General features: G+C 42.9%; 2 protein-coding genes and 2 long non-coding RNA genes across 5 annotated transcripts; 3 read left to right on the top strand and 1 right to left on the bottom strand.

The window, feature by feature from the left end:
- The first annotated feature begins 7,233 nt into the window (after positions 1–7,233).
- On the top strand, positions 7,234–12,028 carry LOC109759925 (ABC transporter A family member 8). Its single transcript, XM_020318756.4, has 14 exons — positions 7,234–7,858; positions 7,946–8,070; positions 8,155–8,313; positions 8,390–8,552; positions 8,636–8,761; positions 8,851–8,934; positions 9,351–9,709; positions 9,817–10,017; positions 10,115–10,224; positions 10,322–10,406; positions 10,566–10,694; positions 10,774–10,879; positions 10,958–11,046; positions 11,620–12,028. Exons 1-14 carry the CDS (start codon positions 7,717–7,719, stop codon positions 11,896–11,898), a joined length of 2,157 nt encoding a protein of 718 aa, XP_020174345.3. The 5' UTR covers positions 7,234–7,716; the 3' UTR covers positions 11,899–12,028.
- A 15,612-nt stretch (positions 12,029–27,640) lies between these two features.
- On the top strand, positions 27,641–29,485 carry LOC109759926 (uncharacterized). The gene is made up of 2 exons (XR_005773450.3): positions 27,641–28,153; positions 28,614–29,485. It is a non-coding gene; the product is annotated as an uncharacterized lncRNA (long non-coding RNA).
- A 4,581-nt stretch (positions 29,486–34,066) lies between these two features.
- On the top strand, positions 34,067–38,432 carry LOC109759928 (uncharacterized). Of its 2 annotated transcripts, none has more exons than XR_005773448.3 (7): positions 34,067–34,179; positions 34,358–35,061; positions 36,255–36,342; positions 36,709–36,810; positions 36,895–37,268; positions 37,920–38,132; positions 38,247–38,432. It is a non-coding gene; the product is annotated as an uncharacterized lncRNA (long non-coding RNA). The 2 variants fall into 2 exon arrangements; XR_005773447.3 differs by having other exon boundaries at positions 36,186–36,342.
- Positions 38,433–42,318: 3,886 nt separating this feature from the next.
- LOC109760425 (uncharacterized) lies at positions 42,319–43,051 on the bottom strand. The gene has a single exon (XM_020319281.4). The coding sequence runs from the start codon at positions 42,892–42,894 to the stop codon at positions 42,451–42,453; it is 444 nt and encodes a 147-aa protein (XP_020174870.1). The 5' UTR covers positions 42,895–43,051; the 3' UTR covers positions 42,319–42,450.
- Between the last annotated feature and the right edge of the window lie 29,038 nt (positions 43,052–72,089).

Here is a 72,089-nt window from a genome sequence, read left to right as displayed (position 1 = left end):
GCCATCAAAGTACCAAAAATTGGCATGCACTACTACATCAATACATGTCATTGTACTACCAAAAATTGGCATGCCCTACACTAAGCTATGGAAGATCATCCACGGGTTTCTTGCCCTTGTCACCGCCCTTGTCGTCTTTGTCGCGGAAGTAGCAGTTGAAGACGAAAAATGGATTGAGCCGAATCTACTCATCACCGGAATTGTCCGACCCGTAGCTGTCGTCCTTCTCTTTAGGGGACACTCTAGCCATGGCATAGACAGCCCGGTTTTGCTCCCCTGGCAAGGGCGCGCGTCCTCCTGCTTTTCCGCTTCTTGAGGATGCAGACACGGATGGCTTCCTCGTCCAAGGCGGTGTGCGATAAGCCTCACCCGCGATGGGTGTGGCGGCTTCCTGCGCCCTCTGCCTCGCATGGCGGGCACGCCGCTCCATAACACTGGACGGATCTTGATGCGTGCCGGCGTTGACCTCCGACTTGGAGCCCTGCCCCGTGGGGCCGAGGAGCCACCGAAGGGGTAGCACCGTCACATCGGAGCTGGGGTGCTAGACAGACCTCACCGTTTCCGACAAGCTAGAGGGCACACTCCTTGAGCCACCAGCCATGGCGGATCCGAGCGCCATTTGCACCGACGCAAAGGTCGGGTGCACTCCTCGTGGGAGCGGCGGACAGCCATGCGGACGGCCATCTCCTATTCGTCCCCGCATGTGACGGTGTCCCAGTCCACGGATCTGCTACTCGTGATGCCAAAGATTGCCGAAACAGAGCTTGCGACGGAGTGGAGTGGAGTGGCTACGTCTTCGTCTGAGATGCTGACAAGACGAATATATGTGGGGTATGGATAGGCCAGCGTAGGCCGTATCCGATGTGGCGGACGCGCCCGGCCGGGCACGTCTGGGCCTCCACATATTCATACCAGATATGGGCTAGATATGAGGGGTGCAGGCCAGCCCGGACATATAGGACCGGTATGAGGGATACGGCTGGGTAGATATTTTGTGGCCGATCACTGATCGGTCTGTCCGACCACCCGAACATATATGGAGCGTTTGAGAAGTACACATGTAGATGCTCTTATATACCATGCATGGTCTCTCAAAGTAAAATATTTGGTACGTGGACATATTATATCTTGAAGTGAGATATTTTTCTTTCTTCTGTTAAATATCTTTTGGTACTGGAAGAAAAATCGCATGTGATTATATTTGATATCTAAGTATTTTTAATACTTAAATATGAACAACATTTTTTGTGTATGTATGTGGTACAAATGGTGGAAGTGTAATTTGTCTATAAATTACTTACATGTAATAAAAAATATACTCATGTAACTAGAACCACATATGTGATATCCACCATGTGCATTTCTGTAAAAATATCATACTTTTTGAAGTAATTAACAACTGACATTATTAATTTGGACTACTAGAGTGCACGCATTAACAACAACAACAAAACACTACACGTTGCTCCCTTGTGTAGAAAGGAAAATCTGCACACTCCAAGATTGATTACTATCTCTTTACACAATAACATTAGAGTGAAGTGCATCATAGGTCCTCAAACTATTTCAAGGGTGTCACATAGGTCCTCGAACTATGAGGACCTCCGGTGCACTTCACTCATAACATTAATTAGGCAATTTGTATCTTTCCTTGTGTACCTTCAAAATTAACGTAGTTAGCCATACAAATAATAATTCCTTTACTAATTTGTAGTAGTAAAAATCCCATAATAGCATTGCACAATCAGTAAAATTATCTTACCTTGCAAGAGGTAATAGTAACATTAGCTATTGGATCATAAAAAGTTGATGGCTCATATCGACTAGGACCATCTTAGAAATGCAAAAATTCAGAATAAAGAGCTACTTAAGATGAAATATCGAGACAATCATGAACATTTCGAATTACTATGTGATGTCAACAAATAAAAACATTACTACATCATGTTCGAAAGCTTAAATTGATTTGAGAGTGGCACTTGCACATTTATAATTTGCACCTTGTAATGTCTGATAATAAATAAGATCATCTATGATACTATGCACTATGGGGGTTAAATATCATACACTAGTATCATATGCATGATGCTAATATATGATACTCCCCACTACAACAAGTTCAAGGGAAGAATGTGGCCCAAACTACCAATTTCAAGGGAAGAGGATTTCGACAAGTTCAAGGGAATTCGTGAAACAGTCAAGCAACGCATGGAATGCTCTATTACGGTCTTGGAATGCTCTAATGCAGTCTTGGAATTCTCTAATAAGGGCATTTCTAAGCGTGGAGTAAACCCTTAGTGAAGTAAATTTACTCCACTAAGTTTTGGCCGGACCTAGTCAATCCCCTATATATAATGGAGCAAAACAAAACTTTTGCATTTCATTTTCGACCACCGAAACACATTTCTTTGCTTCTTTATTTTATTCAACGGCATTTTGATACGTTGGAGTACATAATAATTCATCAATTTTTCGCTACGAGAGCAAGACCAAAAAAAACAAGAACCACAATTAGACATTTCAAAGATATCCAATTCCGTAACTGCTCCCACTAGTTGGATTAATATCTTCTCTATGTCTTCATTGTTGATATGCGGCTTCTCGAGCTTGAACACTTCTTTCTTGTTCGATTCTAAAGAAGTAGACATTGCTTCGCATCTAATCTCATCTCTAGTCTCATTTCTAGCTTCTATTCTAGCAATGAGTGCACGAAAATCTATCAATTTTCGTGCTATCAATAGATCGATGTATTCTTCTTTCCAATACCAAATGCATCCATCCTACACACAAATGTGAGCAAACAATGAGCTACCGAAATTGCGCTGAATTCGGTGAACAACCGAATCAAAAGAAGCACACACCCCATTACTTTTGCACTTGAAGAACACCCATCCGGGATGTTGCGGCGTGGTAGAAACTCGGCGCACCACCTGCCTCGGGCAGTCGTCGCACTGTATGACCGGCAACGGTGAGCCGACGAGCCATTGGGCCAGCGCCGAGCCCGAGCGACGGTCAGGCGTGTCTTTGTGGGCGAACCGCCGACAGGAGAGATTCGAGTGGCTAGAGGCGGAGCCGGCACCTGCATGCGGCGCGGAGGCATTGCTGGGGTTGTGCGGTCTGCTTCCCGGCCAATCCATGGCAAGGCGCAGTCGGCGGCGGTCGAAAACGCCAAATCCAACGGCGGAGGAGTCAGCCGCAGATCCACCGGTTCTTCGCCTACGACGGGACGAGGAGGCACAAATTCAAGTGGTAGAGGATAGCGATGGAGCCTACAGAGCGTCTGCGGCGGCGGGCGGGTACCGCCGGGGGGTGGAAGGGGCGGTCCTGTCGCAGATGCGACGCGGGAGTGGAGGAGGGAGGCAATGGAGGAGAGGTGTGGCTTTTACTCAGCCACCAAGCGGCGGAGTAAATATAGGGAGATTCATCACGGCAGAGTATAATTTTTACTCCCTTACGACGGATTGGGGATTGGCTAGGTACTAGTTAGAGGAGTAAAACCGAATTTTTTACTCTTCTAACCGGTTATAAGGGATCGGTTAGAAATGCCCTAAGGTTTTAAAAGAGGAGAATATGTTACACTTACAGTTCTAACTACGTCTCCTGGGGCATGTATAATGGTGGCATATGGATACAATGCCCCATGATAAAAAGTAGCTTGAGGCATCTATATTAGTTTTTCTCTTGAGCGCAAGCTACTACTAGTGGGCCTCATCAAAGAATAGAAAGTAGACTCCCACTACACATGCATCCTTACTTTTCACTTCAACTTTTTCAGCTTTTTGCATCGGACCACATTTTTTCTTCTCAAGCACCCGCCACCCGCCGAGAATCCCGCTACACCATCCGAACCTACTTTTCCTAATATCCAATCCTACATAACCTGCAAGGCATCATCCTATGGCTATGCATTGGTCATGCCCTGATACACACCAGCAGTAGATGTGCAGGACCCGTATGTCAGCATGCGAGAGAAATAAGATGGCAAAATTAAATTGCATCCGATTGGAAACTAGGATCTCCTGTCAAATTGACAACACGATGTAGCCAATAGACCAAGCCGCGCTTGCTAAGTACTCCCTTCATCCCAAAATAAATGTCTCGACTTTGTACTAATTTCAGTACAAAGTTGTACTAAGATTGAGACACTTATTTTGGGACGGAGCAAGTAACAGATAGCTAGAGAGCTACTATTGTCCTAATGCGTTTTTTGCGGACCTCTTTTTTATTTTTCCCAGGTTTGTGTCTATTTATCCCAAATGAAATAAAATAATTGTTAATATATAATTATTGTGTATTTTAAATCTTTATTCTATTTTAGTTATTGTGTATCTTGAAGAGGTAAACATGAACTTTTCATAAATTTTATATGGATTTTAAAAAAGAAATGTAAGAAAAATATATGTATCTTCATTCATGACCACGAGCATGCACAATTATTATGTATCCTTGTTGTACTTTTAAAATACATAATTATTTTAGAAAAATAACAACATGTATTTTGAATAATGTTTAGCATGATTTCAGAAAAATGGTTAACCTACCATCTTCATTTTCTCCAAGTCTGTGTTTATTTTAGTATCTTCTGATAGGACCACAAGCATGCACAATTATTGTGACTTCATTGTATATTCTCCTAAATGCACAATTATTAAAAAAATAAACACTGTGTATTTTGAAAACTAATCAGCGTGTACTAAAAATTATTGTGTAATAATAATAAATTCTACTCCCTCCGGTCCTTTTTACTCTGCATATAAGAATTGTCTAAAGTCAAACTTCATAAAGTTTGACCATATTTATATGAAAAAATATCAACATCTACCATGCTAATGTTATACAATATGAAAATTTAACTCATGGCGCATCTAGTGATATCGATTTCACATTGTGAATGTTAATGTTTTTTTCTATAAAGTTGGTCAAACTTTACGAGGTTTGACTTCAGACAAATCTTATATGCGGACTAAAAAGGACCGGAGGGAGTATAAATGTACTTTTTCTGAACATAGTACACACGCAAGCGCTCATATATATGCGCATACACTCACCCTTATAAACGCACGCACGCACACCCTACCCCTATGAGCACCTCCGAGAGACTGAGCCACCATATCATCTTGAGATTTTACGAAGTCACTATAGGCGCCTCGTAGTCGATGAAAACGTCTTCTCCCACTGAACGCGCATCGCCGGAAATCCTGAAATAAATCCAGGATAAATGCGAGCATCAGGACTTGAACCCTGATGGGCTAGGATACCACTGTCCTCCTAACCATCCAACAACATATTGGTTCGCAATAAATTCTATAAACATATCAAAATGTTCAACCTGCATTAAAAAATCAACATGTTTCTTTAAATGTAAGAATACTTTTACACTATATTATCTTAATACATGTGAAATGCACGACAAAAGTTTTTGAAATACACGGTGACAATTTTTTAACACAGGGAAACGTTTTTCAAAAACATGTTGATCATTGTTTTTTTGCAAAGGCACAAACACTTTCTTTAAGTTTCATGGTGAGTGTAATTTTTTCTTACATTTATTTTTTCAAATGGGAAAAAATAAAAATAAACATGAACTTGAAAAGAAAAACAGTTAGAAAAGGGATGTCATGATAATTGCTTGAAGAGGTACACAAGCGCCTATAGCTTTTGAGCTCATTACTACTGGTGTAAAAAACGCTTTTATATTATATTATGGGACGGAGAGAGTATTAGCGAATCAGAATTGGGCGTTGTGGTTAGCCTGTGTGGTCGCTAGTGAGCGGAGTCCGTCCTGTAATTTATTTTGCTATTCTTTCTCACTCTCATGCTGACACGTGGGCCCGCACACACCGTGCGTATCAGGTGACGTAGTCAGGATCATACGTGTAATATATTCTCGTCTTTGAGGAATGTGTTGGAGCGTTCCACCAATTCTAGGACCATCAAGTTATGCGCCAACTAGTACAAGGACAATGGGTGTAATTTACTCAGATAAAGCGCACAGACATAATCTAAGCTCGGCTCGTGCAAAAGACACGATCTGCACGCGAGGAGTGGGGAGTAGAGCGGCAGAGGAGGAGCACATATGTACCACTCCCTTCTCATGCTCCACTAGGATGTGGAAAATAGTTTCTTATATGTTTGTTCAAACTCTCCTTCGTTTGGTTTTTTTTTAGGGGTAAAAACGATTCTCATTCAAATAAGTTCACCGGAATCGTTACAATATCATGTGGTTGAGCAAACCAAACATGTCTACCTATATCCAAAGAAAGGGAAAATTTAGCTAAAGCATCCGCTTCAAGGTTTCTGCTTCTTCTCTCATGAATGAAAATACAACTCTCAAACTCCTTTGATCTTTCATTGATTTCTTTAATGATAGCAGCACAACGTCCTGCCTCTCCTGCATTCACCTCCTTGACGGCTGTAGAACAGTCCGAGGACACCAAGACTTCCCGGATTTGAAAATCCAAAGCAAGTGCTAGTGCCTCTCTACATGCAAGTATCTCCAACGTAGGTGCATCCAGAATTCCAGGAAAAGTAATTGACGACGATCCCATATAAATTCCTTGATCATCTCGACACACCACAGCTGATGTCCCTCTGTTACCTCTCTTTGATACAGCACCATCAACATTAAACTTGCATATACCTTGTGGTGGCCTAACCCATGGCTCTTTCACCAAAATTCTGTTTTACACTGTTTGTGTGGGCTTCAACTTCTGTTCTATGTTTCCCAGTTCAAGAATATACCTTCTGATGAAGTGATGTGTTTCCAAGGGTGCCTGAAAATCATGCTCATAAACAGCTTTTCTTCTGGAATACCACACTGCCCAAAGTGTCACAACCATCTCAGTGTATTCCACGTGCGATAACAGGTCCTGCATAGCTGAAATCCATTGCTTTGCATGTGTGTCTGTAACTTCAGTCATCTTCTGCACCATCGTCTCATTGGCCAATGCCCATACACATCTTGCTGGAGAGCAGTCCAGAAGAGCATGGCGCCATGAATCAGGAGCCCCGCAAAGAGGGCAGCATGCAGAGTCGGCCATGTTTCTATGCTCCAGTACGTCAAAGGTGGGTATCGAATGTTTAGCCAAGCGCCAAAGAAAGACTTTGAGCGTTGAAGGAATCTGTGAGCCCCATAGATTAGTCCATTGCTTTGCCGAGTCCACTGTATTCGAGCTACCAGCATCATGAAACAACCAACCTTCGCGACTATACTCTCCTTCGTTTGGTGGGACTAAATTTTCGACCATGTCATGAAGGCACTAATGGGCCTTTGTTTCCCGGAAGTATTTGTTATATGAGCCGAAAGCCCAGCTAACTTTCAACAGAAGAATCATATTATGTTGTATATACAATAAGTTGTATAATATTTTAATCTGAACAAACATGCAAAGTCTCTGTGTGTGTGTGTGTGTGTGTGATGCTTCATATTTATCTTCTGTTCTTGTTGTACGTACATACAATATCTGTATACTCATATTTATCCTAAAGTGCTCTATGAAGATATAAATGGTTGGGGACAGTAGCTGGTATTTGAGACATTTCCCTAGAAAACTAGGATCTAAGCTATGATTGGTTAGCAAGTAATTTTTTTCATTACAGAACTCTTAATTGGCACTTCTACAATTTGACGTTTGAGTTTTTTTCCTTTTCCAAGAATAAGTTATTGGAGGATTTCATATATTTTGTATCCCCAGCCTGCTAATATTATTGTTTCCAATGTTCCTTGAATGTCCAGATGTGGACTGCATTCAAGGTTTATCCTTATGGCGTAAAAGTGCGTCGGTCATCAATGATGAACTATTTAAGGGTTATAGACAACGAGGAAGTGGAGGAGGAAAGACAAATGAATTTGTTGCAGGTGATATAATCTACTGATCTTGTCCGGTAAAATGTTTAGCATTCCTTGACTCCTTTTCTTCTGCGTGCATTATTTTTCCCTTCACAGGTTACGACTTCTTGAACACAAGCAAGGACAGTCTTGACATTAATATTTGGTTCAATTCTACCTATAACAGAAAGGTTGCGTATTCACCCATTGCAATATTACGAGTTCCACGCTTGGTCAACATGGTATGTGCTTTGAACTACTGCACAACTTCATGTGCATTTCATTTGTGTTGCAACTATTAAAATGAGTTGTACTTTTTTTTATAGGCGTCCAATGCATACATCAAATTCCTCAAAGGAAGTGGAGCGAAAATGTTGCTCGAATATGTTAAAGATATGCCTAAAGTAGGATCAAAGTTAAAAGTTCAAATTAATTCTATTCTTAGTACACTATTATTCACATGGATTGTGGAACTAATCTTTCCGGTGAGTATGAGACGACCTTCTGTAATTAAGTTCTCAAAATGGGTAAAATGATCATTTGGTACTATACCATTTACAGGTTATGCTAACATATCTCGTGTATGAGAAGCAACAGAAGCTTAAAATTATGATGAAGATGCATGGTTTGAAAGATGGTCCTTACTGGATGATAAATTATGCTTACTTCTTCGGTCTATCAGCTGTCTATATGATATTGTTTGTCATTTTTGGCTCCTTGATAGGTAAATGTCTAGAAACTTCATCAAGGTATAGCATGTGTTTCAAACTAACTTACTCTATTTTAAATCTGTTTTATTTTGTGCAGGTTTGCGTTTGTTTACAAAAAATGACTATAGCATTCAGTTTGTTTTCTACTTAATACACATAAATGTGCAGATTGTACTTGCATTTTTCGCGTCATCCTTCTTTTCTTCTGTCAAAATAGCCACAGGTCAGTGTCTAAAACATGTAAGGCCTAAAGTAAATAGGCAGTGCTTATAATACTGTGACTAACTAATCTAAGAAATTGTTATGCTGCAGTGGTTGGTTACATCTATGTATTTGGTTCTGGTTTACTAGGGGGGTTTCTTCTGCATTTTTTCATTGAGGATACAAGTTTCCCGAGTACGTTTCTTTCTTATTTACTTCCTGCGTACAAAATTAATTGAAGTTCTAACTTTGTCCTAAGTCAAGATTGAATAAGTTTGGCCAGGTTTATAGAAACATATATCAGCATCTTTAACATCAAATTAGTTTCATCAGATTCATCATCAAATATATTTCCTTACAATACATATTTGATGTTGTAGATAGTAATATTTTTTAATAGACTTGCAAGAACATTGGATGTTTGATCACTTTTGATGTCCCAAAATTTCAGATTTTTTTGGTATTTTTTGAATTTACTGCTCATCACCTTTTTTGAATTTTAAAAAGGTTGACTTAAGACAAAACTAGAAGTTCAATTAAGTTGAAACAGAAGAGTAGATTTGACAACTTTCTCAAGACCATATGCATGAAAGCTTTGTTTTCACATACAGAGGGTTCGATAGTAGTCATGCAGATGATCCCTGGATTTTCACTTTACCGAGGATTATACGAGTTTAGTGCATTCTCTGGAAATGAAAATGGAACAGGTGGTATGAAGTGGGCTAATTTGAGTGATCCGGTCAATGGAATGCGTACCATATTGATTATTATGGTTATCGAGTGGGCAATACTTCTCCCATTGGCATTTTATTTCGATAATGTTTCATTATTGGATGGGAGACTTCGAAAAAGGATGTTAGTCTTCTTTAAATGTTTTAGAATGCGAGCAGTATCATTCAAGAGATATAGCTTTGGGCGACTAGGATCTAATGTACTAGTTGAAATGGAGAACCCTGACGCTACTCTAGAGGTAGGTTAAACTATTGCATATTTCTTAAAGATACCCATTCATCTTTTGTATGGGGAGGCCCTGACAATATATGTATATGTTGATAATTTGTTTCTTATTATTTTTAGAGAGAGGTAGTTGACCATCTTCTGTTGGAACCTAATTCAAACTATGCTACTATATGTGATAACCTAAAAAAGGTGTATCATGGAATGGATGGGAACCCTGACAAGCTTGCAGTTCGTGGGTTGTCCCTTGCCATCCCAAAAGGCCAATGTTTTGGAATACTTGGCCCGAATGGGGCTGGGAAAACATCCTTCATCAGTATGGTAATGTGACAAGACCTACTGTGCATCCACTTTTAATTTTGAACGAAAGTGAGCCAACATATTCACGCATTAGTGTTATATTTTCCTTTTCTCATAGATGACTGGTCTCATTCCACCCACATCTGGTACTGCTTATGTCCATGGAATGGATATACGGACTGATATGGATGCCATCTACACAAATATGGGTGTCTGCCCACAACACGAGTGAGACCTTGATCTAAAATTAATCTAATTGTATTATTTTGGCATAGCTCTCCATGCACACTATATTGCAAAAATGCTATTGCTTTATGAAATGCAGCTTACTTTGGGAAACATTAACGGGAAAAGAGCATCTGTTATTTTATGGGAGACTAAAGAATCTTAAAGGTGTTGAATTACTGAAGGTATAGTTATACTACTTTTACATGTGTGCACCAATATAATTATTATTACTATTATTTATCTCATTGTGAAAAGTGGTGCTATATTTTACGTTCATTGGTTCTGTCATGTAGTAAAATTCTAGATGAGTATGTGAATTGTAAGTTGTGTTGTGCTATCAGGCAATTGATTATTCTCTGAAGAGTGTTAATCTATTCCATGGCGGTATCGGCGATAAGCAAGTGAGAAAGTATAGTGGGGGCATGAAACGAAGGCTAAGTGTCGCAATCTCTTTGATTGGGGATCCCAAAGTACGAATTTGATTCATGTTATGTTCTCGGCTGGACAAACTATAATTGAACCCGTCACTGAAAATTGCATATATCTTAGGTTGTTTTCATGGACGAGCCAAGCACTGGACTAGATCCAGCCTCAAGAAATAAACTGTGGAGTGTTGTGAAGGAGGCAAAGAAAAACCGAGCCATTATTCTTACAAGTATTCAACTTTCCTAGTCATCTCTTCATTACTTCGATATATACCTACATTGTGAATCACAAGTATGTTTTTTGGCAGCACATTCAATGGAGGAGGCAGAGATAGTATGTGATAGACTCGGTATTTTTGTTAATGGTGGTTTCCGATGCATTGCAAATCCAAAAGAGGTAAATTACCCTATCCGAAGAGAGTGAATTTTTTGAGCCCCCATGTAGATGCACCTCCTATCTTTGCCATACAACCTTTTATAAAGATTTGCGCTCTCCCACTATAGAAACTTCTCATTTTTGGTTGTTCCAAGTAAAATAACATTTGAACTTGAAACTTTGCAGGTAAACAACACATGCATACTATAGCCTACAGAAAATATTTTAGATTTTTGGTGCAACATAGATGTTGGATACGAGAGACTTTAGAATAATATTAGCATTATATATATATTTCTCGTGCACCCAAAAATCAGATAGTTTTTATGGACGGTGTACTAGTCGCATGCTCTCTTGCAAAATTTCAAGTACAAATTTCTTTTTGGTTGGGAAAAAAGTTCAGACATATCTTGATGCAAAACTGGACACTCTAGATAAGAGGGGCAGGTACACTGGTAGTGGGCACTCATTGACAACTTTCTCAGTATGGATGTTCGCAAAAAAAATAGTTTCTCGACAGGGAACGTTGTGACATTTTTTTCACTATTCTAATCTATTGGACACTTGGAATTTTTCTATTGTTATGTTTTGCAGCTAAAAGCTAGATATGGGGGCACCTACATCTTCACAATGACAACATCTTTGGAACATGAACAAGAGGTTGCCCAGCTGGTTCACCGTTTGTCGCCAAGTGCAAAAAGGATATATCACATATCTGGAACACAAAAATTTGAGCTAGCAAAGCAGGAGGTGAAGATAGCAAACGTTTTTCATGAAGTTGAGAGTGCCAAATGTCGTTTCAATATACACGCTTGGGGCCTCACTGACACAACTTTGGAGGATGTCTTCATCAAGGTTGCCAAGGGAGCATGAGTTTTCACTGTGAATGCTTAGATATCCAATTTATAAGTGATTATTGCTTCAATTTATTGAGAATAAACAATTTATAATGCCCGTATGAAATTCCCTATGATTCTGGCTTAGCATGGCTTGATAAATCAATACTTATGGGTATCTGATGACCCACAAGTATAGGGGATCAACCGTAGTCCTTTCGATAAGTAAGAGTGTCGAACCCAACGAGGAGCAGAAGGAAATGAAAAGTGGTTTTCATCAACGTATTTTCTGCAAACATTGAAATTATCGGTAACGAGTAGTTTGATAGCAAGATAGTTTGTAACGGACAAGTAACGGTAACGGTAAATAAAGTGCAGCAAGGTATCCCAATCCTTTTGAGGCAAAGGACATGCCAAAACGGTCTCTTATGATAAGCAAAGCGTTCTTGAGGGAACACGGGAATTTCATCATGTTGGTTTGATTCGTGTTCGCTGCTTTGATAATTTGATATGTGGGTGGACCGGTGCTTAGGTGTTGTTCTTACTTGAACAAACCTCCTACTTATGATTAACCCCCTCGCAAGCATCCGCAACTACGAGAAAAGTATTAAGATAAAATCTAAGCATAGCATTAAACTTTTGGATCCAAATCGGTCCCTTATGAAGTAGCGCATAAACTAGGGTTTAAGCTTCTGTCACTCTAGCAACCCATCATCTAATAACTACTCCACGATGCATTCCCTTAGGCCCAAATATGGTGAAGTGCCATGTAGTCGACGTTCACATAACACCACTTAGGGAATCACAACATATATATCATCAAAATATCGAACACATATCAAGTTCACATGATTATTTGCAACATGACTTCTCCCATGACCTCAAGAACAAAAGTAACTACTCACAAATGATAATCATCCTCAAGATCAGAGGGGTATTAAATAGCATAATGTATTTGAACATATAATCTTCCACCAAATAAACAATATAGTAATCAACTACAAGATGTAATCAACACTACTAGTCACCGACGGGTACCAAATCTGAGGTTCCGGTACAAAGATTGAACACAAGAGATGAACTAGCGTTTGAGAGGAGATGGTGTTGTTGAAGATGTTGATGGAGATTTCCCTCCCAAAGATGGGAGAGTTGTTGGTGATGATGATGGTGATGATTTCCCCCTCCGAGAGGGAAGTTCCCCCGGCGAAATCGCTCCGTCGGAGTGCAAAAGTGCTCCTGCCCAAGTTCCGCCTCGAGACGGCGGTGCTTCATCCCGAAAGTCCCCTCATGATTTTTTTTTCTAGGTCAAAATGACCTATATACCAGAAGATGGGCACCGGAGGTGGGCTGGACTAAGCACAACCCCCCAGGGTGCGCCTGGGGGGCCTGGCACGCCCTGGTGTCTTGTGCTCACCAGGTGGCCCCCCTACGGTAGTTATTTGCTCCAGTATTTTTTATATATTCCAAAATGATTCTCCGTAAATTTTCATCTCATTTGGAGATGTGCGGAATAGGTAACTCTGACATAGTTTTTTCAAGTCCAGATGTTCAGCTGCCGGCATTCTCCCTCTTTGTGTAAACCTTGCATATTATGAGAGAAAGGGCATTAGAATTACTCCATAAAGCATTAGTATGCATAAAAACATTACAAATAACAGTACGAAAACATGATGCAAAATGGACGTATTAGTATCCCTTGCGAATGCTAGGGAATCTCAAGGGCATTGGTCAACTGGAGTCGCTCACGTGTCCGCAGACATTTATGAGGATATCCCCCATTGTACTGGTATCCAAGGGGATGCATCATATGTTCAGACATGTATCCGAAAGTGAATCTTAATCTCCTAGGTGGATTTTGGTGATTAATTTCATCTTGTCTCAAGGAAACAATGGTTCATCAAGTTTTATCTCAGACTAGTTCCAAAGGTTGAAACAAGGAAGATGATTGGTGACCCCCTCAAAATTCCATGAAGGCAAGCGTTACTTGTCCTTCATTTTTTTGAACAGGTTGTGCAATGTAAACATCTTCCGAATCAATACTAACATTTCATAGTAGGCATAGACATGATAAAATCAACTTTATAATTCACAAAAGCAATATCTGGACAGAGTTTACCTTTTTCTATTTGGAGCCCTCTCGTTATGTCGTTGGGCATAGTTTTCCATCATAGCATCCGAAAGCTTAGTAGCTCTTCCTAATATAATTGTCATAATGTTTCCACCTGCAGCAGAGTATAGCAACAAATGTCTTGACATTCGATTAAGTCTGACATAAAAAGTATGTATCACCATCCATTCAGTAACTCTATGAGTAGGAGAATTCTTAAGAATATTTTCATTCTTTCCCAAGCTTGGGATACATGTTCATGATCAAGTAGTTTAAATTTTATAATAAGATTCATAGTTGTATGATTTTAGTAGTAGGATGATATTTTCCAATAAAAGCATCTTTGCATTTGTTCCATCAATCAATACTATTTTTAGGCAAAGATAATGGCCATTCTTTAGCTTTTCCTCTTAATGAGAAAGGAAATAGTTAAAGCTTGACATAACCAGCCTCAACTTCTTTATTTCCATATCATAAACGTCCACAAAATTATGAAAATGAGAGGCATCATTTTCATTATAAGTACCAAGAAATTGCTCTTTCACTACTAAGTTCAACAAAGCATGACTAATTTCAAAAGGTTGAGCCTTGGTAGCAGGTGGAGCAATAGGTGTGCTGGTGAAGTCATCATTACTACTGTTTGGAAATTCACATAGCTTGGTGTTCTCAGCAGAAGTTGAAAGGATCGAGATGGACCTAGAGGAGGGTTAATACGTACAATTACATATTTTAGTTCTTACTTGGCAATTTTAAGCATGCAGAATATGAAAGTGTGCCTAAAAATTGCATACGTAAATCTAGTGCTAGCAATATATTCAACAATAACTTGGTATGAAGGTAAACAAGCACACTAAGATATAAGAAATGACTAAGAGACAAGTAACCACAAGTAGAGAGTTAGGGTTAGGGTTAACGGAAACTCCGGAGACAAGGATGTATGCCAATTTTCACTTCCTTGGAGGGAAGCCAGTCACCGTAGGAGGGGAGGATGTTACCATGAAGGCACACCAACGCCACGAAGGCTCACCCTATTCACCCCTTGCGACAACACCACGAAGGCTCACCCTATTCACCCCTTGCGACAACACACGAAGGCGTTTCTCAACCACTAGTGATAGACATTGAGTTGGTGTTAAAACCTTCATAAACTTTCAGGGGGGTAATCACAATGAATGATTCCTCACAAAACTCCTACCGCCTAGGAGTCTCCAACCTCCAAGATTAACAAAACCAAGGGGAAAATGCTCAAGACTTGATCAAATCATGATTAGCTTTGGTCACAAGAATGAGATGGAGTAGATCCATCACTTGGTCGGAACAACTCTCAAGAACTCTTACAAACCTTCTCGGGATCTAAGATTGATTGTGGGAGAGTGTGAGAGGGAGCACTTGTGTTCTTGGGATGAATATGAATGTAGTGGCCAGCCGTCTCTCGGATTGGGAGAGGAGTATTTATAGCCCCATCGAAATAGAGCCATTTGGCAGTGGTTTTTAGGTGTCCGGATGATCTGGATATTAACCCGGACGGTCCGGGAAATGCTCGGATGATCCGACTGGGACAACCCCAAAATGTCATGTAGGGGATCCGGACATCTCGGAGGGACTCCAGATGGATCAGCAGGCAAAAGTAGGTGATAGCAGCACAGAGGTTGGCTAGACGTCTGATGACCCATAAGTATAGGGGATCGCAACAGTCTTCCAAGGGTAGTATTTCAACCCATATTTATTGATTCGACACAAGGGGAGCCAAATAATATTTATAAGCCTTAGCAGTAGAGTTGTCAGTTCAACCACACCTAAGAGATAACTTTCTTGGAGCAACTTATTAGTAGCATGGTAATATGATAGCAGTAGTGATAAAGTAACAGTAGCAATAGTAGCAACAATAACAAGTAGAGAAGTAGTGAGTTTAACGGTGACAATAGTAGAGAGGTGTATCCATGGAGTAGCGATGGGGTGTTCAAATGAGATTCAATATGCAACAATCATAACCTAGAGCGATACAAACTAGCTCCAATTCAATAATCATATGTAGGCATGCATTCCGTATATAGTCATACGTGCTTGGATAAGAACTTGCATAACATATTTTGTCCTACCCTCCCATGGCAGCGGAGTCCTAATGGAAACTTAGGGTGATTAAGGTGCTCCTTTTAATAGAGAACAGAAAGAAAGCATTAACACAGAGTGAATACATGTAATCCTGGAATTAACGTCATCCCCATAGAGTATCCCAATTATTGTTACTTTGGGGTCTATGGTTCAGAACGATAACAGGTGCATACAACTTGCACATAAGGTCAAGAACACAACTATATTCATGAATACATAATCGGTTCAGATCTTAAATCATGTCACTCGGGCTCTAGTGACAAGCATTAAGCATACAAAGTCATAGCAACATCAATCTCAAAACATAGTGGATACTAGGGATCAAGCCCTAACAAATCTGACAATGATTATATAAGAAATATCTTCCAAATCCCATCCACCTCCATATGCCTACTGAAGATTTCTCACATATGGATGTGAGCATCATAAAATTGTTGATCGAGAAGGTTGGTGATGACGATGGCGATGAATCCTCTCTTCGGAGCCAGAAACGGACTCCAAATTAGGGCTTTCGATGAAGGACAAGAGGTGGCGGCGGCTCTGTATCGTGAAACACGATGAAACATTTTCTATATTTTTTCCAAAGGAGATATAAATTTATAGCACTGGAATTAGGTCAAGGCGGTGGCCAGGGGCCCCACACGGACACATGGCGCGGCCTGTGGGAGGGGGTGGCGGCGCCCCATGCACATGTGGCTCCTCTCTGGTACTTTGCTCCAGTATTTTTTGTTTATTGCAAAGTAAATCTATAAAAAAATTCCCATACAATTCCAAGCACTTATAATTTTGCACAAAAAGAACATCATGGTAGTTTTACTGAAAACATCATCAGTCCGAGTTAGTTTCATTCAAATCATGAAAATTAGAGGCCAAAACAAGAGCAAAAGTGTTTACAAAAGTAGATATGTTGGAGACGTATCAACTCCCCCAAGCTTAACTCATTGCTTGTCTCAAGCATTTCAGTTGATAAACTGAAAGTGATGAAAAAACTTCTATAGACTCATTTGCTTTTGTAGATGTGCATACATTTAACTAGTGATCAAATTTCAGCAAAGATCATGGAGTAACCACAAATATGATAACACTTAGTAGCCACATTTACTCATACCAATAACATAATCAACTAGCGAGCAATAATACTATATCTCAAACATCAACACTTTTGTCAAAATTACCATGATACAATATGATAGAATGGTAACTCGCTAGCCCTTTCAGAAACCGTAAAACATAAATGCAAAGCGTCTTTGAAGTTCAAGCAGCGAGTAAACATTAAAATTCATCATAGAAAACATCCAGTCATGCTCCATCCAACATTAATTAGACCAAATGCATGTTAAACTAAGAATGTGTGCTCTCTATGTTGGTGCTTGAATGAGAAGGTGATGGATCAACAATAAATTAAAAAGAAGAGCCCTTCATAGAGGGAGGCAGAGATTTGCTTATGTACCAAAGCTCATTGCTTTAAAATAGAGATAAATTATTTTGGGAGGTGTATTTTTCAATCAGTGGATTAATCAGAGAGAATCTCGTCATCTTATACGATAACACATGTGTGAGAGCAGTTCCCATGCTTAACACTCCCCCTCCATCTTGTCTTTCCACAAACCATGGCTAGCCGAATTCACGCGTGCTTGCCAACATACCCGATGAGGAGTATCTTTTTTATTTGTTTCATTATTGGGTTAATTAGATAAATGCCACTCCAATTATGGTGATTCATAAAAATGTCACTACAATTTTCAATCTTTGAAAAATGCCACTGCAATTTTTAAAAACTTTGAAAAACGCCACTGCAGACTTCGAAAAATGCCACTGGAAATGGCATAAAATGGCATTTTTCAAAGTTTGAAAATTGCAGTGGTATTTCTCGGAATCGCCAAATTTGGAGTGGCATTTATCAAATTAACCCATTATTAATTAGGGACAGGGCATCCCATTTACCTGTTGTTTTGCAATAGCGTGGATTTTTTTGAATGCCACGACCATTTTTTTCAAATGCTATTAAGATTTTTTTTAAGTTACATAAACAGTTTTTACACTGAATAAATATTATTAAACAAGTAAGTAACATTTTGAGGATTTAACTAAAATTTGTGTCCATTTCATTGGTAATAATAATAATGATGATGATGATGATGATGATGATGATGATGATAATAATAATAATAATAATAATAATAATAATAATAATAATAATAATAATAATAAGTAAAAAAAGGTGTGCCAGGAGCCGGCTCTCCTCCCTCCATGGTAGTCCCATTGAGAGGGCGCCAGAGGCGTGGAATTCTTTCGTCTTGCTTCAAACGAGACAAAGCTCCTATCGCGAGTATGAGAGTCCCCTCACTTCAAAACGCCTACTTGATGGGCCGGCTCAGCCCAGGAGAAGTGCTGGCTACTTTTTCCTATTTTATTACTTTTATGTACATTTCTGAAAGGAAATTTATATTTATATTTTAAAAAGGTTCATCGTGCATTCAGAAAATGTTTATGCAGTGTTAAAAAGGGTTTGTGCAGCTTAATAAAAAAATTGATAGCGATAGAAAAATACCTGTGGCATATAAAAAATGTTCAAAGTTTCAAGAAAATGATCAAGACGAAAAAAATAATAATAATTGTACCAGTTAAAATATATTTTTTACATTGAAAAAGTTCACGTGATTCGAATAATTATTTGTGATATTTTTAAAAAATGTTTACACTTTGTAAAGAAATTTTGCCTCATTCAAAAAAATGTTTCTAACTATTTAAAATAATGTATGTGACATTTCAGAAAAATCAGGTGTTTCAAAATATGTTGTGACAATTAAACAATATTTATACAATCTAAAAAATGTTCACTTAGTTAAAAAATTATTTCGTCTCATTCTAAATGTTGAAAATTATTTGAAAAAAATTAGCGCTGATTCGGAAAAAGTTTCAGAACATGTATTTGAAAAATATTCGCCATGTATTTAGAAAATGTTCAACGTGTATCAAAACAAAGTTCTAGATGTATAAGAAAGGTGTACAATGCGTGTTGAAAAATAAAGACAGTTAATGAAAGACAACTAAAACGAAAAATTAAAAATTAGAAGAAAAAAACCTAAAGAAAACCAGTAAAGAACAGAGAAACCAAATCTGAAGGGAAAAAACTTTCAAACGGATACTGAAAACACATAAAAAAGAGAGTAAAAAAGACGTGGAAGCTTCTTATACCAGTCATAGAGGCTTCCTAAAAACACTCCCTTTCAGGAACTTATGTGGCCAGAGGCGAGACGAATGATCCTCCCGCAACGTGCGAATATGACGAATCCTATTCGGTGCTTAAGGCGCCCATTACAGTGTGTTTCACAAACGGGCGCACACCCCTCCTCCTTATTGGGCCGGTTCATCTACTTTCTTTCCTTTTTTTAAACCCAGCAAAAAAATGTGCTCCTGGTGTGATTCAAACTGGCGCTTTCGTGGTTCGAAGATTGCTGCAGTAACCACTCTAGCCACTTCACATTACGTGCTTTATTGTTCTTTTTCGGTCTTTTCTTCTGTCTTCTTTTCTTTTTCCATTTTTTCCTTTTCCTTTTCTTTTTCTATGTTTTTTTATTTTACTTTTTTCTAAATCCGTAATTTTTTTCTCAAAATTGATCAACTTTGTTCAAATTCATGAAATTTTTCTTCAAAATCAATGAACTTTTTCCAAAATTGATGATTTTTGTTTTCAAAATTGATTCAAAAAAATTGGTCAAATGTTTTTTAAATTTAATGAACTTTTTTTAAAATCGATGAACTATTTCTAAATTTGATGAACTTATTTTCAAAATAGATGAACTTTTTAAAAATGTTGTGAATTTTTTTTCACAATTAGTGAACTTTTTAATTCACAATTTTTTTGATTTTTTGTGATTTTTTATTTTTCATATTCTTTTTAAAAGTCCATGGTTGACTGGTTGAAGGTCAACTGTGGCCGGTTAATGCGTTCGAACGAAACCGCTCCAATTTTCCTAGATCGGTAGCTCGCCTTCTTGGTACGGCCTACGAGCGAGACGCGTGAGCGCCAGCGACCTGCTCGCGCGCTTAGGGCCAACTCCAACGCGTGACCCCATTTGGTTCGTCCGCGTCCATTTGGGGCGAAGGGGACACAAATCGCGACCTGATTCGCGCCCATAAACGGATATGCGTCCTTGCCTTTCCGTCCTCGACCCATTTTCTGCTCAAATTTGGGTCGCGTTCGCGTCGAAATGTACGGGGCGCGGACGCTCTCTTTGTCCCCTGGCCCGCCCATCGATGAAACACACCCCTTTCCCCCCTCTTACGCGGCCCGCACCTATTCGCCGCCCCTCGCCATAGCCGTCGCCGCCCATTTGGCACCCTGTCGCTGTCCAGGCTGACCACCCAACAGCCCCGCCACATCCACACTAATCCCTCACCCCCGCCCGCTGTCGGAGGAGTTCTTCCCAGTGTTTGTGGGCTTTCTTCGCCGCCTCCGATACTAGGGAAACCACGGCCACTGGCGACGCCCATCGGCCCCAACACCGTCCGGCTCGCGCTGTAAGGCCGCGTGCTGCACTCATCTTTGCTTCTACAGGCCTGCTGCCTGTACGGGGAGGCCGAGGTGCTCTTAACCGTCCACGTCTCCATCACGACCGCAAGGTGTTCGACACTTTGCTCGCAAGGTACCATGGATAGTGGGGACGAGTATTTTTTCAATAACTTCATTTGTTCATCAGACGATGAAGAGCTTGTGGTTGCTACATTGGTCGTCAATGAGCACATTGCTAGGCAGTGGCCTAGGTTCAAGGGATCAATCCCAGGCCATGCTCCATGTTGAACCGCAATAGAGAGAGCGGTCATGCCATGCTCTATGCCGATCACTTTGAGAACTCCTCGCTCTTCAAACCCCATCTTTTCCGGCGCCACTTGTAGATGGTGTGGCATGTGTTCAATCATATTCGGGTGGGAGTGGTAGTATATGATAATTATTTTGAGTGCAAGGAGGATGCCCTTGGAAAGGTTGCCTTCTCCTCTTATAACAAATGCGCTGCGGCTATTTGTATGCTTTCATATGGATTTCTCGGTGATCTGGTGGATGAGTACATCCGCATGAGTGAGTCCACATGTCTCACATCAATGTACAGGTTCTGCAAGGCCATGGTGGCAATGTTTGTCTGTCAGTACCTGAGAGAGCCAAATGCCACAGATACAACCAGGTTGTTGGTGATCAATACAGATAGACGCTTTCCTGGAATGCTTGGCAGAATAGATTGTATGCACCGGAAGTGAAAGAACTGTCAATTTGCTTGGCAGGGGCAGTACAAGGGGCATGTGCAAGATTGCACTTTCATACTAGAAGTGGTGGCTTCACAAGATCTTCGGATATGACACTCTTTTTTGGCATTGCTGGTTCTCACAATGACATGAACGTGCTTCAGCGTTCTCCAGTGTTTGCATGGCTTACAGAAGGCCACTGCCCAGAGGTCAACTTTAAGATCAATGGCCACCATTACAACAAGAGATACTACCTAGGAGATCGTATTTATCTTCAGTGATCAACTCTTGTGAAGACAATATCCAATCCGGAAGGAGAGAAGAAACAGAGATTTTCCCAAGCACAAGAGAGGGTTAGGAAGGACGTGGAGCATGCTTTTGGTGTGTTTCAATCTCAATGGGTTATCATTCAACACCCTGCACTAACATGGAGCACCCACAAGCTTTGGGTGGTTATGACTGCTTGTGTGATCATGCACAACATGATTGTGGAGGATAAGCGTGATAACAACATCTATGGCCAAGGGTTTGAATATCAAGCTGAAAATGTTGTGCCTGAGCATCAAGAATGGGCAATGTTTGAACAGTTCACCCAAATTTTATCATGAAATGCATGATTAGCATACACATATGCAAGTCCAAAATAACTTTGTTGAGCACATGTGAAATCACATTGGCAACTAGTAGATACATCGATTCATTTTCTTTCCATGTATTTGTGACAATTTAAATTTAGTTGTAAACTTTGTGTTTTTATTCGGTTGTAAAACTATTTATTATTAGGTACTATGTGATTTATTTGGTTGTAAATTATATGCAATGTTTCAAAAATTGTCAATATTTGGCCGCCGGCCGGACCAAATGCGTCGGCCACGTCAAGCAAAAGAGGTCGGACAATGTCCCTTTGTCTGATCCAAACGATCAAAATTCGGACAAAATAGACGTTCGCTTGGGGTCAGCAGTTGGAGTTGGAAAATCATATACGACGCACTCTGCATCAAAATGTCAGGTATCGCACACTGCGATCAAATGACACGGGCCAGCCCATTAGAAGCGTTCCGCCAATCCCGGTTTTGGGAACCTGCTGGAAGGTTCCAGCCGGTTTTTCCCAGTTTTGGGAACCTTCTAGTAGGTTTCTGAACCGGTTTTTTCTTTTTCTTTTTTTCTTTCTTTCTTTTTCCTGTTTGTTTATTCTTTCCTCTGTTTTTCATGTTCTTTTTTTCTCTTTTGTGTTTTTGGAAAAATGTTCTTAAATTTCACAATATGTTTGATTTATCATAAATTGTTCAACATTTCAAAAAATATTTCCATTTTCAAATTGTATTCAGAAATTAAAAAATGTTGATTCTTTCAAAAATTGTTCAGAAATTAAAAAATTGTTCAAAATTTCACAACTTCCTAAATTTTGTTCAGTATTACGAAACTTTGTCTCAAATTTATAATAATATTTTGGGTTTTCAAATTTTGTTCGGGAGTTTAAATAATGTTCGTGAGTTTTTCAAATAATGTTCATGTTTTCAAAAAAAAAATCGGGATTTCAAAAATAGATCGTGCTTCGAATTTTGTTATGGAGTTTCAGAAACGTTGGTGTTTTCAAAAAAAAATCGGGAGATTAAAAAAAAAGTTCCAATTTTTTAAAAAAATTCGCGTATCCAAAAATGTTCTAGATTTCTAAAAAATGTTCGTATTTTCAATTGTTGTTCAGAAATATGAAATTTTTTCGGGAATTATAAAAAATGTTCCCCTTTTCAAATTTGTTCGCACATTCAAAAAATGTTCTTGTTTTCTAAATTTGTTCATAAATTAAAAAATGTTCGTGGTTTCAATATTGTTACTGTTTTTTTAAGTCTGCCTTTTCAGAAAAATGTTATCGTATCAATTTTTTCCCTTTTCTCAGAAATGTTTGAGGTTCCCAAAAAAAGTTTCATATTTTCAGAAAATGTTCCTGCTTTCAAATTTTGTTCACAAATTTAAAACAATATTCTAATTTCAATATCTATTCACAAATTGATTTTTTTTAAATTCCTACAATGTTTGCGCTTTGAAAAGTTACGTATTTTTTGAAAACGGTTTTGTTTTAAATTATGTTTCTGTTTTTAAAAAATGGTCGCATATTCAAAATTTTGTTCACAAACTTTAAAAATGTTCTCATTTTCTTTTTTTCCTTTTTTTAGATTCCTCAAATGTTCTATTTTTTAAAATTTTGTTCACAAATTTGAAAGTGTTCACATTTTTTCATATATTGTTCGCAATTTCAAATAATTTTCTTGCTTTCAATTTTGTTCCCTTTTTTCTTCCCAAAACTGTTTGTGCTTTTGAAAAATTGTTCCCATTATCAAATATTTGTTCTCAAAATTCTATAAATATTCGGGTTTTCAGAAAATGTTCAGGGATTTCAAAAACAAATCTGTCAAAAAATATTCACGTCTTTTGTTTTATTTTTTGAAATTTGAAATATGCCCGGGTTGTTACAAAAATGATCATATTTTGAAATATTGCTCGTTGTAAAAAAATCACAATTTCGAAGGAAAGTTTAAAAAATTCAGAAAACTGTCCAGATTCTTCATTGGTATGAGTTCTTATACTTGCACGCTTCACATTTAGCACCAACACTTGTTAGGTCTACTGGTTAGATCCTCTCATACGCAACATGGAGGTCGGGAGGTAGAATCCTGGCAGGACTGCAGGCTCGCTTTTTTTTTTAACATTAACCTCGCAGCGTTACTGTACAAGCAAACAGGCGCGCCCACTATTGGGCCGGCCCAGTCAGGGGTTCCGTGCCTGCGTCGCGCGGCTGTTTGACGCAGAATGCGTTCGATAGGAGCTCCCGTTGGAGTTGGCCTAAAGTGCCGAACAGGAGCTCTTTGCAAACTTGGGCCGGTATGGCGACGAGGCTGCCGGACGGGCCCCTGCCATGTTCGGCCTGGCACGGCTCAAGTTGCAGCAGTTAGTCACCTCAAAAAAAAAAAAGTTCCAGCAGTTAGTTATTGGGAGCCTCGGGATTTTGTTCTCCTCGTAAATATCGGGAACTCAGTGCTCCGCGTTTTATCCTTTTCCCCTTCCTACTAGGTTTTGTTTCGTTGTGTTCGCTGGTAAGTACCTGCCACTCTCCCGCCGACGAGCAGGAATCGGCGGCGCCGGACGGTGTAGAGATGAAAGGCCACACGGGGAAGGATGAGGGCCGCGTCAACTGTAACCCGAACTACAGCTATCGAATGGTCTTCCTGACCAACTTCCTCATTGTAAGATCCAAGAGTCCCCCTCGTTCATATGCGTTAAGGTGTTGATTGACTCACCCTGTTTATTTGTTCCATGGATTTGATGAAATATGTAGCCTAGCTTTATGTTCCGCATGGCATAAGGCGGATGGCTTGAGCAGTTCCCAGACACGCAGCTGATTGATTAGTTTCTCTTTCAGAATTTAACAGCAATTTGAGTTAGTATTATTAAAGTTGTCACCCACCGTAGATATTTCACTGCAATATTCTGCTGACTGTTTACCAGCAAGCATGTATAAACCTCAACTTGGACTTGTTCGTTATTCTGATGAAGATCTGAAACTTAAGGATTGCTTTTCATTCTTTTTATGTTTTCTCATTGCCGATTTGAGCTCCTAAATAAAGATAGGAACCGATTTTTGTTTTCAAAAAAATCAGATAGGAACCGACTTAATTACCTGCTGCTGTTTGCTTACGATTTAAGTACTCACTCTAGCTGCTGCTTGCTTAGCATTTGTTTTATCTCCATCCAGTGGAGAATTTGAAGATAAGGATTGGTTGTGAATTAAAACTTCTGCATGACATTTTTCTTTAATTCTTGTTGCTTCTGTTTTGTAGTTCTTAATGTGCACAATCGTGCTTGCTGTGTATTTTGATGTCGTCCTTTCTGCCTTTGACGAGTATGGCCTTTCTTGGAAGTTCATGTTCTCGAGTGTCATTGCATCTCCTCCTGTTATAGGGATAATATATGGCTTGTTCACCATGAGGGACATTTACATGCACACCTTCGGTATTTGGGAACAATCCTCTCCATCCAAGCGATCATAAGCTAGGAAATACTCCTTTGTTCGGATTTGCATGCCGGATCTTAATTGGGCAAGACAGTATTTTGACCAGCCACAATTCAATAATATGTGATTTATGTGTACAAAATTGTAATGACTTAGTACATGTAAATCTATAAATATATACTAATATTAAAGGGAGGAAGATTTTTTTCCTCCAATTTTTTATACATATTTTCACTACTAGAATCTGCAGATAGCCCTAGGGCTAAAGTGCTTTCCTAGAGCTAAATTGGACACCCTAGGGACATAAAGGTTTCCTAGGGTACACGCTAAAAACCCAAGGGACTGTATTGTTTCCTTAGGATTTGATAGCGCACCCAAGGGATACTTCATGCGTGGGACCATGCTGAAGCCATGCTGGCAAGTTTCCCTAGGGGTTATCATATTAACCCTGGGGAAAGGTCTATACCTAGGGTGAAGAAACAAAACTCTAGGGACTGAACATATGATGCAAACGGGGCTTCCACGTTCCAACAAACGCCGTAGAGTATCCCTAGGGTTTGTAGTGGTAACCCTAGGTAGGTTTGCACACACTTAACTATGTATTTCATACCTAAGGGTTATATTCTAAATATACTTACGGCAAATATAGAATATCAAGAAAATTTAAACCTACAAGGAAAAATGCATGTGAAAATAACACAAACTTGTGCAAAAAGAAAAATGTAAGTTGATTGATCATTTTTCCTGAAATATATGTCGACCCATCACTTTTTGTGCACACACTTGATGAAAAAATATACATGTGTCGATGAAATAGGCGGAAATAGGTGCATAATTTTCTTTTGAGTGTTAGATATACAAAATGGAAAATAATAGCCAAGTAAATCTTTTTGACCAGATGCTAGTTGAGTACTGCCTTTTTGCCTAAATTGCACATACACACGCCCATAATTTTCTTTTTGGCCAGCTGCTTTCTCCCTTCCTCTCCCCACCGTCGCCCCCCCCCCCCCCCCCCCCCCCCGTGCGGGCGGTCCAGGGGCCCCAACCTTAGCCGCCGGCCCTCCCTTCTGGCGCCGCTGGAGGAAATCGCCAGGCTAAGCCCGGGCAGCTGACGGCGGTGGCGGCGGAGCCTCTCCTTCTCGTGCGCGAGGGTGGCACGGGGCACCCGGGCAAGTGGAAGTGCGCCCCAGATCTGAGCCTCCGCGGTGGTGGCTCGCTCCAGCGGCATTGCGACACCTCGGATCGGCGGCGGCTTGGAGGGCTTTGTGGACTGGTCGGCTGCGGGCGTGGTTGGCCCTCCGGTCAGATTTGATCTGGCCAGAGTGGCTTGCTCGCTCCGCGACGGCAGAGATCGGTGGTGATCCGTGCGCACCATACGAGATGGAGGTTCGTCGAGCGGATCCGAGTGAAAACCTCACTCTCGTGTTGTTGCCAAGACCGGCAATGGCGGCACTCTTTTGTGTCGTTACGTTCTTGAGGGCGTCGTCGTGGAGAACCTACAGACCTCTGTCCGCTACCTTTGGGGGAAACCCTACATCAGTAGATCGCATGACGACGACGCTCTGGAGTCGTTTCCTTCTTGGGGGCGTCATTCTTGGAGGTGTACACAGGCTCGAGGGACCAGTGGACGACTTCTTTGGTGGATTGGTGCTTCATCTTACTCATTGATGGCGGCAGATCTCGGCAGCATGGCGCAGTGGAGACTCGGCGTCCGATGCGCGGAGAGGCCTAGCAAGGTCGGTGCGTTAGTTTCTGCTCTGAAGATGGATTGGTGGAAGACGGCGGCGACGACACATGAGAGTGCGTCGGACCGGTTTGTGCCCCAAATCCAGTATCTGGTTCGGTTGGGGCCTTTGGCTTTAGATGTTAGGCTTTTGTGCGATTTCTATTTGGTATTAGATTCGGACTATCGGCACTCCTTCACCAAGTGGATAGGACTAGCGATAGTTATTGCTAAGATAGTTGCTTCAGACTACCTGATGTACTACTTTGTAAGGTCCTTATGAATAACTAGTAGAGTGCCCGTGCGTTGCCACGTGCTTTTTAAAAGATTTAACTACTAGCATATGTTTTTAGATGTCCAATTGTACATGTAACATAATGCATGTCAAATTTTACATGTATAAAAAAGGTGAACAGTAATAGATGGACAATAATATAAATCCACTTTAAAAATAAATTTATTTTAATTGCATTCATTGCCCAGATGCAGAGGCGAGGGTAATCTTTTTTTTTTTTAAAGCTACGCAGGTCACTATCTACGGGAGAAAAGCCAATTACGGAGAGCGTATCGAGCCCGCCCAGAATTGGGTACTGGCGCGTATCGAGCCCGCGCAGAATTTGTACGCGCGCGAAGTTTCCCCAATTCTCTCCCGAACGCGCGCGAAGACCCTCATATTCCCCAATCCTCTCCCCTGTACACGCGCGAAGATTTCCCCCAAATCCCACTCCAACGGTGAGAGCGCCGCCAAAATAGCACGGCGGCACAGCTCATCCATAGCCGCGGCGCCCGTGCCCTCTTCAAGCCATCGCCGTTGCACGCCTGGGATGCCGCGGCTGCCGCTGCCGCCGCCACTGCTGCAGGGCTCCCGCGGCTGCCGCTGTAGAGGGGTCGCCGCCGCCGCTGCAGAGGGTCCGCCGCCGTGGAGCTTGACCGACATGCCGCCCTCGACAACAGCTTCAGGCGGAGGTCTCCGTGCTGCTACAACCCTGCCTCCCTAGAAGAATCCTACCCTGCCTCCCTTGACTAGTACGTCCTCGATCTGCAACCTACTCAACTATGGAAAAGCGTCTTCTTCAACTTCAGAATCAAGGCTCCATTAGGTGAGCTCACCGGACAATGTTTCCCTCATGTTCCTATATGTGTCTGATGCATTCGGTTTAGGGATCGGTAAATGAATTATTTTAGAGATCTTTTGTACTCCATGAAGATGAAGCTCACATCTAGGAAGTTGTCATCGCTAAAAAAAACTGTCTATTTGTATTGTGATTAAAACTGGCTATTTCTCCATCTCACAAAACTGTAAACTGGATTTTTTAGAGATATTTGCTGTACTCCAATGTCTCCCTCATGTTTCTATATGAGCTCACATGAAGTTGATAACAAATTGTCTATTTGTGTTGTGATTAAATAAAAGATAAGTTTTGTATCTTTCCATTACTTAATTAAGTGAAGTGAACCTATTGGTTGATATAAATGCACAGTACTCTGTTTTGATAATGTGCTTAATATATTTCTGTGGAGAACCATTGCTTTAACCTTGTGTAATGTAACAAAATGAAGGCTGTTGGTCCTTCGTCTGCACTGTGCTGCCATTTTTTCAATTATCCAGCCATGTCTCTAGAAGAACAGCGTAGTTGGATTGTACAGTGGGTGGAATGAACAAGGGCGCCATTCTGAAGAGTGGGTGCGCAACACAACAACTTTTCTTGACCATGTTTTTCAGATTATGCCTAATGCTGACCGGTTTGGTGTGAAGTGCCCATGCACAAAGTGTCGTAATAGAGTCAGGCAGAAGAAAAGTCAGAGTGCACCTTTGTCAATATGTGTAATTTTAGTTATGTGCTCTGTGGACTTACTAATGCATTTCAATTCAGTTTTACAGGATGGCAATTTCGCGCCGCCGCCGCCGGGGGTCATCCTCTACTAGCAGTGCTACTACAAGCCCTCCACCGGCGAATCAACAAATGGTGTTGAAAATATGGATAATACATTGCAAGGAGTGGAAGATGGAATGTTTGGCGGCTTCTTTGATGCAAATGGTAATGATGCGAATGGTGTTGCTACTGGAACTTTCTCCCCACCTGGTGATGATTTACCTACATTTTATATATCTCTCATCATGGTGAAGGAAGTGGTCTGAACTTTTTTTGTTGATTAATTGGAAGCAAATGGACAATTATCCTTTTGGCCATGCACTTGGTATGGTTGTGATGTCTTGGATCATTGACTTATATGATGCATGATGTATTATTCCAGGCTACTAATTGGCAATCCTAGGTAGATGACATTTTGTGAGTCCTAGGTACTGAGCTAGATGCCATCTTTTGTAAAGAGTGGAGCTAGATGCCATCTTTTGTAAAGAGTGGTACTATTGTGTAAACTCTTCGATGTTGTAATGTATAATGATGAATGATGGTGGTTGAAGTACATAATTTATGTGATTGTTCTCTAATTTTTGGAGTGATTATATACAATTATTTGTAATAGTTTAATTTCTGTGGAACAATATTAATTTGCCCCAATAATACAATATTTTGAAATAACGATTCCCTAGGGTTTGTAAACCCAAGGGGTATAAAATGGACTAACAGCAGCTGCCGTTACATAATATTTCCCTAGGGAGTGAAACTAACCCAAAGGATATCTACTTTACAGGTCAGCATGCTTGCCACCCGTCGCTTGTTTCCCTAGGGTACAAAACTCAAGGGAAAAAGAACTATACCTAGGGTATTCTTTCCTCACCCTAGGGAAACCGAGATTCCCCCACCAATGGTTCCCTAGGTCGGTTTCCCTAGGGGATACACTAGGGAAACCCCTTTCCTTAGCGTTTTTGCCCATTTGCTTAGGGTATCAAGCCCTAGGGCTATCTGCAAAATCTAGTAGTGTTTCATCCGTCTGCCACAAAGCTTGGTCCGTCATGTCTCCCGCGTGGGCCACACGCCATTTCCGTTTCTCCCCTGTGTGGAACGAGTTGGGCCTGCTCCGAATTGTTTTTCTTTCTTCGATTTAATTGTGGAGCAGCAAAAAATAGTATGTTTCCGTTTCTCCCATGTGTGGGCCGAGCAGGGCATGTTCCGTACCATTTTTGTTTCTTTTGATTCAATTGTGACTTGGAGGTCTGAAAATCAAAAGCACGAACTGAGTCTAGCTCAAATGGTTAAGTTCCTTATGGTGGAACGAGCCCACCAGAGGTGCTTGCATTTTTCTGGATTTATTTGAGGCTTTCGAGTGACGCTCGTTCAATGGGAGGAGACGTTCCATCGATTGCGGGTGGCTTTGTTAATCTTAAGATGTTGTGTCGGCTCATTATCCCGGAGGTGCTAATAAGGGTAGGGTGTGCGTGCGTTCATATAGGTGAGTGTATGTGAGCATCTATGAATGTACTGTGTTAAAAAAAGGAAACTACGAATGCAGCAAACCGAATTGTATATATTTGTTAATCGTTTTGCAAAGACGGTATGGTTGAAAGCACAATTCTTTTTCATGTTGAAAATAATTGACGTGGATCATAAATTAAATAATGATTTGTATTTTAGTCTATTGCTCATGAAGTCGGTTAAATTTTCCGTCGTTGCAATACACGAGCATTTTTTGCTAGTAAAATCTAATAGCATCAATATTATGTCAGTATTCGACATTATGGGACTACTCACTCCAATGAAAAATAATGTTTGGGAGGTAGAGGGATTCCCTTACTTGGCTTGTGTAACTGTTGTCAGCTTCTCCGGGCGCCAAGGAGCTTATCTATCTTGAATAATAATGGAGGTGATAGATCTTTAACTATATGTTGGGTTTGTTTTTAGTTAACATACTGTATCATGTTTTGGATCCGTAGTTTGTCTTTATGTATGATATATGTGTAAAAGGACTAAAGGAGTGAGTTGCTTGTGACTTTGTTGAAAACATTGAATGCACTAACAGTTTGTACATTTAGCAGCAGCACAAGTTGATGATTTCAATTCTCTTATCAGCTTTCCTCATTTATTTTTTTGCTAGTGGAAACTTATAAATGCCTAATGCAGCCATGTCAGCGGGTCCAAATTCTTATTATGAAAGACACCATTAAAAACTTAACTAGTGTTTACTAATATTTACCAGTTATCACACACTAGACTTGAATCATACACATACACCATTATTCTTCAAAGAACTGAGTGAAGGAATAAGCAATCTCGAGCATTTAATTGTTATCATTTTTACCTTGTCAAAACATAGTAAATTTGATTTTTCTCCTTTCGTAAATCTCACAAGGCGGATCTATCCTGAGAGCCAAAGAGGATAGAAGGTGTTGAACACAGAACAACATGTTGCTGCGTTAATTGGAACATGCAAAGAAAGAGACAAGCAGAGTCTGCTTGGCGTCCACAGATGAATCTTTGAATGTACTACCAATATTATGAAGCAAAGCATCGTGTGTAACTCACACCAACTTTGGTTGCTCTACACATGCACAAAGCAGAAGTTTTCTTCACTCTCCTAGAGTTTTGGAAACTCTGGCGATCGTTACCCCGGGGCTTGAACTCTGTTTGCTCCACGTGACCACACATGTGATCCTCATTCCCCCTAAACCTCCCACTCTCTCTTATCCCTCTTTGTCCATCTCCCTACTTTCTACTCATGGCACATTTCAGGGTGATCAAAGTGTGATTCTAGATCATCTCCCAACCTTCATCACCAGAGTATATAGGGGTAGGGGTGAAGGTTGATTTTGAAGTGGGAGGATGATCGGTGCTAGAAGTGATCTGACCAAAGCTCTTCAAGGGGTTAGGTTGTCATCATATCCGAGCAAGTTTCAGACATGATGGGATGCCTCCACCTCACGCCAAAGGAGGCAACGACGGTCACAATCCATTTGAACCACACCATTGTTGGCAAAATCCTCGCGCCAAATATTCTCAATTTCATCAAGACTACATCCTCTATGTCTGGTGTGGAAAGCCCTAGGAGGATGTAGTTCAATTCGGCAAGAGACAAGATCTTTGTCAACAATTAGTTTCCAAGTGTGACAAGGACCATGCTCGGTATGGCTCGTTGATAGTTGGTGATTAATTGGGCATCCTTGTAAGTGTACATGGATAGTTAAGAGATTATCTTTGATGCAACGGTCTAGATACACAAGGAAATAACAAGGTAACATAACTAACAATAAGACAGAATACTCTACATGCCAATGTTGTAAGCTATCATTTCCTAGACATCTCTATCTTAAGCGCACTAGGAATAGATCAATGTGAGGGCTTTGGTCTTCAATCACACTGTAGACTCCATGGATCAGATGGAAAGGAACCAACAATGGACTCCGATGGTCCATCCATGCTTTCTTGTGGATGCTAGGGACTCGGTGATGCACCACTTTCGAAAATTTGGTTGGCTTCCGCATCTATACCTTTACAACGCTCAATACGAATAGAGCGATGTGAGCACTTTGTGCTTCGATCACAATGTAGACCCCTCATGTCAGACAGAAACGAAGCCACCCGTGGACCCTGTGGTCCCTACAAGCTTTCATGTGGCTGCTAGGGACTTGATCCCATAGTTTGGACTCCCACATGCTTGGTGTTTTCCCTTCTCTACTGAAGTTAATGCCCTAAGTGCACCTCCTTGACGATCTTGCATGACAGTCTTGGCCCATCTCCTAGCCTTGTGGTAGGAAGGCAAAAGCCATATATTTGTGGTTGGGACTCACTCCTTGCTAGCATCATGAACGAATTTTTAGCATATATTTTGTATTTTAGCATAGTGCATGCATAGCTGAATAGGTGAATACCTACCGCATCTAGATCCCTATAAATAAAATGGATAGTTGTGGTTGCTACTCTACAGGTGTCGTTGTGCCCTCAAAATGCATAACGCAAGTAGGCCCGACTATTGAGTCTTCCTAGCATACAATTTTCAAATATTTGATATTCAAAATGTTAAAATTGTCCAAATATTCGTTCAAACGTGTAAAAGTGTTGTGTATTCATGTATTGAGATTTGTCTGATCAAGAAGCATATATATGATATATTTGATTAGCGGAACAGGCAAAACCAACGCTACAAAAAGATGATCGGGAGAAGACGGCGCTACAAGGTGTGTGCGTCTCCTAATTCCTTTCAGGTGTTGGATCTCTACCTCTAATGTATCAGTTGGTAGTCTCCGTTCCGGATTTATTTTCGTCCCACCATTTTCATCCGGTTTTTTTTCGTCCTCCTCTTCCACCACGCTCTTTCACCTTGGTTTTTTTACATCATCCTTTCCCACGCACGCGCACAAAAAGAAACTCCGAGTGACCCATCTGCCCTATCCCTAACCCGCTCTCGTCTCCCTCCCTAGGACGCAGCCGCCCACCGAATCAAATCCCGTCGTCGGGCTCGTCTGCCTCGCCATGACCGATGAATGCGTCGGCTGCGGCCACGCCCCCTCTCCAAACGGCGGCGATGCTGGAGGGAGCAGCTCACGCTGCCAGGCTCCCGACCGAACGCGTCGGGTCATCTCTCCTCGAGGCCAACCCCTCCTATTCACCGCATCTCTCCCTGACTCCGTCTCCTCCACGAGATGTAGCACCACCCCACGCCATGGACGCCCTTGCTGGTTGCATCTCTCCATGCGCCGCCAATCCTATGACACCGCTGCCCGGCAGTCTCCACCAGCACCACGACGGGCGTGGCCTCTGCACGCGCCGTCACCTCCCCTCTAGATCCGGCCGTCGTCGAGGGCATATCCATCCAGCAGTGCGCCGTCACCTCCCCTCCAGATCCAGCCGTCGTCAAGGGCGTATCCATCCAGCAGCGCGCCGTCATCCCAATCATCACCGTCCACGGCGTCATCGCCCAGGCCCAGTCACGGGCCGGCAAGACCTCCATGATCTCCCTCTTCGTCTGCCAGGTCATTGAGACCAACGTCCACGAGTAAGATGCCCAGCCCTCCCCCTCTGCTACCATCGCTGGATTTGTCAAATTGATTTTTTGGGCCAAGAATTTGATTTTAGGGTTAACCTTCTCGTCTCATTCACGGAGATTCATTCATGTGTCGGACCACATGTGTATAGGTGATTTCCGCATAGCTTTTGTGTATGACGGCTGGAGGACCAACTCAGACCTCGCTTGCCTCAGGGTCAGGAGGTCCAAGGCGCCACAAGACCGGGCCAGGAGTTTGCGTAAACCTGGGCCAGGAGTTTATTTGATAAAGGCTTCAATTTGCGCCCCATTTCATGGATTAACGATGCCAAGAGCATACCATTTGTACAAAGTCCCAAGATCGATGTCTTCTCACATATCTCACATAATAACTACTCGTGCTCTGTTTTTTTCTTTGTATTCAGGTTTCCAGAATGATTGGCCACACCTACCTAAAAAGTTCGGAATTTAACCATGAGCCCCTTCTGGCCTGGTTCCATATTCCAAGGCCCTTCCATAATCCAATTCTTTGTCCCGAACCACCCATTGAAGAACATAGACTGTGCAGAATATCAGTTTGTTATATTTGCATCAGATGAACTATGGGAGCACTTGAACAATCAGGAAGTTGTGGATATAGTTCATTGTTTACCTCGGAATGTAGATGATTTGCCATACTTCCTCATATATTACTCTTTCCCAGTGTACTAAAATATGCTTCCCATTTTAGTCTTGCCTTATATTGTTGATATGTAACCCAAATAGGTTAAACCGAATGTTGTATCGAAACATGTAGTATTTACTTGCAAAAGAGCAACTGAGAGCCTGGTGGGTCGGGATGAAGGAAGAATACCCCTGAGAGCCCAAACTCGAGTTCGAAAATATATGCAGAATATATGTTTGCCTCTGCTATATACATATGTAATTTTCCAGTCTGTGTTTTCTGCTCCTCTTTGGCGCAATGTGGAAGATGTTGGTTTTAAAGGCTAGCAGGGAAGCCAGTGATGGAGTAATCAGTGGTTTATGAGGTCATGGAGCCCAAGACCGGATGCAGCAGAAGAAGCAGCGTCGTTGCCGTGCACTAAGAAGGTCAACAGAGTCTGTGAGGCGGAAGATCCATAGCATACAGGTGAGTCAGTAGGTGCTCATTTTATCTTTCTTCTTATGTTCCAATTTTATTGTTCTTTTCTGCATTAGAGTAGAATGAATATTTGTATTACCATCTCTTCTTATAGTTGTAAATCCCGTGCATCAGTTGGGGTAAGCTTCTCAAATGCCTAACACCAATTAGTCTTCTAAAACTGAAGCATAGACAAAATTCAGTTAATGATCGAAGTTTCTTTTTAAGCGGTACACTATATATTGCTAACCGAGGGAACTTCTATTTGGGTTGCTTGTTTTTTCTAACAATCACTTGAGTGTGTTGTTTGCATTTTTTCAACCATCCATCGCTGAACCTACAAGAGCCTGGTACCAATCATACTACTTGGAGAACCTAAGAAAGTTGTTTCTTCTGTCTCCACTAGAAACCGGAAATGAGAACACCATCTCTGCGTAACTGAACCAAGTGACTGAAAATTTATGTTATATGGTACAACCTCACGAGAGAATTATTTCTGTACACGTAGAACACAATTACATTTCTGAAGGCTTGGAGATCACACAACTTGCCTTGGACGCTTATTGACTTATAGTATTATAGTTGTCTCTTTACCGAATTGCTCCTCAATTTTGTAGATTCGAGCAGTTGTTTATGCTCATAGGACTACTAGAGAAGATTTACATGTAGCCTGAGAAGAAGACCGATGAAGATCTTGATTGTATCAGGCATTCAGGCTATGATTTGGAGATGTGGCTCTTTATTTTATTTGCCTGTGCCACTGGATGTGTACATGTACTTTACTCTGAATGTATGCATCATCTAATTTTGACTCAATCTAGGCAGGAAGAAAATGTATCCAACCAAAGGGAACATCATATTTTGTTAGTTGCCAATGTACGATACCTAAGCCTGAACACTAACCTAAGGTTCATGTTTCTCCTTCTTAGCTTATTTTAAGAGGAACCAGGCATGTTTGCTTCTGTCTTTCTTTATTGGCTAACAAGCAAATTTACTAGCTTCCGTAAAAAATAAATACAGCAAGATCAGTCTGGAATCTGAAATATATATATATATATATATATATATATATATATATATATATATATATGTATATGTATATGTATATGTATCTTGAACTCTTCTTCTTGCAGCGGATGCGTTGGATATGCCATTCCTCAATGTGTACCTGGATTCTCTTTGGGCACCCAATTTTTGGGCAGGTGTTATTCTAGCAGCCCGCTTCGCTTTGGTCTTCAGATTAAGCAATTCTCTGCATTCAAGGGAAAGGTCAATAGCTGCTCTCCAAAGGTATGCCAAATTAATATGTTGTCTTGTCACCATACCTTTCGATTATCTGGATGCAAATAAAAGTAGAAAAATCTTCTGAAGTATCCTAGAAGAAGCTCTCAGTTCTAATGAAACCCTTCAATTTAAACTAGGATATGACTTGCCATCTGTTGTAAAAGTGGACATAATGTTGACTCAAAATCGTGTTTGTGAAAGACCAATTGATTTCTTATATTTCATTCGAGTAATTTCGACTGTACAATGACACACTAGTCATAAGTCATAACACATCTAGAATTCATGTACTGAATGCAATCGTGAAACCTGAACCTTGATGTTGTATTAGATCTATGATTATCCTGTTTATACAAACTTTTATTGGTGCAGCCAACGCCGGTCTGTATTCATCTGCTGAATCAGGTTGGCCACGACGAGGAGACGGACACGACCGCGTCGTCCCATCGACCTCCGGGGCCTTTGATATCTCAGGTTAGCTCGAAATGTTATGTTTCTTCTTGGGTTATAATATATTAATATTTGCCGATTCTTCACTAGATTCCTCGGTTCTTGCAGGGTGTGTGTCATGTTATGTTGGGTTTCCTGTGATTTCGGTGCGGGTAGCTACATAGCGTCCGTGGGCCATGCGTGTGACATGCATGCTAGGTAATCTTGACTCCTGTGCGACGGTGCTGGAACCGCCTCCGCTGGTTACGGCCGCCGTGGCTATGCTTGAAGGCAGAATCACCACGATGACTGTAGTTGCCGCACTTAGATCAGAACGGCAGCCACGGTATATGATCAAGCCTTTACTGTCGTCCTCTGAATTTGGGATCACGTGCATCTGCAAGAGAAAGAGCATGAGAGCCTAAGAGGGTAGTACCACGTTACGAACAAGTTGATTTTTATCCATGGAATTGATCTGATGCGAAGCTGATGCCACATAAAAGGTTAACTGAGTTCTTATCTCCAATATGTCATGATGTTACAGTTCAATTATTTTCACCTCTCTAGCTACTATGCACGGAAGGTGTTTGCTAATTTGCACAATGATATTTTCTGGTAAAATACGCTAATATTACCTTCATTTTTTCACATTTTAGTGATGTCCTCTTATTAATCCCTTCTATAATCAAATCTGATATGTATTTGTTCATCTAGGCATCTAGCTGCAGGTGGAATAACAAGATTCAGTGTGTGCAACGACAACAATAAATAACATGTCATTAGGGAGACTTCTGACAATTGAACCCTGCATTTTTTTGGCATTAGTACAACTGTTCTACTGCATTATTCAACTATGCGCGATGAAGCTGATATAGGGTGTGGACTAGACAATTTATTCAGTTTTCTTCAAGAAGGTATGCAGATTGGGCATCAAAGTAGACGACAAAGGATGCTGCACCTTACAACTTAAAAATTGAAAGATACTTTCTATTTTATATTGATGTGATCGCCAGCGAGAACAAATTTTTGACTGAATTTGTTTCATTAAAGTGAAGTTGTTCGGACTTTTCTTTGAATGTTTCTTTTAGTTGCGTAAAAAAGCATTGTGGGTAATTTTTTTGAGCTGATTATGAGTAATGTTTGGTTCCATGCAGGACCAAGGAATGAACACGAAGCAAATTATAACTCTCAGGTTCATGGTTTAGGAGCAGGAAAGAACACTTCCAATTGTGTAGATGGGTCATCAGTAGCATTTCTCTAATTATTCTTATAGAGACTGATTTGGATTGTTGAAGGAAAGGATCTCAATTCTCAATAGCAAACTGCACTGGGACATCTTGGACCTATTCTCCACATTTCTGAGCTAGGTTGGACAGCATGTCATGGGGGGAAATCATTTCTTCCTTCCAATCCGTGGGCTAAATTTGTTATCACCATGTTTTAAATTCCGTGTCATCCTTGAACTTTTGAGGAATTGTTAGATATGTTGGTGAGCGGGCAGGCGGTGCTAGACATGGTAGGGCAAGAGAGCACGAGGGAGAATGTCGAAGGGGGCAACATAAATGAGAGTTCACCGTTATGCTCATGTGGTCAGAACCTAGAGCATGGATACAAGACCTCCATCGTCGTCTATGGACATCAGAGCAGAGAAGTGATGATGGACATTAGACCAGCGAAGACAGTGAGCATGGGCTCCTAGACGATACTTATCATATCATATTCTCAGTATATAGTCAAAAACTGTATGCCACATATACGTTGTGAATTACTATGATATTTGATCAATGAATTTATTTCTAAAAAAATATGTGGCAACACACGGCATTCAACTATAACTTCAACTTCAAGGGTGAACTTATGGGTTTAGTCTTTATTTAAGCAATTAATGGGCAAAATAACCATCTCTCTATCTAACCAATTGATCAGTGAATTGGATAAGTCGATCAAGAGTAAAAAATGGTATCAGGTAATAACTGCATAAATTAATCACATGACAAGTATAACTACACGAACATTGGCAAGGCACATGCAGCTGACTATATAGATCATATTGGCAAACAGACTAAGCTAAATTCTTGAGGAATTCGACATAGGTCTTGCAAATTAAACAACAAAAAAAGTGTGCAAACCACAAAGGTGCAGTAGTCATATCATACATCTCTAACAGAAGTGTCGAACTGCAGTTACATTATATTATAGCTGAAGATGGAGTGGGTTCTGTACTTGTATATACATGTATTGACCAATATGTATATCAAAATCTTCTAGAACATCCACATTGAAGAAGATTTTTCCCTGTATGATCATATTGTTTTCACTTCCTTCACCAACAAGGCAAAGAACTAAACAGAAAACAATCACTGATCTGCCACTACCTGTGAGAAAGAATTGGTTTGTAAAGGGAACAAACTCGCCTGTGAATAGGAGATGTACTAGGACGATGAGGTCGCAACCTTCTTGGTGGATTCCTCGAGAAATATGGCAACATCCACCATCTGATCAAACATAGGCCCCACACTATCACCATTTGATTCCGAATGCCCGAGTCAGTCCAAGTACCTAAACTAGAGGGAGCAACTGAACAAGAGTCTTCCTAAAGCCAATGTGGGAGCCAAGCACGCCACTGGTGCCGGCGAGCACATGAGGCACACCGACAACGCACCGCATCTTGGCCGGCTTAGAGATGCCCACCTCTCGTGTCACGGTCAGCACCTCATCCTCTAGACGGCCCTCCACCGAGTACATCAAACTTTACATGACGCATTGCTCCCGCGCCTCCCCATACACTAGCGCGGGAGGGACGTGAGCTGGTTGAAACAATCCAAGCCGAAGGAGGACATCTGCATCTATGCCGACACCACGGTGGGTGGGTGGGTGGGGGGTTGTTGGCTGCGTGGGGGAGAACATCTTCATTTCCCTAATATGTTGAGAGAGTAAAAAAAAACTCATCGAGATACATACACTTCAAGCGAAGTGCATTTTTGTTAATTGCAGAATTTTATGTCACCGTCTTTTTTATACACGCTGAACTCATGGAGTGTGTTTATATATGGGACCAGAAAATATGTATTAGAAGGACTGAAATTTATAGCAATACAACTATAAGTCGTATGCAACATCCACATGATGAATTACAGTTTATTTGGATGATACTATCTCTATATATAATTATTTTGGCCCGTGGCAATGCACGGGCATTATACTAGTATCAAATAATGATGCTAGCACATACTACTAAGGCCTTATACAATGCTAGGTGCCTAGAGATGTGCTTAGGAAAATAAACCGGGTTTTCCTGAAGCACCGGTTTCTATTTGTACATGATAGACGAGTATCTATTCTGTACAAATAAGCACCGGTGCTTGAGGAAAGTCTGATTTATTTCTCTAAACACCTCCTCTCAGGGGCGGAGACAAGGGGCAAGCAGGGGCTAGACCGCGTCTTCAGCACTCGCTTCAGTTACAGGCGCCCATGCCCCCGTGAACTGGGCCGGCCCAGGTCGCCATGTACGCTCGTCCCGCACGATCGCAGTGCACCTGGCCTCGTTCACTTCGATCGCTGTTTGCCTAAAAAAAAGACTTCGATCGCTATGGACCGGTACACCTTTGACCTTTAAGAAAAGAAAAAAAGAAAAAAATCCGTAAAAAAATCATGAATTTAAAATGTTCTTTCAAAGAAAGTTCACAAACTTCAAAAATAGTTCACCGACTAAAAAAACGTTCGTCCGTTTGAAAAAAGTTCATCGATTTTGAAACAAGTTCACCAGTTTTAAGAAAAAGTTCGCAAACTTTAAAAAAAGTTCATCAGATTTTGAAAAAAGTTCACCAGTTTTCAAAAAAAGTTTGCAAACTTTAAAAAAGGTTCATCTGATTTGAAAAAAGTTCAACGAATTTTAAAAAAGTTCACCGATTTTTACAAAAGTGGTCGGATTTGGAAAAAATGCATCAAATTTGAAAAAGTTCACCGATTTTGAAAAATGTTGATCAGTTTTTAAAAAAGTTCGAGAACTTTAAAAATATTCACTGAATTTGTAAAAAGTTTACCGATTTTTACAAAAGTTGTCGGATTTGGAAAAATTGCATCGAATTTGAAAAAGTTCACCAAATTTGAAAAAACATTCATCCAATTCGATGAACTCTTTTCGTTGAATTAGAAAAATTGAAAAAGGAAAAGAAAAAAGAAAGAAGATCAAAGGAAAAAAAAGGTTGTTTAAAACCACATTGGTTGGTTGGTCTAGTTGGCTATGGTGGCTAGGAGAGCTCCTCGTCGGCGCCCTCAGCGCCGCTTAGGCCACCTGGCGCCCGAAGGCAAGCGGTAATGGGCCGGCCCGGCATAGCTCACTAAAAAAAATCGGACAAAAAAGAGCTCATATATTTTGCGAGTAATGGGATTTGATCCATGATGCGAACGCTGAAGCACTAGACGCAACAACCACCGCGCCTGACTGCCTTTGATGTTATCAACACGAAAACACACACTACGAGACCCGTGGTTCAGTCCCAGTATAATTTATTTGAAAAAAATCGAAATATGAAAAAGAATTCACGAATTTGAAAAAACTTCATCGATTTTTAAAATAAGTTCATCACTTTGAAAAAAGTTCATTGATTTTGATAAAAAAAAGTTCACCGGATTTTTAAAAAAAGTTCACAGATTTAAAATAGTTCATCAATTTTGATAAGAAAAGTTCACAAGTTTGAAAAGAGTTCACGGAATTTTGAAAAAAAGTTCATGGGTTTGAAAAAAGTTCAGCAAATTTCGATAAAAAAGTTCACTTCTTTGAAAAAGGTTCACGGATTTTCAAAAAAAGTTCACGAATTCGAAAACTTCATCAGTTTTGAGGAAAATTTTCAAGAATTGGGAAAATGTTCACTGGAGTTTTCTTTCAAATCATGCATTTAAGAAAAAGAAAGGAACAAGAAAAGGAAAAAGGGGAAAGAAAAAGAAAAGGAAGATGCAATTAAACAATAAAAAGGATGTTGCAAATTTCAGCAAAGTACTTGCGTAGTTGGCTATCGCAGCTTAGCTAGTAGGAGGGAGGTCGCAAGGTCGCGAGTTCGAGTTTCCACGCGCGCAGGTTTTTGCAGTTTGAAACAGAAAAAATAGGTATAAATGGGCCGGCCCATCGCGCAGGGAGGGTATGCGCCCGTTTGCCAAAACGCCTAAAACTAGGGTTTGGCGGTGGCTAGTGCGTCGCAGGTTCGAAACCTGCTGCTTGCTCTTTTTTGCGCCTCTTAAAACAGAAAAGGAACCTAGTGTATGGGCCGGCCCAGCTCCGCGCGGGGGGTGTGCGCCTCTTAAAACAGAAAAGAAACTCTGTGCCTCGCACCGCTGTATGGCTGCGAAATAGACCCGATAAAATTGACAACCTCTGCCAACAGGATCGTAATGATCTTCCTTGATTAATGCAATCCTTTTCTTTCGCAAAAATAGACTTTCTAAATACATGTAGCAGAAAGAAATTCCTACTGTTTTCCTTTAAGAAGAAGAAGTTTGATGTAGGATAAATTAGAACTTCAATTAATTTGAAAAAAAAAATTACTACCCCCTGCATATGGCAAAATAACAAGCTATCATGATCGCTCGACTTATTACCAGTGTGGTGCATATGCCTCGCTAGTTATTTCCAACAAATTGTGTAGTACTACTGCACATCGCGAATTACAAGAGCAAGGTAAGCAAGCCTCAACTTTTGAGCACACCGGCAGACGCCGTCTGCACAGCCCTGGCGTCTCTTCGGTCGGGCGACGCTGCCGGCGAGCAGAAGGCCGGCGTTGCCACCGTCGACGTGCCCTTCTCCGTGGCCTCCTCTATCGTGGACAGGCACCTGGTGGGCCCACCGAACATCTTCTTCCACCTCTCGAGCTCGCCCTCGCCCGGCTCGTCATCCGCCTCCTCGCCGCCGCGGGCCGCCCGCTGCCGGCTCCTGGCCAGGGACGTCGTCCGGACGAACCGGCCCTGGGTGCCGTCCTGGCAACAGACGCCGAACAGGACGAAGCCGCGGCCGGACGCCACGCCCTCGCGGTCGAGCCACCGCCTCCGGACAAGGACGACGACGAGCAGGACGAGCAACACGACGAAGATTGCGCCTGTCAACGCGGCGGCGAGCACCAGGCCGGCGTCGTCCATGATTTCTGCCTCCTCCCTCGGCAGAGATAAGTCGAAGAGCGAGCTGTGCAAGAATGTGCACTGCTCCTTCTGAGTAAAATGTCTGCACTCGAGATGTGTCTGTCAGGGACCAAGTAGTTGCCGGTCTTTCTGCTCCCGGGCTGCCAGTGACAGTGAAAACGGCGGGTTCGTCTCTCCGTCCCCGGAGACTCGGGTTGTGGTCACTGGTCAATGGCAATTCACCACGCGGTGTCTTCCGGCGTGCGGCGACCATTCCATACTTGCGATATTTCTTGGCGCGGGGTTTTCAGTGTTTTCAGATAATTCTGTGGAGGGGAGCAGCTGATGCTTGCGTTGTTGTTGTTTGCTGCTGTTGAGCCCCGCTGGCCTGATTCTCCCTCGAGAAGGTCGTTGCCGTCAAGCAGAGGCATGCACCCTGGCGAGTCTCAGTACGACTCATTCTGAGCACCTAAATATGTGAACATTTTTTTAAAAAGTGAAAAAGGAAATGCAGAAATGATATTGGCCGAACGTCTTATTTGTAGCAAGTTCCAAGGAACGTCCTCCTTGCCGTCGGATCACGTGCATGCATCTTGGCGCAACACAAAAGCAGCGCGAACGCTATCGTAACTTAACAGGGCCACTTTAGACATGCCACAACAACCACGTAGATGAAAAACACGGAGAGGCGATTGAGGCGACCGCAAGGCGATCGTTCCCTCGAGAGCTAGGGTTAGGGTTTTTCCTGCGGTGGTGGTGAGGTTTTCCGGTGGTACGTGAAGGGGCGACGGCGTCCCCGAACGTGTGGATCGGCGTGCATCTAACTCTGCTGCGGACGAGCCATGGCGGATAGGATGAGGAACGGGGCGACGGCGCCGCAGAGCTCGGCGAGCGCTTCAAAGGCGGCGACAACGGCGCAGACGGCAACAAACACGACGACGGCCCCATGGGCGCGACAACGCCGCGATCTGCCACACATAAGACGACGACGAGTTCAGCGAAGAAGACGCCACTAGGCACACAGAGCAGGAACTCATCGCAGTCACCGGTAGATGGCAAAGTGGTGGAAGAGGCGGCGGGTCTAACCGCGCGACTAGGGGGACTTGTGCTGACGGGGAAGGAGGCTGCAGGCTTTGTCTTCAAGGAATCTGAACGAGAACTATCCAGGCCGGCGAAGTGGTCCGCGATAGGGAAAGCGTTTACGCCAAGACTGATGAATCATCGTGCTTTGGAGAAGGCGATGCCACGGGCCTGGGTCTCCACAAGGAAGCAAAGTTCAAGATCATTGGAAGGAACATGTTTGTGGTGAATTTCGGAAGTGAAGGGGACTGGAAACACGCGTTAAACAACGGGCCCTGGCAGTTTGACTTCAATATCATGGTGCTTAAGGATTATGATGGTGTAACTAGGCCATCTGAGATGACGTTTGATACTGTGGAGGTCTGGGCTAGGGTTGCAGACTTGCCACTAAATAAGCGCTCGAAGGAGTTCGGGGAAGCGCTTGGGAATTGGCTGGGTGGAGTGGTACGTGTGGACATTGAGAAGGATGGTTTTGCGAAGGGCTCGAACTTGCGTTTCAGAGCAAAGCTGCCGGTGTTTGAGCCGCTGGTAAGGGGCTTCTATCTTAAAAAATCTGAGGATGATTTAGAACAAACTTGGTTTGACTTCACTTACGAAAAGATTCCGCACTTCTGCTTCGAGTGCGGACGGCTGGTACATAAAGAGGGAGGGTGTGTTCCCCCGATGGATTCTGAACAACAGTGGGGCGAATGGCTTCGGGCCTCGCCGGGCAGATCGGGCTCGATGAAAGGAGGATCCTTCAGAGGGGCATTCAGTAGTGCAAACAGCTATGGGAGTGTCAGATCAAGTGAGGGGGATATGAGCAGGAGGAAGATAGGAACCGTACGTGATATTCCAACTAAGCGCAACCTTACCAGGGATTTTGATAGGCCTGCTGATTCTCGCACTGGCGGGGAAGAGCATGGAGATCATGGAGATGTGTCTAGCCCGAACAAACAGCGGCACGGGCCGGCTGTGTCGAGGGGAAACGACCTTCGGGTTGATTTGGAGCAGAAGAGAGAGCAGAATATGCGCAATGAACTGAGGCAGCGACAAATGAATAGGCAAGCTGAGCTGCGGTCGCAGTACAAAGATTATGCGTCCAGAGAGCACTTGGGAGGGGGCAGCTCAAGCCATGCCAGAGAAAGGGAGCGCAAGAGTGGCTACTATGTGAGGAAGCCGAGGCCTGAGTATGATGAACACCGGGCATCAAGGAGCCCGAGACATGATGAGAAAGGGGAGAGGAAGAGAAGGCCGAAGCAGCATTGGGTGGTAAAGGGGGATACTGAAAGGCAAGTTGGTAATGATACTTTCATTCGCGACACAACGCAGAAAACGTCTTCCGTGTTTGACCGTATCTCAGAGCAGCATGACACATCGGCGGACCCTGCAAGGCAGGGCCGCCGGTCCCAATGAATCTCTTGGCCTGGAACTGTCGAGGACTGGAGTTGGACTCGAAAGTGGGCGAACTGCAGGACCTGATTCGGTCCTACAACCCAGCGGTGGTGTTTCTGAGTGAGACAAAAAAATCAGCACGGGCAATGGAGAAATTAATGTGGAGGCTCGGTTTCAGAAACGGGGTAGCGGTGGGCTATGTGGGAAGAAGTGGTGGGCTAGCTTTGTGGTGGAGAGATCATCTGCAGGTTACGGTGAGGCCTTGGTGCCAGTATTTCATTGACGCAGAGATTGTGTTGGATGGCAAGACCTGCAGATTCACTGGTTTCTATGAGGAGCCACGCACTGAGCTTCGAAAGAAGTCGTGGGACGCAATAAGATATCTTAGAGGCCAAGATAATTTGCCTTGGCTGTGTGCAGGTGACTTCAATGAAGCAATGTTCCAATCTGACCAGAGAGGGGGCAACTTGCGACCTTTTTCATAGACGGAGGACTTTAGGGACTGCCTAGCGGACTGCGGCTTGGTGGACCTTGGATTCTCCGGGTACCCCTATACATGGGATAATAAGCAAGATGGCGACAGGAATGTGCAGGTCAGACTTGACAGGGGGACGTGTAATGAAGATTTTTTAGCTATGTTCCCGGAGACTTCAGTTGAGCATATTGTGACGAAGGAGTCAGACCATGTAGCCCTTCTGATCCGCGCTATGGAGACTGCTCCGCTGCGTGGTCAGGGGGGCACGGCCTTCTCGTTATGAGGAAGCGTGGACACGGCATGAAGCGTACGATGGGATGGTTGCTGAGGCGTGGGAAGAAGCTTGGGCGGGAGAGCATGGCATTGCGGCAACGTGCAGCAGATCGGGGAAGCTTACAGGAAGCATGCAAGAATGGGCCAGGGTCGTGTTTGGCTCCATAAGACGCCAGATCAAGCACTTAAAGGCGCAGCTGGAGGACGCCAAGCACCGGGCTCTAGTTTCTGGCGCTACACATGAAGTGCGGGAGATTGAGGAACAACTTAGAGAGATTTTTGCTCGTGAGGAGTTGTTGTATAGGCAAAGGTCGCGAATTGATTAGCTCGCAGCTGGGGATCAAAACACAAAAAAAAATCAGGGTCGTGCAACACACCATAAGCGGAAAAACACTGTGAAAGCACTGATTAGAGAGGATGGCTCACGGTGTAAAGTGGATGAAGAGATGAGAGACAAAAAAAATCAGGGTCGTGCAACACACCATAAGCGGAAAAACACTGTGAAAGCGCTGATTAGAGAGGATGGCTCACGGTGTACAGTGGATGAAGAGATGAGAGCCATGGCAGCCAGTTTCTATGCTAAGTTGTTTGCATCGGAAGGCTCGGCGGGTGCTAATGGGCTGCTAGAGAATATTGTGCCGCTGGTTGCAGAAGAGATGAACATCAAGTTGTGTGCACCAATCTCAGATGAGGAAGTAGAAACGGCATTGTTTCAGATGGGCCCTACTAAGGCACCGGGCCCCGATGGGCTGCCAGCACTATTCTACCAACGACACTCGTCGTTAGTCAAGGCTGATGTGTGTATGACTGTGAGGGACTTTCTTGGTGGTGCGGTGGCGCCGGACGCGTTTAATGCGACTGTCATTGTTATGATCCCGAAAGTAAACTCACCGGAGTTGCTTTCCCAGTTTAGACCGATAAGTTTGTGCAACGTGCTTTATAAAATTGCTTCTAAGGTCCTTGCCAACAGGTTGAAGGTGATATTGCCAGTGCTAATATCAGAGGAGCAAAGTGCCTTTGTACCAGGGAGGCTTATCGTGGATAACGTTCTCGTTGCATATGAATGTGTACATGCCATCAGGACCAGGAAGCAAAAAAAACCATTATGTGCAGTCAAACTGGATATGATGAAGGCCTATGACAAAGTGGAATGGATTTTCCTAGAGCAGATGATGGCAAGGTTTGGCTTTAACCAGGGGTGGATTTCCATGATTATGAGATGTGTGACTACTGCAAACTTCACAGTAAAGTTAAATGGGGGTATGTCATTGCCGTTTCTGCCATCCAGAGGTCTAAGGCAAGGCGACCCCTTGTCTCCATACCTCTTCCTATTTTGCGTCGAGGGTTTTTCAGCACTATTGAGAAAGGCGCAGGAGGAGGAGAGGATAAAAGGTGTCTCTTTTGGGTGCACTGGCCCCCAAGTGACACACTTGTTGTTTGCTGACGACAACATTATGTTCTTACAAGGAACTACGGACAGCCTTCGAGCACTCAGAGATATTCTCTCCAGGTATGAGGAGGCCTCGGGACAGAAGGTAAATTTGCAGAAATCATCCATGTTCTTCGGAAAGGGCTGTTCGGATGAGGACAAGGTGGCATTCAAGCAAACCCTGGGTGACGCAGACCGAGGCCCTGCCGGAGAGATATTTGGGGCTTCCCACGGTTGTTGGGCGCTCCAAGTAGGGGACTTTCAAATATGTGACAGAGGCTGCAAAGGGTAAGGGTACTGGTCTGAAGGGCCAAGGACTATCTAAAGCTGCGAGAGAAACACAAGTTAAATCTGTCTTACAAGCCACACCGACGTTCACTATGAGTTGTTTTCACCTTACAAACAAGATGTGCCGGAACCTGACTTCTATCTCGTCGAAATTCTGGTGGGGTGCAATAAACGGTGAACGGAAGGTCCATTGGATTGCATGGGAAAAAATGTGTGTGGCAAAACGAGATGGTGGAATGGGCTTTAGGGATCCAGAAGCCTTCAACCAGGCGTTATTGGCCAAGCAGGCATGGCGAATTGTTCAGCATCCGGATTCTTTGTATGCAAGGGTTCTCAAGGCAAGGTATTTCCCGGACGGATCAATTATGAATGCAACTTGCCCCTCGGGTGGCTCTTATACTTTTAATAGCATCATTCATGGGAGAGAACTATTGAGGCAAGGAGTTGTATGGCGGATTGGCAATGGTGCGAGCGTGAACATCCATCATGACCCATGGATACCGCGGCAAGGTAGTCTAACACCACTGGGTGCGGACTATGTGCATGGAGTCACCAAGGTTAGCGACTTAATGACACAATCTGGTCGTGCGTGGGACACGGACAGAATTGATCGCATGTTTTCAGTGGATGATGCAAAATATATAAAGCAAATTGTGATTGGAGGTCCGGATATGGATGATTATTTGGCGTGGAATCACACAAAGAACGGGCAGTTTACCGTCCGCTCAGCATATCATGTCAAGGTGGCCATGAATAGGGCGAAAACTGGACAGCCAGGAACGTCCTCGTCGGTGGCGCAGCACAAAGGCTGGCTCGGGTTGTGGGAGACTAGTGCCCCGAGCAAAGCCAAAATCCATGTCTGGAGACTCATTCGAAACGGTTTGGCAGTGGGCTCGGAGCTGCATAGGAGGCGAATCAAGCCAGGCATCTTCTGTTCGGTGTGTGATAGAGAGGAGACAACTCTTCACAGATTTTGGCTCTGTCCACATTCGGTGTTATTTTGGAAGAAACTTCGCTCGGAAAAGGGGATTCCGGTGGCGATCCCACCGGTTCATATCAATTCCTTGGGTTGGTTTGCTGATGCTAATGAGGATGAGAAGGAGATCATGGTTCATGCAACATATGGGCTTTGGCTAGCTCGTAACGAAACAAGGGAGGGGTAAAAGATGACAGATGCACATGAAATATTAAGCTCGGTGCTGGCATATGTGGCGGAATGGAGGTCTTTCCATGGAGAGAAGGTCAAACTGAGCAAGCCGGTGATCAAAGAGAAATGGAGGCCGCCGGATGAGGGATGGCTGAGGGTCAACTTTGATGGCGCTATTTACAAGCAGGGGGCAAAATGTGGCACTGGAGCTGTCTTCAGGGACTCAGCAGGAGCCTTTAGAGCTGCAGTCTGTCACTTCTATGATGGAGTTTCAGATCCGGAGACTGCTGAAATCTATGCATGTTTGCGAGCACTTCAGGCGGCGGGAGATCTGGGCGCAACGAAGCTGGTTCTGGAGACGGATTGTGCCAACCATGCCAAGATGCTCAAGACGCCGGAGAAGAATCTATCATCAAGCGGCCCACTTGTGGAGGAGATCAAGATGAGGATGGAGTTGTTCCTGGAAGTGCATGTCTCGTGGGTACGGCGTAGTGCAAACTCTGCCGCGGATAAGTTAGCTAAGTTAAGCTTAAGTGATGAACTCTGTAATGTGTGGTTTGGTGCTCCCCCGGATTGTCTTTTGGGGGTCATTTCGGACGAGATTCCTGTTTTCTCTGTTTAATTAATAAAGCGGCAGATGTTAATCCTAAAAAAAAAAACAGGGCCACATTAGTGTGTAAAGCCTCAACCCAAGAGACCTGGGTCCGAAACTCAGCTCGCCCTTTCCATTTTTCATTTTTCTAGGTGGCAAAAATATGCAGAAAAAAAGCTGCATGGCAGATTTGAACTTGTCACATGGCAAATTTAAAACGTTTTATTTGTAACGTTTCACATGTCTAGTTTGTTTTCAACACATAGCAATTTTTTAAAAACAAATTCTCATGATCCGATGATAAATTGATAACATTTTTGTCTTCCAGACATGGCATTTTAGATGTTTTTTTTGTAATGCTTCCATTGCAAGTTTTGGAAATTTTTATCAAATATTTTCATGACAAATTTGGGGAAAATCAACTTTTGCACATAGTAATTATATTATTAAGTGCATGGTAATTTTTATTTATTATTTTGAACATGGAAACTTCCAGTGTGCGATTTATATGTGTGTTTGAAAATGAAAATATAAAGCATGGCAAATTGTTTTGCCTTTTTAATTATATGCAAATTTGCAATGTATGATCTTCTTTTGTCTGCATTTTGGACCATTTTTTTGTTGGTTTATTATTTTTACTGTGGCCATTTTGCCATGTAGATATCCCTCTGTAACTTATATTAAGTTATTGAGGGGAGTATTTTTTTTGGTAGACTATGATGGCATTTTTTTGTCTGCATTTTGTAAATTATGTTTTACATGCCTTTTTTGTATCAGAAAATATTTTCATTTTTTTTGTTGATGGCATTTTTTCCGAAAAAATGAACTATGTGGGCCTAGCCGATTTTTTCCCTATGCGCTCCATAAATAGCTTGGGCGTCGCATAGAAACACCGGTGCAGCAAATGAGAAAGCTTCGCTCGCTCATCCCTGCCCGGCTAACGAATTGTTCGTTGGGGGGTGACTCCCGATCTAGCGTCTGCCGGATATTGCGTTCCTTTTATATATGTGTGTGATTTTTATAACACATAGATATTTCAATTATTATTATCAAGATTTTTTAATGAATTTTGGAGTATATGTTAATTTGCAGCACCAATTGTAGCCCATTTTACTCAGTGCTCTGCTAATCAGGTGAGCGGCGCGCTGCTAATGCGCTGTTTCTCAAAATGTATGGACACACCTACCAGTAACGAATTGGGGATGAAAAATGAAGTGGAGTTTTTTTAGGGGAAAACGAGAGCAGCCCCTATAAGGCGAAATCATTAATTAAGGAATACTCGTTGCAAAGAACACTCTACCTTCCCAGGTCACGACAAGTGGCGCACATGCAACGCGCCACTTGTCGCAACTGGGAGTTTTCCCTTTTTTTATAGATCCTTTTATTCAAAATGTTTTATCTCTTAAACCATGTGTCCAAATCTCCGACCGTTTTCATCGTTGGATTCCTCGCGTCGAGATCTTCAAAACTAGATACCATGTTGATAGGTTTTTGACGAACTTTTTTTTCACGAAAAAAACCGGACAAAAAATCGACTGGGAGCACGGATTTTTTTCCCTTTCCAAAAGAGGCACGCCGTGCCTTTCGCGAAACCACAACCGTGCCTCTCATGGAAGTAAAACCGTGACTCTCATGGAAGAAAAAAAATGCGTTTTTTTTCGTTTTCGAGAGGCACGGTAGTGACTCTCGCGAAAGCACAACCGTGCCTCTCGCGGAAGCAAAACTGTGAATCTCGCGAAAGAAAAAAAAAACAAAAAACGCGTATTTTTTCCCTTTCTGAGAGGCACGCCCGTGACTCTCGCGAAAGCACAACCGTGCCTCTCGCGAAGCAAAATCGTGACTCTAGCAAAAAAAACAGAAAACACGTTTTTTTCGTTTCCGAAAGGCATGGCTGTGACTCTCGCTAAAGCACAACCGTGCCTCTCGCGGAAGGAAAACCGTGACTCTCGCAGCAGAAAAAAAAGAATTTAAAAAACCAAAAACGCGTGCGGAAAAATAAAAAAAATAAAATCCGGAGGGAGCGTCCAAAGCGCGACACATGGCGAATGACTGAAAGCGTATCAAATGACGCTGATCGTTGTGAGGCTCCCGAAGGAGCGCTCGTTAACTAGTTGCTCTCCCTATGTGGCGCTTGTTGCAGCAGATTGCCAAGCAATTGTGTATAGGCGCTTGCCTTGGCCGGCCCACTCGTAGAGCAAATATTCCTGTAGTGACTCGGTTATTTTTTCAGTAGCGAGAGGTTTTCATAGAAAAATAGACAGTAGCGACCGGTTTTGCTACTGTAGTGACCCGGGGTTTCATGTAGCATCCCGGTTTCCCCTATGGCACCACTGTAGCAAACATTCGTTTTGAAAAAGTCCGAACGATTTTTTTTGAAAACATGAACTTCTTTTGAATTTATGAACAAATTTTTAAAATTTGAATTATTTTTTTGAAACCATGAACATTTCATTATGAAACAGGAACATTTTTTAACTATTGAATATTTTTTGAAATTCCAAAAAAATTCGAAAAAGGTATATATTTTTTGAAAACGTAGATGCTTCTAATTTCTTTGAACAAATTTAAAAAACAAGAACATTTTTTAAAACACATGATTATTTTTTGAAGTTCTCAGAAAATTATTGAAAATAATAACAGTTCTGAATTGGCGAACAAAATTTGAAGATCAGTGTTTTTATGAACATTAAAAATGAAAATAATGCTTAAAAAATGAAAGCAAAAAAACCCAAAGAAAACAGTAACAAATAACTAGAAAAGCCAGTAAAGAAATCATTAGAAAAATAAAACAATGGCTCGGGAACCTTCGAAACCCGGGCAAGAGCAGGTTCCTAATATCGGGAGCACGTAACAGCTAAAATGGGCTGGACCATACATCGGTCGGTAGCTCGGATCTCCTCTGCGAAAGCAGACACTTTGCAGCAACAGGCGGCATATAGGATTCCTAAAACGAGTTCGAGTTAGTGGTAAATCTCAAAAAGACTCGCCTCGAGCACACTGGCTGAGTGGTCATTTTAGAGGGCCAGCCCATTAAGAAGGTATTTTTTATGTTCTTTAGACTAGTGTGGACCGATTTCAGAACCATTTATGTGTGTTTTTCCATGTTTCCTCATTTGATTTCTTTGGAAGAAGAAAATAAATACATGCCACTTTTTTCAATACACGCTGTACATTTTCCGTGTACAAGCATTACATATATTTTATATGCATTGAATAGTTGTCAAATACATAATGAATTTTTTAAATGAATTTAAACCTTTAGAAATACGTGCTGAACAATTTATTAGATGTTATGAAACACATTTTATATCACGTGAACATTTTTTCCATTATATGAACATTTTTTGAAAAGGTCAAGAACATACCCCCACTGTTCCAATGCTTAAGGTCTTAAAAAATGTCATAAAACTCTTTCATTTACATTTTTGAGAATGGTAAAAATATTTTTTCTAAAAATTATGCGAAAATTTAATTTATTCATTCTAGAATGGTACGAAATATATTTTTTAAAACTACGCAAAAAAATATTTTAAGTATTTTTAAAAGCTGTACGAGCATTTTATTTAAACACGTGAACCTTTTTTAAAGATGTCACTAAAAAAATTATGAATGCTCCAATATATTTTCCAAAAATTACGCAAACATACTTGTATTTTAATAATAGTTTTTGAAAACAACATGAACATCTTTTTCAAAGGCATGAATCCTTTTAGATGTCACGAAAATATTGAAAGGTACGAACATTTTCTAAAAGTTCCACGAAAAAAAATTACACAAATGTTTACTCTTTTAAATTAGGTGAACAAATTTGTAAAGTCAGATAAATTATTTAAAAAAAATATGTATTTAAAATACTTTGAAATATAAACAAAAAGAGAAAAGAATGAGGAAAAACCAGCCAACGAGAGAATCAAATGAAGCAAAGCAATAGATCCCAACTGGGCTGGCCCACTAAAGCGGTCCTTCTGACAAGTGATTGTTCAGTCTCGCGTGAGGCGAGCCGAAGCCGCTCCCCATTCTTCACAAGATTGATGACATATCATCTCAAAGAATAAAAACCGATGACATATCATAAGCATAAACAACAAATATTAATATTCGATAAAAAATAGTTTAGACCCATCCGAGGACGAGTTACTACACAGTCAAGTACACATACAACACTAGTGATCTAAAAGGTCTTATATTAGTGTACAAACGAAGCATAAGAGCAAGTACAATAAGGTGGCATAAGCAGGCTATAAGGACTAAATATTATATTTTTACTTAGTTGGAGGAGAAAGAAGGGAAGAGAGGAGAGAAGCGGGCTCTTCGTTAGTAGCCGGCTGCAACGCAAGCCCAAGACACTTTATGAGATTGCAAGCTGGGCCAACTATTAATAAAGTCACCTAAAAAAACTATTAATAAAGTTGTACACATTAAAAATTTACTATTATACATGCCGGGTATTAGGTTGGCTATTATTAATCATGCTCTAATTATAGTCCAAAAACACAAGGAGGCCTAATAAATCCAGACGAAGATACTAGCCCATCTATCAGAACACCATTAAGACTATTAACTCGACCTAGCCTTAATTAATGGCTTAGTCAGCTTAGTAGCTGACCTGCCTATGCATGGAAACAAGCTACGCCTACAAAAAACATCGTAGCCATTCAGCGCGCCACTCCAGTCCACACGCACAGCAGCAGATAGACACAGATTGAATGCCATCACGCTGGACTGCACGGCCGGTTCGAGCTCCCCCCTATCTATCCGTCTACCCCTGGACGCCGCACACACTTGCATTTCAAAACCACAGCCACTCACACAACCCATGTACTACTCCAGTAGGAGCAGTTAATAATCAGATCAACTCTTGAGGTCGTAGTCCTAGGACTAATTAATCAGGATCGCTTTGAATAACCCCCTACGGCCATTAAGGTCCAGGCCTCAGGGGCATTGAATTCCGTGCTTTGTTTGTTTGGGCACTGCAGCGCATCGGGATCGGCTAGTCGATCGGGTCTGTAAACCTGAGGACCCGCGCGGGATCGGTCTTGGCCACAGAGAGAGGACGACGCCGAGTAATTTTCTCAGCCCCATGCTCGCTGCCTGCGGCATCGCCGTACGTGCTCCCCGGCCGGCCGGTTTGAACGGCCAGGCCATTGGCATCGAGCTCCGCGGCCCCGACAGCTCATTAACCAAGCCAGCCCGCTCGAGACCGATCGAGCACCCGGCCGGCGACTGGAAACCCTCCACCGCGCGCGGCGGCCGAGGCGCACTGACAAATGGAGGCTTCTATTCCGCATATCCTATTCCATCCTGCACCAATTCTATATACTACTCCTTCCGTGTACCTTCCCGAGCATGCGCATTGCCTCGCCCAGACGGGCCAGCTCTGGCTGCCTCCTTTGACTTCTATCAAATCCCGCGCGCAATAGGTTAATCTAGCTGTTGTCATGGCCTGATTAACTGCACGGTTAGGGTCAGAGCTCAGAGGGGCATTAGATCAGATTCGCCGATCCGCTGGCAAATTCCTCTGGATCTGGGAATGATTAGCGCATGTGGCCATGAGTACGTGTGTGCGCTGCGTATTTCCGCTGTCCCGATTTTATTCTTTTCTCGGCACATGAAAGGAAGCGACGGAGTGAACAGCCCGAGACTGCTGAGAGTGAGATCAATGGACTGTCGACCAAGGTTGCTGCGCGCACAGCCTCGTCGTCTTTCCCGGCCGGCCATGGAAAGGGGGGAAAAAGGTGACTTCACACACTGTTTGGAGATGAATGCCTGCCTGCGAAATGGCGCGTGCATACACACATTTCCGGCATGCATAGCATAGCATAGCTACCAGGGCCTGCTATGTGTAGCTGCTATAAGCTACTGGGCCGCTGTAGTAGTACGCGCAGCGTGCAGTTCTAAGACACATAATTTCCCTCGAGGCGCGCACGCAGAGATCGATCGGTGCACCCTGCCCACGTACATCAATGCCGTAGATCGTGTTGGAGATTTCCTCTCCCTCTGCTCCTCCCACATTTACGCTCGTGCTAGAGCTTGTCGTCCATGTGTTGCAGTAGGTAGCAACAGCAACGGGTTTTATGTTGCAGGTGCATGTACTCTACAGTTTGCCTGGCATGATGAGCTAGCACGGCTCTCCCTGCATGTAGGAGTACGTTCACAAGAAAGGGCAATGTCAGGCGGCCGGTGACAGAAATCTAACTCGATGAAGTACATGCGCTGTTGAAAATCTCACCCGGTGACAGAAATCATATGCAGCTCTCATTTTTCTTTTTGAGGGGTACATGCAGCTCTCCTGCTTGGTTCCAAAAGTAATAATGGAAAGGCCCAATTGAAAAATGTTAATTTTTTAGGGGAATATATGTAGCAGAAAAAAATCAGATATGATGCCATAGACTTAATTTTAAGGAGCCAATTGTCCAACCAATTGATATATTGAGTTTCTTTAAGTAATCTCTCCAAGTGATTCAGCAGTGGCTCTCTCGACTCTCCCAAAGCCGATCTCGTCAGATCCAACCATTCATGCCTCTCGTCGACGGCGTCGCCAATCCGCCCGGCCTTGGAGGTGTCGTGAACCCGGTCCCTCGCCGACGGAAGGGCTCATGTTCCTTTTTTTAGTTAGGTTTGTGTTTGTTCTATGGTGGCGAGGCGGTGGTTGTTCCCTGGAGTTGGAGTATTGTATTTATCGTTCTATCCTTGCTCTCGCGGTGCGTCATGCATCAGTAGAGGGCGCGTGAAGATTATGTCCCACCGGTTCTGGTTGGATCATGTGGTGTGTGCTGCAGTTGTTCGGCGTGAACTATATGATATCCCGCACCCCGGGCCCAAATGAAGGGGAGGAGTAGGAGAGTCCAGATTGTCAGCCATGTCGGTGCGACCCACGCCTAATAACCCACCAAGACTCCACCCTCCTCCTCCTCCTCCTCCTCCACTCTCTCTCCCCACTCCCTAGCACCTTGTTGCTGCTCCACCCACCTCAGACACCACCCCCGCTACAACACCACTTCGATTGGATGCGATCTCCCCACAGATATGAGCGCATTGTCTGCTATCTTCGTGTGCAAATTTATGAATTAGGTTTTTGAATCCGGATTATGAACTTAATTTAAAGTACTCGTATGTTGAAGTGTTTGTCATGCATGATTTATCTTCTTATTGCTCGGAAGCGTTATATGTATCGTCGAATTGTTCTTGATTGTTACAAATTGATGAAATTCAAGTTAGAGAAAAAAAGAGGGACAGACAAGTAGCCTCCCCTTCTTCCGCGCATTGTCCTTTCCCTGGCAGCGCCATCTCTTGAGGCACGATCTTCAGAGGCTCTTCCACCTCCGACGAACCCTGCAAGGAAGGTACCACCAAATCCATAGCTTTGGAACTCTACATTAATCCCCCTATGCAGCAAACCACTTCTCAAGACTATATGGCCGAGATCCTCCAATTTCTTTGCAGGTATTGTCTGATGACATCGCGTATGGTGTTCTGATCCAAGATCTTCACATGTGGCATCAATACACATGACAGACTGGATGCGCTACTCCGGCACTCCGGGACGCTCCTTTGATCTGGGAAAAAGGCCGGCTGTTGAGGATATTCCCCACGACCTAGACCGGACTCATAAGGATAAGTCATCTCTAGGGTTATCTCTGACGTTAAGTCATCTCTGAAGATAAGACATCTGTGGACTTAAGACATCTCAAGACATCTGTGGACAGGGCCGGCCCACAGATATGAGGGGCCAAGGGGCAAGATGGCAAAAGGGCCCCTTGTTTATTCAAAAGCTCAACATATTTCCTGTTCCAAAAGCAAAGTAAATATCCAACATATAGTGGCAAGAAGGGGCCCTCGTTTATTCAAAAGCTCAACATATTTCCTGTTCCAAAAGCAAAGTAAATATCCAACATATAGTATAGCCCGATGATCTTAATATGGACTCTAAACTGACAGCACAATTGATTTATCAATCAAGTGAACTAAAATATTTATTACAGGACCCTTCTCAACTAAACTATCCCTAGCCTTATCATCCAGATTGTCCCAGTGCCGTGGATAAAAATATCAACAATGAATGATTGTTGTTCATCTACACTTGGTGATTTGGAATTTGGTGAAGGATCTACGTTTTCATGCTCACTGGAATTATTATCACCCTCGTTCATATCATCGCCAACAACATCAGTATTATCAGTTGGTTGCTCTTCAACACTTACTATGACCAATTACCGGGGATCTCTAGAAGAAATAATAATTCTGAAAAATTATCAATTGATCCTTTTAGGGATCTGCTTTTTTCTCTTCCTTCTATTACTATTGGATAAATAATTTCTAGAGGACATGTCACTAAACAAGAACAAGCGGCATAAAATGATTAGTACAGGGAGCAAAATCACCTGGATATGGATTGATATGGATGTAAGTGGCCAGATCAGCAGACCCACAGGTTGCAGTCAGCATGAATGAGAACACAACACCATGAACTGAATAGTCCTCCCTTCTCCAATCTCCAGTTCTCCTAATCTCCTGATCAACAGGACTCTCTCACACTTAGATCCACTGGAGTTTAAAGAGCGTAAGAAGACCTATGCAGGCAGATGTGGAGTCGTCGGATGGGCAAAGCTATTTAATAGAGGAGGAACGAGATATGGGAAGGAAGAAAAGAACACATACCGTTTCCATGTCTCCAAAGTCTAGTTGATGGGGAACGAGCAGAACGTTGAGAAAGGGAGGAGAGCACATTGGGGAGTGGATTTGCGCCTTTAGTCTCCATTAATGGCTGGCGGCGACCTTGGAATCGGAGACGGGAACGGCGGCGTTGTTGTGCAAGTCAGGGATTTGGGGACGAGGAAAGAGTCGAGGAGCACATGAACGATAGAAACTGAACGGGCCTCTTTACTCTCGTTGTTTTTCTGGGCTTCCTACATTTGTTTAATTTTTTTGAGACAATCTGGGCTTCCTACATACTATAGAGGAAATAGTACCTGGGCTGGGGCCCCTGCCTACCGGGGGCCCAGGGAGGGCGCCCCGTTTGCCCGGCCTATGGGTCGGGCCTGTCTGTGGACGTCATACATCTCAAGCCATCTATGGACTTAAGACATCACAAGTCATCTGTGGACTTAAATTCGTCTCAAGTCATCTATGGACTTAAAGCCATCTCAAGTCATCTCTGGACTTAAGCCGTCTCAAGTCATCTCAGGATTTAAATAGCCATGTTAAGCCGCCATGACGAGTCCCGGAGACAAGTCCTGAAGATAAGCCGCCCGGAAGATAAGCCGCCTTGAAGATGAGCCCGCGATAAGAAGCCCGCGGTAAGAAGCCCGCGGTGAGTCGCCTGTGATAAGAAGCCCGTGGTAAGAGTAGTCCTAATCCTACTAGGACTCTACATGTAAGTCGACCCCTTCAACTTATATAAGGAGGGGCAGGGCTGAAGGAAATATGCCCTAGAGGCAATAATAAAGTTGTTATTTATATTTCCTTATATCATGATAAATGTTTATTATTCATGCTAGAATTGTATTAATCGGAAACTTGATACATGTGTGAATACAAAGACAAAACACCGTATTCCTAGTAAGCCTCTACTAGACTAGCTCGTTAATCAAAGATGGTTAAGTTTCCTAACCATAGACATGTGTTGTCATTTGATAAATGGGATCACATCATTAGGAGAATGATGTGATGGGCATGACCCATCCGTTAGCTTAGCATGTTGATCGTTCAGTTTTATTGCTATAGCTTTCTTCATGTCATATACATATTCCTTTGACTATGAGATTATGCAACTCCCGGATACCGGAGGAATACCTTGTGTGCTATCAAACGTCACTACGCAACTGGGTGATTATAAATATGCTCTACAGGTATCTCCGAAGGTGTTTGTTGGGTTGGCATAGATCGAGATTAGGATTTGTCACTTCGAGTATCGAAGAGGTATCCACTACAAAAATAAGACACATCTGTGACATTTTGGGCCGAACAAATTTTTTTCTGTCATACTTGTGACACTTCTATGACGATAATTGTGACAAAACCCGGTATCATCATAAATGTGGTGGGCTCCTACTTCTATGACAAAAAATCATGAAAGAAAATGGGCTTTTCGTTCTGGGCGGGCCGGAGACGCAGCTGCATGACATTCTTTGGGCCGTCCATGACGGAAAAAACCGTGGTAGAAGCGAGGGCGGGGAAAATTTCGGGGAGTTCCCGGTTACGGTCGGTGGTCGGGGGCCGAGCGATGCGCGTTTCTCTCATACACGTACGCGCGTGTGTGCGAGGCGTTGGGCTCTAACTGAACCCGAGCGAAGCGTTGGGCTATAACTAAACCCGAGCGATTGCACTGCAGGCTACACGTTACTGAACCCGAGCGACCGATCAATGGCTGTTAACTGAACCTGATCGAGCGATTCCTTCGCTACTGCTGCTAACTGAAGCCGATTGATGCTGCCTCTGGATGAACAGTGAGCATTGCTGGGGGGTTTGGATGAACAGTTCCCGGGGGGGGTGGATGAACGTGACCCCGTGGTGTTGCCTCTCGATGAACAGGACCCCGATCGATCGAGCCGGTTGGGGCTGGATGAACAGGACCCCGTAGAGGGCTAGATGAACAGTAGACGGTGGAGGGCTGGATGAACAGTAGCCCGTGGAGGGGTGGTTGAACAGGAGCCCGTGGAGAGGGCTGGTTGAACTGTAGCCGGTGGAGTAGCGCGCGGTGGAGGCTGGTTGACCAAGAGCCCGTGGATGAACAGTCGCAGGTGGAGGCTGGAGGAGGTTGACGGTGGATGAACAGTAGCCCGTGGAGGCAGGAGGGGGTCGACGGTGGAGATGAACAGTATCCTATGGAGTCCCGTTTTGCGGTAAGCCACACCCCTCCCGATGAACATGACCGCCGTTTCGACCGTAGCGCTCCAACACAAGTTTGTTTCCTCCGTTTTGCGGTACACCACATCCCTCCCGATGAACAGGACCCCCGTTTCGACCGTAGGAGGTCCATTTCCTCAGTTTTGCGGTACGCCAGACCCCTCCTGATGAACAGGATCCCGTTTCGACCGTGGCCGGTCGAACACCAGGCCGTTTCCTCCGTTATGCGGTACGCGAGGCCTCGTTTCCATCGACTGTTCTGTCCAAGCCGGTTGGCTCCCACGCGTTCCGTTGCCTCCCGATGAACAGGACGCATTCCGTTGCCTCCCCATGAACACGACGACGACGCAGTTTCTCCGTTCCGACCCAGCCATGTACACGAGCCCTGGCTGTACGTACGCGCGAGTAGGCGTTCGAGACCCCGCCCGTATGTACGTACGTGGCCGTATTTACTTTCTTGCACCCTGGCCGCTGTACGTATGTGTACATGCTTGATAACCCACAAGTATAGGGGATCGCAACAGTTTTTGAGGGTAGAGTATTCAACCCAAATTTATTGATTCGACACAAGGGGAGCCAAAGAATATTCTCAAGTATTAGCAGTTGAGTTGTCAATTCAACCACACCTGGATAACTTAATATCTGCAGCAAAGTATTTAGTAGCAAAGTAGTATGGAAGTAAAGGTAACGGTAGCAAAAGTAATATTTTTGGGTTTTGTAGTAATTGTAACAGTAGCAACGGAAAAGTAAATAAGCGAAGAACAATATGTGAAAAGCTCGTAGGCATTGGATCGGTGATGGAGAATTATGCCGGATGCGGTTCGTCATGTAACAATCATAACATAGGGTGACACAGAACTAGCTCCAATTCATCAATGTAATGTAGGCATGTATTCCGAATATAGTCATACATGCTTATGGAAATGAACTTGCATGGCATCTTTTGTCCTACCCTCCCGTGGCAGCGGGGTCCTATTGGAAACTAAGGGATATTAAGGCCTCCTTTTAATAGAGTATCGGATCAAAGCATTAACACATAGTGAATACATGAACTCCTCAAACTACGGTCATCACCGGGAGTGGTCCCGATTATTGTCACTTCGGGGTTGCCAGATCATAAACATAGTAGGTGACTATAGACTTGCAAGATAGGATCAAGAACTCACATATATTCATGAAAACATAATAGGTCCAGATCTGAAATCATGGCACTCGGGCCCTAGTGACAAGCATTAAGCATAGCAAAGTCATAGCAACATCAATCTCAGAACATAGTGGATACTAGGGATCAAACCCTAACAAAACTAACTCGATTACATGATAAATATCATCCAACCCATCACCGTCCAGCAAGCCTACGATGGAATTACTCATGCACGACGGTGAGCATCATGAAATTGGTGATGGAGGATGGTTGATGATGACGATGGCGATGGATTCCCCTCTCCGGAGCCCCTAACGGACTCCAGATCAGCCCTCCCGAGAGAGTTTAGGGCCTGGCGGCGGCTCTGTATCGTAAAACGTGATGAATCCTTCTCTCTGATTTTTTTTCTCCCCGAACACGAATATATAGAGTTGGAGTTGAGGTCGGTGGAGCTCCAGGGGGCCCACGAGGTAGGGGGCCCGCCCTGGGGGGCAGGCGCGCCTCCCACCCTCGTGGACAGGGTGTGGGCCCCTGGCCTTGATTCTTTCGCCAGTATTTTTTATTATTTCCAAAAATAATCTCCGTGAAGTTTCAGGTCATTCCGAGAACTTTTGTTTCTGCACAAAGATAACACCATGGCAATTCTGCTGAAAACAGTGTCAGTCCGGGTTAGTTCCATTCAAATCATGCAAGTTAGAGTCCAAAACAAGGGCAGAAGTGTTTGGAAAAGTAGATACGATGGAGACGTATCAGCTCCCCCAAGCTTAAACCTTTGCTTGTCCTCAAGCAATTCAGTTGATAAACTGAAAGTGATAAAGAAAAACTTTTACAAACTATGTTTGCTCTTGTTGTTGTAAATATGTAAAGCCAACATTCAAGTTTTCAGCAAAGATTATGACTAACCATATTCACAATAACACTTAGGTCTCATGTTTACTCATGTCAATGGCATAATCAACTAGCGAGCAATAATAATAAATCTCGGATGACAACACTTTCTCAAAACAATCATGATATGATATAACAAGATGGTATCTCGCTAGCCCTTTCTGAGACCGCAAAACATAAATGCAGAGCACCTTTAAAGATCAAGGACTGACTAAACATTGTAATTCATGGTAAAAGAGATCCAGTCATGGTCATACCCAATATAAATTAATAGTAATGGATGCAAATGATAGCGGTGCTCTCCAGCTGGTGCTTTTTAATAAGAGGGTGATGACTCAACATAAAAGTAAATAGATAGGCCCTTCGCAGAGGGAAGCAGGGATTTGTAGAGGTGCTAGAGCTCGATTTTAAAGCATAGATAAATAATATTTTGAGCGGCATAGTTTCATTGTCAACATAACAACCGAGAGATGGCAATATCTTCCATGCTACACACATTATAGGCGGTTCCCAGACAGAATGGTAAAGTTTATACTCCCCCTCCACCAACAAGCATCAATCCATGGCTTGCTCGAAACAACGAGTGCCTCCAACTAACAAGAGTCCCGGGGGAGTTTTGTTTGCAATTATTTTGATTTGATTTGCATAAAGAATGGGACTGGGCATCCCGGTGACTAGCCATTTTCTCGTGAGTGAGGAGCGGAGTCCACTCCTCTTGAGAATAACCCGCCTAGCATGGAAGATACGGACAACTCTAGTGGATACATGAGCTATTCGAGCATACAAAACAGAATTCCATTTGAAGGTTTAGAGTTTGGCACATACAAATTTATTTGGAATGGCAGGTAGATACCGCATATAGGAAGGTATAGTGGATTCATATGGAATAACTTTGGGGTTTAAGGGATTGGATGCACAAGCAGTATTCCCGCTTAGTACAAGTGAAGGCTAGAAAAATACTGGGAAGTGACCAACTAGAGAGCAACAACAGTCATGAACATGCATTAAAATTAATAAACCTTGGGTGCAAGCATGAGTAGGATATAATCCACCATGAACATAAATATCGTGGAGGCTATGTTGATTTTGTTTCAACTACATGTGTGAACATGTGCCAAGTCCAGTCACTTGAATCATTCAAAGGAGGATACCACCCTACTATACCACATCACAACCATTTTAATAGCATGTTGGCACGCAAGGTAAACCATTATAAACTCCTAGCTAATTAAGCATGGCATAAGCAACTATAATCTCTAATTGTCATTGCAAACATGTTTATTCATAATAGGCTGAATCAGGAACGATGAACTAATAATATTTACAAAAACAAGAGAGGTCGAGTTCATACCAGCTTCTGTCATCTCAATCAGTCCATCATATATCGTCATTATTGCCTTTCACTTGCACGACCGAACGATGTGAATAAGAATAATAGAGCACGTGCATTGGAGTAAGCTGGAATCTGCGAGCATTCAATAAGCAGGAGAAGACAAGGCAATATGGGCTATTGGTTAAATCAACAATAATGCATATAGGAGCCACTTCAACAATTTTATTATGGTCTTCTCCTATCGACCCCCAAAGAGAAGAAAAGACATAAAACTATTTACACGGGAAAGCTCCCAATAAGCAAAAGAAGAATAAGAAATCTTTTTGGGTTTTCTTTTAATTACTACTACTACAGCATGGAAAGTAAACTAGCTGAAAGCTACTACCAATTTTTTTTGGTTTTTCTTAAGGTTTATCAAACACACAAGAAGAAAGCAAGAAAAAGAATATAAACTAGCATGGATATTACAGTGAAAAAGTATGAGCACGACAACTAGCAATGAGTGTGTGAACATAAATGTAATGTCGGTGGGAAATACGTACTCCCCCAAGCTTAGGCTTTTGGCCTAAGTTGGTCTGTGGCCACGGCTGGCCTGGCGGATATCCAAAGTTGTAGTTGGGGTCGTACTGAGATGCAGCGGCTATTGCATCATGGGCTGTAGCTTGGAGGCGAGCTGCCCTCGTCCTCCTCTCGTACTCATTTGCCTCCTCGCTGGTTATGACATATCTCCCCTTTGCCTGAAAGTCAAAGAGAGTAGGAGCAGGGAGGACAATATTGACGGCGTGATGCCTGTCAAAGATAGTCAGTACTGGAGAGGCGGTCCATCCCTCTCAACAAACCGATGGTGAACCATGGCATTAAAATCTAGATAAGCAGGAGGCAATTCCATATCATAATCACGAATAGGTATATTAAGAAAAGAAGCTAAACGGGTTGCATAAATTCCACCAAAGAAATCTCCATTAAATCTATTATTATGCAACCTATGTGCAACAATGGCTCCCAAATTATAATGTTTATCTCCTAACACAGCGCTCCTGAGAACACTGAGATCAGGGACACACATGTGACATGCTTCATCCTTACCATTTATGCACCTACCTATGAAGAGGGCAAAATAATGTATAGCAGGAAAATGAATGCTCCCTATGGTAGCTTGTGTTATATCTCTAGACTCCCCCACAGTTATACTAGCAAGAAAAGCTCTAAATTCAGATTTGCGAGGTTCACTAGGACTACCCCATTGTGGAAGTTTGCAAGCAGTATTAAACTCCTCTAAGTCCATAGTATAAGAGTTTTCATAAAGATCAAACAGGACAGTTTGAGAATTGCGTGATGATGAAAATTCAAACCTCCTCACAAAGGAATCAGTAAGATAGTTGTACTGATGGCACTTATCTACCTCGAAGCTCACAAGATCAGCGTTACGCACATATGCATTAAATTCTTCCTTGATTCCTGCTCGATCCATGAAGTCCTCTGAAGGCCATTCACAAGCCCGCACTTGAGCTTCCCTTGGTGGTTCATCGTCGGCATCGCGCATTGTGAGCCTGGGTCCTTGCTTCCTTGAAGGGCCACCTTGGTGCATTTTCCTAAACATATTTCTTCCTCTGAAAAATTTCTGAAAATTTTAGTAACTCAAAATAAAAGTGAACCAAACTCAACAAAATTGATAGCAACTACTCTTACAAGTGCCTAGGGACTATATCATGCATTAGAACTACTCGGAACCATATAAGTTTGACATGCAAGCTCAAGAACAGGGTCACCTAGGCAGCAAAAATTTGCAATGAATAAAGCACTAGAACAAAAACTAATTGGACCATTGGAGGAGTCACATACCAAGGAACAATCCCCCAAAGCAGTTTTGTGAGAGGTGCTTTGAGCAAGGAGATCGAAAATGGCAGCAAGATGAGCAAGAACTCGTGCTTGAGCTGGTTGGTGATTTTTTTGGGAGGAAGGAGTGTGTGGGTGCAGGAATAGGTGGAGGGGAGCCACCATGGGCCCATGAGGCAGGGGGCGCGCCCTGGACCCTCGTGGCCAGGTGCTTGCTCCCCCTGCTGTCTTCTCAGTGCCAGATATTCTCAAATATTCCAGAAAAATCATATTTCAATTTTGGGGCATTTGGAGAACTTTTATTTTTGGGGTATTTTTTTATTGCATGGATAATTCAGAAAACTGACAGAAAATACTATTTTTACTTTATTTATTCTAAATAACAGAAAGTAAAAGGAGGGTACAGAAGGTTGTGCTTTCTAACTTCATCCATCTCATGCTCATCAAAAGGAATCCACTAACAAGGTTGATCAGGTTTTGTTAACAAACTCATTCCGAATTGCATGAAACCGGAGAAATTTCGAATAACACTATGTTACCTCAACGGGGATATGGACGTCCCCAATAATAAGAATATCATATTTCTTCTTGACAGTAGGAAGAGGAAATTCAAAACCTCCAAAAATAATCGATGGAATTTTTCCAATAGAGTTTATACTATGAACTTGAGGTTGTTTCCTCGGAAAGTGTACCGTATGCTCATTACCATTAACATGAAAAGTGACATTGCCTTTGTTGCAATCAATAACAGTCCCTGCAGTATTCAAAAAGGGTCTTCCAAGAATAATAGACATACTATCGTCCTCGGGAATATCAAGAATAACAAAGTCCGTTAAAATAGTAACGTTTGCAACCACAACAGGCACATCCTCACAAATACCGACAGGTATAGCAGTTGATTTATCAGCCATTTGCAAAGATATTTCAGTAGGTGTCAACTTATTCAAATCAAGTCTATGATATAAAGAGAGAGGCATAACACTAACACCGGCTCCAAGATCACATAAAGCAGTTCTAACATAATTTCTTTTAATGGAGCATGGTATGGTGGGTACTCCTGGATCTCCTAACTTCTTTGGTATTCCACCCTTAAAAGTATAATTAGCAAGCATGGTGGAAATTTCAGCTTCCGGTATCTTTCTTTTATTTGTAACAATATCCTTCATATACTTCGCATAACGATTCATTTTGAGCATATCAGTTAATCGCATACGCAAAAAGATAGGTCTAATCATTTCAGCAAAGTGCTCAAAATCCTCATCATCCTTTTTCTTGGATGGTTTGGGAGGAAAAGGCATGGGTTTCTGAACCTATGGTTCTCTTTCTTTACCGTGCTTCCTAGCAACAAAGTCTCTCTTATCATAATGTTGATTCTTTGATTGTGGGTTATCAAGATCAACAACAGGTTCAATTTTTACATCATTGTTATTACTAGGTTGAGCATCAACACGAACATTATCATTAACATTATCACTAGGTTCATGTTCATCACCAGATTGTGTTTCAGCATCAGAAATAGAAATATCATTAGGATTCTCAGGTGTGTCAACAACAGGTTCACTAGAAGCATGCAAAGTACTATCATTTTTCTTTTTCTTCTTTTTAGAAGGACTAGGTGTATCAACATTACTTCTCTGAGAATCTTGCTCAATTCTCTTAGGATGGCCCTCAGGATAGAAAGGTTCCTGAGTCACTTTACCCCCTCTAGTTGCAACTCTAACAACAAAGTCATTATTCTTACTATTCAATTCATTGAGCAAATCATTCTGAGCTTTAAGTACTTGTTCTACTTGAGTGGTAACCATAGAAGCATGTTTACTAATGAGTTTAAGTTCACCTTTAACTCTAGACATATAATCACTCAAGTGTTCAATCATATAAGCATTACGTTTTAATTCTCTACCAAAATAAGCATTGAATTTTTCTTGCTTAACCATAAAATTATCAAACTCATCCAAACATTGGCTAGCAAACTTAGTAGGAGGGATTTCAGCTTTATCGTATCTATAGAGAGAATTTGCCTTTACTACCTGTGTCGGGTTATCAAGACCATGTGTTTCTTCAATAGGCGGTAAATTAAGACCATGTATTTCTTCAACAGGAGGTAAATTCTTAACATCTTCAGCTTTTATACCTTTTTCTTTCATAGATTTCTTTGCCTCTTGCATATCTTCGGGACTGAGAAATAGAACACACCTTTTCTTCGGAGTTGGCTTAGGAGTTGGTTAAGGAAGTGTACAATTATTTTCATTTGTCAACATATTATTCAATAGAATTTCAGCTTCATCAGTTGTTCTTTCCCTGAAAACACAACCAGCACAACTATCCAGGTGGTCTCTGGAAGCAACAGTTAGTCCATTATAAAAGATATCAAGTATTTCATTTTTCTTAAGAGGATGATTAGGCAAAGCATTAAGTAATTGGAGAAGCCTCCCCAAGCTTGTGGGAGACTCTCTTCTTCAATTTGCACAAAATTATATATTTCCCTTAAAGCAGCTTGTTTCTTATGAGCAGGGAAATATTTAGCAGAGAAGTAATAAATCATATCCTGGGGACTACGCACACAACCAGGATCAAGAGAATTAAACCATATCTTAGCATCACCCTTTAATGAGAACGGAAATATCTTAAGGATATAATAGTAGCGAGTTTTCTCATCATTAGTGAACAGGGTGGCTATATCATTTAATTAAGTAAGATGTGCCACAATAGTTTCAGATTCATAGCCATAGAAAGGATCAGATTCGACCAAAGTAATTATATCAGGATCAACAGAGAATTCATAATCCTTATCAGTAACAAAGATAGGTGAAGTAGCATAAGCAGGATCATATTTCATTCTAGCATTCAAAGTTTTTTGTTTTAGCTTAGCTAATAATTTCTTAAGATCACTTCTATCATTGCAAGCAAGAAAGTCTCTAGCAGTTTCTTCATCCATAACATAATCCTCAGGCCCAACAGGCAATTCATATCTAGGGGGAGAATCTTCATCATCACTTTCATCAATATTATCAGTTTCAAGAATTTCATTCTCTCTAGCCCTAGCAAGTTGTTCATCAAGAAATTCACCAAGTGGCACAGTAGTATCAAGCATAGAAGTAGTTTCATCATGAGTATCATGCATAGCAGAAGTGGCATCATCAATAACATGCGACATATCAGAATTAATAGCAGAAACAGGTTTAGGTGTCGCAAGTTTTCTCAAAACAGAAGGTGAATCAAGTGCAGAGCTAGATGGCAGTTCCTTACCTCCCCTCGTAGTTGAGGGATAAATTTTTGTTTTCGCGTCTTTCAAGTTCTTCATAGTGACCAGCAGATATAAATCCCAAGTGACTCAACGAATAGAGCTATGTTCCCCGGCAATGGCGCCAAAAAATAGTCTTGATAACCCACAAGTATAGGGGATCACAACAGTTTTCGAGGGTAGAGTATTCAACCCAAATTTATTGATTCGACAGAAGGGGAGCCAAAGAATATTCTCAAGTATTAGCAGTTGAGTTGTCAATTCAACCACACCTGGATAACTTAATATCTGCAGCAAAGTATTTAGTAGCAAAGTAGTATGGAAGTAACCGTAACGGTAGCAAAATTAATATTTTTGGGTTTTGTAGTAATTGTAACAGTAGAAACGGAAAAGTAAATAAGCGCAGAACAATATGTGAAAAGCTCGTAGGCATTGGATCAGTGATGGAGAATTATGCCGGATGCGGTTCATCATGTAACAATCATAATATAGGGTGACACAGAACTAGCTCCAATTCATCAATGTAATGTAGGCATGTATTCCGAATATAGTCATACGTGCTTATGGAAAAGAACTTGCATCACTACAGAAAAAAGACACATCCGTGACATTTTGGGCCGAACGAATTTTTTTCCTGTCATACATATGACACTTCTATGACGATAATTGTGATAAAACCCGGTATCATCATAGATGTGGTGGGCTCCTACTTCTATGACAAAAAATCATGACAGAAAATGGGCTTTTCGTCCTGGACGGGCCGGAGACGCAGCTGCATGACATTCTTTGGGCCGCCCATGACGGAAAAAACCGTGGTAGAAGCGAGGGCGAGGAAAATTTCGGGGAGTTCCCGGTTACGGTGGGAGGTCGGGGGCCGAGCGATGCGCGTTTCTCTCGTACACGTACGCGCGTGTGTGCGAGGCGTTGGCTCTAACTGAACCCGAGCGAGGCGTTGGGCTCTAACTGAACCCGAGCGATTGCACTGCAGGCTACGCGTTACTGAACCCGAGCGATCGATCGATGGCTGTTAACTGAACCCGATCGAGCGATTCCTTCGCTACTGCTGCTAACTGAAGCCGATCGATGCTGCCTCTGGGATGAACAGTGAGTGTTGCGGGAGGGTTTGGATGAACAGTGAGCGGTGGCGTTGCCTCTGGATGAACAGGACCCCGTGGTGTGGTGGAGGGCTGGATGAACAGTAGACTGTGGAGGGGTGCCCGTGGAGGGGTGGTTGAACAGGACCCGTGGTGTGGAGGGCTGGATGAACAGTAGACGGTGGAGGGGTGCCCGTGGAGGGGTGGTTGAACAGTAGCCGGTGGAGTAGCGCGCGGTGGAGGCTGGATGAACAGGAGCCCGTGGAGGCTGGAGGAGGTCGACGGTAGCCCGTGGAGGCTGGAGGAGGTCGACGGTGGAGATGAACAGTATCCCGTGGAGTCCCGTTTTGCGGTACGCCACACCCCTCCCGATGAACAGGACCCCCGTATCGACCGTAGGAGGTCCGTTTCGTCCGTTTTGCGATATGCCACACCCCTCCCGATCAACAGGACCCCCGTTTCGACCGTAGGAGGTCCGTTTCGTCCATTTTGCGGTACGCCACACCCCTCCCGATCAACAGGACCCCCGTTTCGACCTAGGAGGTCCGTTTCCTCCGTTTTGCGGTACGCCACACCCCTCCCGATCAACAGGACCCTGTTCCGAATGTAGGAGGTCCGTTTCGTCTGTTGTGCGGTACGCCAAGCCTCGTTTCCATCGCCTGTTCCGTCCAAGCCCTCCCGATGAACACGACCACGCATTTCGTTCCGACCCAGCCGGTTGGCTCCCACGCGTTCCGTTGCATACCGATGAACACGACGCATTCCGTTGCCTCCCCATGAACACGACACATTCCGTTGCCTCCCCATGAACACGACGACGACGCTGTTTCTCCGTTACGACCCAGCCATGTACACAAGCCCTGGCCGTACGTATGCGCGAGTAGGCGTTCGAGACCCCGCCCGTATGTACACATACGTGGCCGTATTTTCTTTCTTGCACCCTGGCCGCTGTACGTACGTGTACATGCTACGTGCGCGCCTCTACTACGACACGTACGCGCCTCTACTACGACACGTGCACGCCTCTCCATCCACCAGTATATATGTACATACACGTTCGCGACCAGAATGACAACGCTACGTACGCTTCGACTAGGTTGGCCCTGACTGTCAGGCACTTCCTTGCCTGCGAAGATGTAGCTGGTGGGTCCCAGCAGTCAGGGGGGCGAATCGTTTTTTTTTGCCCGGACGCACTTCCTTGCATGCGAAGATGTAGCTGGTGGGTCCCAGCAGTCAGGGGGAAACATTTTTTTTGCGAAATACAATGGCCCATCCGGTGGGTCCCAGCTGTCAGGTGGAGGAATCATTATTTTCCGCGTAATAAGGAGGCACTTCCTTGCTGCGGCCGTGGACCCAGCTGTCAGCCTCTCCACATACAGTCCATGTCCGATGGAAGTCGTTCCTTGACCACGTTGACCACGCCGCGCCGAGAGCACCAGGGCGGTGGACGACGGCGAGGCCTAGGAAGGGGACGACGGGGAACCGGGGAAGACGCAGCAGTGGAAGCCCGCGCGGAGAGGAGTACGAGGGTTCACTGGTTCGGCTGTGGTGTGAGGCTGCCGACGCCGCAGGGCCTGGCCAGCGGTGGGAATAGTAGGGGGCGGTAAGGCCTCCGCGGCAGCATAGCCCACCACAGGAGGCAGGAGCATGCGGCACGACCAGCGCTGCTTTGGGTGGCTCGAGCAAGAAGACCAGAGGTTGAAAAGCACTACGGCCGTTGGATGGACATCGTACGGTCACTGGAGCTAGAATCGTTCATATTGACTAAAGTTGACAAAGGCCCCCGTCCTAGTCAACTTAGTAGGCCCACAAGTCAGCCTCCCACCATGGTGGGTCCCAGCTAGCAGGGGGAGTATTCATTTTTTTGTGCGTAATAAGGAGGCACTTCCTTGCGTGCGAACATATAGCTGGTGGGTCCGAGCTGTCAGCGGCAGTAACGTTTTTTTCGCGAAATACAGAGGCCCTTTCGGTGGGTCCCTGATGTCAGGTGGAGGAATCATTATTTTGCGCGTAATAAGGAGGCATTTCCTTACGTGCGGCCGTGGACCCAGCTGTCGGCCTCTCCACGTACAGTCCACTTCAGATGCATGTCGGTCGTTGACCACGTTGACCAGGCCGCGCCGAGAGCACCAGGGTGGTGGACGACGGCAAGGCCTAGGAAGGGAACGACACGG

This window comes from Aegilops tauschii, chromosome 3 (assembly GCF_002575655.3).
Source record: "Aegilops tauschii subsp. strangulata cultivar AL8/78 chromosome 3, Aet v6.0, whole genome shotgun sequence".
NCBI classification, from domain to species: domain Eukaryota; kingdom Viridiplantae; phylum Streptophyta; class Magnoliopsida; order Poales; family Poaceae; genus Aegilops; species Aegilops tauschii.
This window is presented reverse-complemented; position numbering and strand designations above follow the sequence as displayed.

Coding starts and splice junctions, on each gene's coding strand:
- LOC109759925 (XM_020318756.4), top strand. CDS start 7,717: ATGTTCCTTGAATGTCCAGATGTGGACTGCATTCAAGGTTTATCCTTA. Junction 10,225..10,321: donor GGTGTCTGCCCACAACACGA/GTGAGACCTTGA, acceptor TATGAAATGCAG/CTTACTTTGGGAAACATTAA. Junction 10,695..10,773: donor CTTTGATTGGGGATCCCAAA/GTACGAATTTGA, acceptor CATATATCTTAG/GTTGTTTTCATGGACGAGCC.
- LOC109760425 (XM_020319281.4), bottom strand. CDS start 42,894: ATGGACGACGCCGGCCTGGTGCTCGCCGCCGCGTTGACAGGCGCAATC.